The sequence below is a fragment of the Rhodamnia argentea genome, chromosome 1 (genome assembly GCF_020921035.1).
Source record: "Rhodamnia argentea isolate NSW1041297 chromosome 1, ASM2092103v1, whole genome shotgun sequence".
NCBI lineage: Eukaryota > Viridiplantae > Streptophyta > Magnoliopsida > Myrtales > Myrtaceae > Rhodamnia > Rhodamnia argentea.
Window position 1 is genome coordinate 30076808 of NC_063150.1, and position 71643 is coordinate 30148450.

At 41.4% G+C, this 71643-nt stretch overlaps 4 protein-coding genes and 2 pseudogenes across 4 annotated transcripts; 1 reads left to right on the forward strand and 5 right to left on the reverse strand.

Annotated features, from left to right (window-relative positions):
• Positions 1 to 158: 158 nt before the first annotated feature.
• LOC115725992 (protein LIGHT-DEPENDENT SHORT HYPOCOTYLS 1-like) lies at positions 159 to 1841 on the reverse strand. The gene is made up of 2 exons (XM_048283190.1): positions 1515 to 1841; positions 159 to 1160 (listed from the first exon to the last, which is right to left on the reverse strand). Exons 1-2 carry the CDS (start codon positions 1575 to 1577, stop codon positions 396 to 398), a joined length of 828 nt encoding a protein of 275 aa, XP_048139147.1. The 5' UTR covers positions 1578 to 1841; the 3' UTR covers positions 159 to 395.
• Positions 1842 to 11325: 9484 nt separating this feature from the next.
• Positions 11326 to 14460, reverse strand: LOC115726001 (low-specificity L-threonine aldolase 1-like). Its single transcript, XM_048283096.1, has 10 exons — positions 14378 to 14460; positions 13512 to 13964; positions 12714 to 12825; positions 12575 to 12625; positions 12402 to 12473; positions 12182 to 12314; positions 12019 to 12077; positions 11794 to 11894; positions 11591 to 11657; positions 11326 to 11511 (listed from the first exon to the last, which is right to left on the reverse strand). The coding sequence occupies exons 2-10, from the start codon at positions 13952 to 13954 to the stop codon at positions 11473 to 11475; spliced, it is 1077 nt and encodes a 358-aa protein (XP_048139053.1). The 5' UTR covers positions 13955 to 13964; positions 14378 to 14460; the 3' UTR covers positions 11326 to 11472.
• A 10553-nt stretch (positions 14461 to 25013) lies between these two features.
• Positions 25014 to 26263, forward strand: LOC125314845 (annotated as a pseudogene).
• A 2104-nt stretch (positions 26264 to 28367) lies between these two features.
• On the reverse strand, positions 28368 to 31335 carry LOC115734056 (disease resistance protein RPM1-like). The gene has a single exon (XM_030664643.2). The coding sequence runs from the start codon at positions 31212 to 31214 to the stop codon at positions 28368 to 28370; it is 2847 nt and encodes a 948-aa protein (XP_030520503.2). The 5' UTR covers positions 31215 to 31335.
• Positions 31336 to 35191: 3856 nt separating this feature from the next.
• Positions 35192 to 47350, reverse strand: LOC125314851 (annotated as a pseudogene).
• A 14362-nt stretch (positions 47351 to 61712) lies between these two features.
• Positions 61713 to 70707, reverse strand: LOC125314857 (disease resistance protein RPM1-like). Its single transcript, XM_048278090.1, has 4 exons — positions 70347 to 70707; positions 67010 to 67079; positions 63127 to 63590; positions 61713 to 63028 (listed from the first exon to the last, which is right to left on the reverse strand). Exons 1-4 carry the CDS (start codon positions 70705 to 70707, stop codon positions 61713 to 61715), a joined length of 2211 nt encoding a protein of 736 aa, XP_048134047.1.
• Positions 70708 to 71643: the final 936 nt, after the last annotated feature.

Consider the following 71643-nt stretch of genomic DNA (forward strand, 5'->3'; position numbering starts at 1 on the left):
CCTACTAAGAAGTCTCCAGTCTAAACAGTTCATGACTAGTTCTCCCCCACACTACTGACATGACACCATCCGCTCTTGTCTCCCGAAGACAAGCTTCAAGGGGTGCCCACAAATCTAAGACATATCTTGCAGAAGCCAAAGCAAAAAAAAAAAAAAAAAAAAAAAAAAGGCGGAAAGACTATATAATGCAGGGCCGGGTCAAGGCTCTTTAGACCAATAAGGAGAAAAATCAGCACAAGTTTGACCATACATAGTCTAAGATCACAACTAGAAAGTTGAAATATATAGAAAGAGCGATAAGATAGGAAATACCCATGTTCCAAAAGATGTCTCCTATCGGCATCCAAACCCATCTTGATCCCCACTTATCAGCAATCAAATTGACCCTCTCATCTTCAGCTTGTTGCGGCAGCGGGAGGTGGGGCTGCATTGTTGTTCGGCTTCTGCTTCGGCCTCTTCCTCTTCTTCTCATAGCTGACCCCCCGCGCCTTCGCCTGGTAGTCGCGGACCTCCCTCAGGTAGAGCCGCACGGCCCGGGCGCCGAACGGGTTCGCCTCAGGCCTTCCCCCGTGCTCCTCGAACGCGGCCCGGAGGCGGCCGATGAGGGCGTCGAGGCTGCCCCAGGCCTGTTGAAGCGGGCACGGGCAGGGCGCGGGCGGGTTCGGGAGGCCGAAGAAGGGGCAGGTCTGGTTGTGGACCTTGGTCTTGCCGAACTGGTCGAGGTACCGGAGGAACTCCAGGACGTGGGCGCCGCTGCACATGGTGAGGGACAGCGGCGGCCTGTGGTTCCTCAGGTACTGGCAGAAGGTGTTCCAGTCCCGCCGCTTCTGGTTCTCGTAGCGGCTAGGCGTGGGCGGCGGCGACGCCGACATTGGCGACGACGACGAGCTCGTCCCGATTATGTGGGTATTGATGGTGATCGGGGTGTCGAAGTTGGGGTTGCTCGACGACGATTCTGGTACAAGCTCCATGTAGGGAAGTGATGGGATGGTTACTAGGCACTTCTTCTTTCTTGGATCTTGGTTGGGGACGAGAGATCTGCTGATTAGGCAATACTGGAGTTCTTGGCGATCTAGGGTTTTGCTTCCTTTGCCCGATTGTGCAAGATCAAGTACCAAGAAAAGGTATGGCAGTAGAAAGAGAGGGCTCGAGTCACTTTCCTGTCATATGGAGAGAGAGGAGTTGTTAATATTCCACACACCCTGCGCAGCTGAGAGAAGCTTTTTCTTCAGGTGCTGGAGCATAAACAATTCAAAACGAGAGAGAGAGAGAGAGAGAGAGAGAGAGAGATTAAAATAAGGAGGATGGTGGATTTTGCATGGTCATGAGGTGTATTTTTATGAAGAGTAGGGCGGACACAGAGAAAATTCAGAAAGAAAAGGAGGAAAACAGAGAGGGGTGGGGAATCAGGAGGGTTTCCTCTTTCTTTCTTCCTCTACTTTCTTTCCCTTCTTCCCCCTTGGCCAGAATACGATGACCACTCCTTGAGAAATTCAGAAAAACAGATTCTCCTCCTCGCACACTCCTCTTTGCGGGTCAAGAAAAGGGGAAACAAGAGAACTGCAGATTCCTGCCATGGAGGGTCAGTTTGCTTCTTTGGGTGGACGATGGTTTCTGAAAAAGGAAAACAAATTTTGCAGAGAGAGAGAGCGAGAGATCAGATCATCAGATTTTCATCTTTCCAGGAAAAGACCCAGCAACTGAAGTTGCACACTGTACACACACGCACGCTCTGCCACTCCTCCTCTAGAGATCGAGAGAGAGAGAGAGAGAGAGAATGAGAATGAGAGAAAGAGAGAGGAGAGACCAGTGGTCAAGACGAGAGGGCTGTCATCAGGGTTTAATAAGTAGACAAACTGGAGACTGTTGGGCCAGATGAGGACAAGCTTTCGCGGAACAGTTCCTTTCACTTGTACGCTTGCACATTGACAATGAAAGCGATGGCGAGACCCCCAGAAAAGAAGGGGAGAGAGAGATTAGTGGTGGGAACGAAGGAACTGATCTTTGCTTTCGCGCGAGTGAACAAAACCAGTCGCAGTAATAGCGATCGAGCCTCGCTTCTTGTTCATGGGGCGCGTCCCACGCCACGGCCTGAGCAGACGTGGGTTGGGTTGCAACAGGCGATGTCCTCTTGCACGAACCTTCACTGCAATTACTCTCTCTCTCTAGTCTCTCCCCCTTACTCCAGTCCAAGCTCAGATAGACACTGTGTACTTGCTTTTTCACTTCTCATCCGGTGAACGAAAGAGAGGTCAGTGGGATACTACCACTATTGCAATGGATTAGTACCACGCAGAATCCTAAAATGATCCATATATAATAAATTCATCCTCAGATTAATTTTTTTATCATGAAAATTCCTAAGCTTGTATCCTTGTAAAAAATTTACTCTCCTTTAAATTTTACTATCAAATTGTTAAGTTGAATGGCACATGACAGTTAATAGATGTACTAGTTTGAAGTTTTTGTCTTCCGTTTATCACATGCATACCGGTTTGGAAGTTTTCGTCGTATTAACGCAATTTAACAAAAATTGATGGAAGGTAAATTTGTCACGGGTGTACTGATTTAAGATTTTGTTGCGGTCAAATAAATTAGTTTTTGGTAAAGAGCTAGACTACAAAGATGCACGAAAATTAATTTTTGAATAAATTTATCACAAATATACCAGTTCGGGATTTTTCGAAGAATTAACCCTGTTGCATTGAGGTTTCATTTGATGTTGCAGAGAGAACCAGAAGTTGAGTCGAGCTTGAGACATCACTAAACTATGATCCTTCCTAATTCACGATTAAAGAAATCCTTTTGCTTTTTTTTTTTCGTGTCATATTGTTTGGAGAAGAATAAAAGGCTTTCGTGTACAGGAAATTTTGTTTCTGAATCTCTAAAAGTCCTCCTTCTTGCTGTTTCCTTCGAGAATTGTTTGTGCATCTTAACCATGTTTGGTTCAGTATTGAAAATGGGCATTGGGGCTCTAAAGTCCATTGGCCAAATGCAAATGGCCTTTGGCTACTTTTTTTATTCATTTTGAGGAGATGCAATTGCATCTCAAATGCTCTCAAAAGTCATTTAACCCAAAGTACCATCGATACTTTTGGCTAAAGGACTTTGCAAAATGCAACTAATCTTTTTTTTATTTTAACTTTGTCACATTTGCTTGCCACCACCGCCCTGCCCACCCTCGCCTCCCACCCCTTGCCCGCCACCTGCCGCTAGCCGCTGCCGCCCGTCCATCGCCCCCTCGTCGCCACCCACGATCCGTCGGCTGGCCGAGGCCGCTCGCCGGCCGCCGCCCCTCGTTGCCACGACCATCGACCACCGTTTTTTTTTTTTTCAAAAAGTAAAAATACTTTGCAAAGTTCATTTTTCACCAAATAACATTTACGTCAAAGTTGCTTTCCAAATGTGTTTTTAAAATATATTTTACCAAACACTACTTGCATTTTGAAAAAGGCCTTTAGCACAAATGTATTTACATTTTCTCAAAGTCTCTTAGCCAAATGCTGCACCAAACAGGACCTTAGTACCCTGGCAATTTGTTGACTAACAACTATTGATTTTTTTATTAGAACTTAAACGTTTGCTTGAAGTTGAAATTTATAGTACTTAGGTAACATGGCCGCAAATAAGCTTTTAAACTCACTCACTCGCCTAACTTTGGCCCTGTCTTCGGTGCTGAATTTGGAGGGGTGTTCGAGGTGAAAATTGACGGTTTAACTGTATCAAACTCACGGGATAGTCTCGTACCTATCTTATATATTTAAAATGATTAGTACCATAAAAAAATCTCAAGCCAAGTACATCCGTATCATATTTTACCTCGAATAAATTGAAGGTTCGCTTAAAAAGAAAATGCGGTTCCTATCTCTTATATTTTTCCTAGACTTGAGAAATTAATGACAAAAGTACTGCGATTGGATTTATGAAAAAAATATCTCTATCCAATCGGCTTAGGAATTTCCAGAGTTTATCTGATCCAATTTGAGTGTCATCTTACAATGGGAGGACTACATTTTGCCCCATGAGTTTTTGGAATTGTGGCGAGTTATCCCCTAGCGTTTTAAAATTGCAATTTATTTCTTATCCCCTAGCCTTCTAGCGTCGACTCTAGTCAAATTTTTCTTTTAAAATCTAACTACGCGACTGCACATGACTAGTTATAGGAGACAAACCGGACACACATCATCTATTTTTATTTTTTTAAAGGGACTACTCAAAATACATGACAAAGCTTGTTACAGACGTGTAGTCAAATCTCATAAGAATTCTCGTCAAATTCTCTCACATTCAATATATTTCCAAATTATATTTTATATTTTTAATATATATATACTCATATGATGAACTTGCTCTTTCTAATCGGTCACATTCTAATAAATCACATGCTGTCATATTATCGAAACTCGAAGTAAACTTTAGTCAAAGTCAGTGTTGGATGACACATTGCAACCGATGATTTCTTCGATTCACAGGGCAAGTCACAAAAAATTTAAAAAGGGGCAATTTTTAACAACCCTAAAAAAAAAAAATTTGGGGGGGTGGGGGGGATACCCTCTTCAAATCAAACTGGATTTCACATTAGGGCAATGTTCTCCTTCTTATTTTCTTAAAAATATTGTCCCTCTCATACGTCCATCTCTTTTTTTTTTGCCCCCTTTATTATGATTTGTCTCATCATATCACACGCTTAGATTTCCCCCCAATTGAGAATGGTAAAAAATGTAGGGGAAGAAGGGAGTGGTGGGGGAAGGTTTGGTCAGAAACCTACAACATAGTACAATGTTCGCACTTGGAATTCAAAGCATGATTATACAGACAGTGGGAGTTCATTAACCAACTAAAGAAAATAAAAAACGAGGGTTTTATCCATGAATTTTAATAGTCCTTTCACTAGGATTGAGGAACATCCCACTGACGACATATATATAAATGGGAAGTCCTCGTTTTTTCCACTTACAGTATGGAACAAACTTCCTGCCTGGGCTTTTGGGACTACTTGATGGCTTGAGATGACTATTTATTTATTTATTTATTGATTTGTGGTTTCTTAGTTCTGATCGAAAATTCAGACGACGCTCCAAAGGGTGAGCCCCGCCTGCCTACGAGGCTACAAAGATGTGAAGGAATGTCGCGACACTGATTAAACCCGTACCAACTCAAAATCAAAATGATACAAAAATATTAATCTCTGTTGGATTTGCATGTCATTTGCTATAGCTGGTTTTAAATGATTTGTTTTGTCTTCTTTTTTTTCAGTTTTGAAAGAAAAAAATGCTATGGTCCCAAGTATCATTAGATGTGTGTGAGCTATATTGATTACCCTTAATTAAGAAAATTTGATGCGATGAAAAACTACGAGTTCCCTCGTTTTATTGTGTGTTAGGTGTCTAGATCACTCTTCGATACTTGTAATTGTATGTACAAAAAAAAGTAATCTTCCTATTTAATTTACTTTCATGCACGGGTTATATGGAGTGTTTTGCTATTTCATCGAAGAAAATTATTGCCTATTGGAAAACGATTGTATGGTTTTCAATTCACTTGAAAAGTGTTAAAAGATGAAGTTTCTATATATTGGAGATGTAGGTCAAAAGGGTTTAAGAGGGAACTAACCCAAACTAGAATTAGATATTTGGGTTGACTTGAAGATCAAGTTCTATTAAACGGAAATTTCTTGCAATTAACATTATTAAAGGTTTAGTTCTATCATTATGTGTGCCTTTTCAAGTACTTTCTCAACAAGCTTTTCATTACAATAAGTTTAGAATTTTTTCAGTAATCATCCCAAACTTTAACGAGATGAATATATAAGGCCCCAAATTTGATGGGGTCAAAATTCATACGATTTCGAAAGTACATATATATAATTAAAGCTCTTAAAAAATTCAGTGATTGCGCCCGCTCGATAAGCCTTGACCCCTTACGAAACTAATTTCTGTTGAAGTGAAGATGATAAATAAATTAGGGCAACTAAAATGATTATTACGTTGTTGCTTGAAAATGTAGGAGAGTGGAGTTTGTCCTCTTTAGGGATTTCAAGTTGCACGGAGCTTGGAAACTTATTTCCCAACAAATCTGTATGAATACCAAGGTTAACATCAACCCCCAAGTTGCCGCGCACAAAGTCCTGTGGCTTTCCGGGGAAGGCGATGTCTATCTTTATTGTTCAGAAAATAAAAATAAATGAAACTAAATACAAACCTTGCCTGGGTCAATCATATACAAAGTGGAGCAATTTTGGAGCTGTAATTAATCAGACTAGCCGTCAAATGTATTGACCTTTTGTTAGATTTCAAAACATAATTACAACAAAATAGAACGTAAAAATGAGAAAGATAAATCGAGACATAAGGTTTGTCCTGCTCCACCCCTAAAATTAGGGCTCATCTAGCAAAGGATTCTACTATAATTAATAGCTCTCACCTTTCTGTTACAAGAGTATATATGTCGATAGATATTCATGAGTCTAAACCTAAATTACTAATAAAAAAAGGATTTAGACTACAAAAGCCATAGGACAGCTCGGGGGTGCTGGCCCCACGTCCCTAGCCGTGAACGGCCCCTCGGATCTCCCCTCATCGTGCTTTCTTATCGATAGGAAGTATGAATTATACCCCAATACCTTTATGAGAGAAAAGAAAAGAATTTCCCTTTTTCCACTCCCTTTCTGGCTAACACACTCCCTAAAAGTAGCATATGGACTATAATATCCCTTGTGGGCCCCATTTTTGTGTTTACTTTTTTTTTCTTCCCCATCTCTGTCTTCTCTCTTTTTGCATGTCCATTGTCTTCTTCCTGACCACCTTCACCCACGCCTTTGACCCGCTGTGCCGTTCTCTTGCTTCTCCACATCGCCAACCCTCACGACCTTAACCCACGTCGTCGAGACCTTCCCGATTATCGTATACTCAGTCGTAAAGGGGCATAAAATCGGCGAGGCATCGCTTGACCCCACTGTGTGCCTAAACTATTTTTAGGGCGAAGATCCAATTGATGACGATGAACTTGAGGAACTAGAGAGAGAGAGAGAGAGAGAGAGTCCCGACAGGGAAAGAGGAGGTTTTAACCATATGGATTTGTGGAAGAATCGTAGCCCTTTTATTAATCACCATGTACTTCAGAGATACCTCCCGAGAGATGCCATATTTTCACCTCGAGGGCATCCGAACTCGCCTAACAATCTTTTGGTCACCAACTCGATGTAGCCTTCAAATATGTTTATTTTGTCTTCGAAGCTAGCATTGTTGTTGCCATTGACACAATTACAACGGTTGCGGCTGCACTTTGTCACCAATTGTTGCTCGTTGCTCTCCTCGATGAGGTTTTGAACCATCTTCACCAAGCATACCGAGTTCGGCTTGAACACTGCTACTCCAACGGGAAGCGGATCGAGGTGTGAGGGGCGGTGACGCGAAGAAGCAAGCGAACGGTGAGGAGGAAGAAGGCAATGAACATGCAAAGAGAGAGAGAGGGAAGAAAAACATAAATAAGACACAAAATGGGACCAACGTTTGAATTTAATAATTGTCCATGAAAATGATGTGCTAAAAGGTGAGATCCATAAAGGATATTATAGTCAAAACACAATTTTAGGGAACGTGTTAGCTAAAAAGGGAGTGGAAAAAGCGCAACCCCCAAAGAAAACTACTTGGAATATCAAACTACTTTGCTAATTTTCTAGCCAAAAAGGAAAATAGTCCATGCGAGGCTGATTAGAAAAGTTTAAACCAAATTTCCAAGAAATGAACATTTTGCAGTGACAAGAGTTTAATTATGCAAAAAGTAGAACAAAACAATTTGAACCATCATACCCCCACCATCCCGAGGAATAGTTCATTGCACGTGGAAAACCTCTGTTATCAAAATAAAAATAAAAATTGAACCAATGTTATTAAATTTAGGTTATTTTCGCATGAAAATGAAAGGGCAGCACAAATAAACTTAGGAAGGTTCACAGCATATTCCCCTGTTCCTTCGTTCCTGTCTTGCCTTAGGCCATAAGATGTATAAAAGATCCAAACTTTGAGAATGACTTTACCGCTAATCACGACCACCATATGCACACACGTGTAAAACTTATTTTGAGCGTAAACCATACTTTTTCGGTAGCTATACACTTTTTCAGGAATTTGGTTTTCAGGAATTTGGTTTTGTCCATTACTTAACGAATTATTTTCAATTCGGTCCTTGTGCTAGAGTCCTTAATTATACAACGATGTCAGTGAAATACACCCTTTTTCTTGCAAACGGTATAATACACCTTCACAAGACATGTTTTTTTTTAACATCAAAGGATGGGCTTATTTCAAGATGGTATAAATTCATTGGTAAATATTTACCTTTCGGAAAAGTTCGGCATATTTAATTTGCAAGATTAACGTTTTGGGATTATTATTCGACCTAACATCGGTGTAATTTTTTTTATAACAAAATTCACCGTTGGATAGGTAGCATATAAGTAGCGGTCGACATAATGATAATCCAAAGTTTTATACGGACTCTTTTACTATTGTTTCTTCTCGACTTCCGAAATGATACTACAATTGTTCTTCCAGGCCGGTTTCTTTTTGTTTTCCTAAATTTTTTAGGGGTGGGGGGATCAAACTAATCTTTTGGCTAATTGGAAGGAATTATTTGTCTTGACAGTTAGGTATAGCTCATTTTCATTCAAGAAGCAAGCAGGAAATTCTGAAAATGCGGAAGATTTGTACGTCGAACCGTTGAAATTTCTTGGCTGATGCGTTTTTTTTGGGATGTAATTAATGATTTAGACTGCTTCCTCTGAATTAATGAACCAAGCTGTCTCTCTATGACGAAATTTTGAAGAAGGAACGGCCCCCTACATCAATTCAAAATTGTAGTGGGAGATGAATTGTTTCAGGACATCATCTGTCTTGTCTCACCCACATGCCCAACCGGTAGAGGGTCTGATTCGTTGAAATTAAAACAAAACTTATTTGGTGAATTGGGGCCCAAACCTTCCTTGAGGAATTCATGTACCTGAAAATGGCATCCAAAGTCAATGAAAATTACAATTTTTGAACAAACTACGGCTGAATTATAATGTTGGTTCGAACCATCCTTTACCGCAAAGAGATCATCACACGTGCTTTGGTAGACTGATTAAACAATTAGGTCCCAAACCACAGAATCCATTCGCGGACCTCAGGCATACGGAAGGATGCTTACGCGTGTTTGAAGCTTCAATTAATTCGCACCAAGGAAGATATAAAATGATTATGGGACCTCATAGTTATATTTCTCACTGTAATTAGCATTGCTTAAGGTATGAGCATGGAATTTGCATGGTTTTAGGCTTTGGAGCTTCCTTCCAAGCTAAGCGATTAAAGAAGATTAACCGCATCTCTCTTTTGAATGTGGCAACATGGCTTTTTCAAATTTTCATTGTCTTGAGGAGGGGGAATATAGTACGCTGGATATAGGAATTAGGCACAAAAAAAAAAAAATCCCTCTCCTTTTCCGCTGTTTTTTCAAGATGAAAGCTTTTCTCTTTCGGTGGAAAGAGATTCTTTAATTTTGTGTCGTGTTCTTGAAAATGCGTCGGTATCGGGTTTAATGGGTACTTAACTTGCGACGAAAACTGTCTTAAATCATTGTCACTCTTGTCGATCGAGCTAATCTCTCCATGATGAACCAAACTTTTTGAGGATGTAATAGAAAAAGATTCTTGATTGCCCCATCATATGAAAACATCCTGGAGATGATCAAACTATCAAGGATCTTGAAAAGCCATAAAATTCATTACTTGTTCTCTGGAACTTCGGAGCTGATCATCCCCTCTCTTCCAAGGCAACTCCCGTAGAACTGTGATCATTGAGTCAATCATGGGTTGGACGTATATGTCATGATGGTGATGAATTATTCGCTTTGTATAAAGGTCAACGATGATGAATTATTCGCTTTTGAAAAATTCCATCCAAGATTTGAAAAAAAGAAAAACAAGAGGAGGAGGAGGAGAAAGCATAGCAGAAGTGACATAAATGCACTACAACCTCTACAAAAGAGCGAGTAACTATGATATGACCGATCTGCAGAACTTTACATGGAAAGAAAAACAGTGCAGCCGACTCACTTTCTTTAAAGAGTAATATCACGAAAATTTTTTAATTTTTACGTCAACAATAAATTTATTTTTTATTAAAAAAATTTAAAATTAGTATACTTGTAACAAATTTGTCATAAATTAATTTTTTTACGGCAAAAAAATCTCAAATTGATGTACTTGTGATAAATTTATCCCATATTAATTTTCTTTGAAATTACCGTTAAATTGCTAAGTTAAATAACACGTGACGATTGACGGGTGTGATAATTTTAGTGTCGTTACCCTCCGTTTGTCAAAAGTGTACCAATTTTAGATTATTCATGATATTAACCCAAATTAGTTGATACATACAAATGAAAAGTAAATTTGTCACAACTGTCTTAATTTGAAGTTTTTGATGGTCAAAAAATTAATTTGGGCAAAAATTTATTACAAATTTATTAGTTTATAATTTTTCATGTTTAAAAAATTAATTTGGAATAAATTTATCACAAATGCACCAATTTACGATTTTTCGTGATAAAAAAATTAATTTGCAGTAAATTTTTCTGTGTACTAATTTAATTTTTCGTGGTATTAACCCTAATTTGTGTAATACTTCGTTGCTTCCACAAAATTGAGGTGCCACAAGCAAGAATATGAAGGAAAAAAAGAAGAAGAAAAGATAGAAAAAAAAAAACAGAGACTTCAAGAATGAATTTGCTGTCTGTCTAAGGAGATTCTCTCATAAATTCTTCCAACCATTCTAGGAAATACTAAATATCGTTTGGTGACCATGTTCAAGGTTATGCAATAAAATAGAAAGCTACTTCTTTTTGTGACTATCTTCACGATATTTGCGATATATCAAATTGTACATTTTTTCAACAGACAAAAAAGACAACTGTCTTGAATGTAAGTGCTGGTACAACAGTCCAGCCAAAGATAAAGCAACAAGAACTATCCTGCACCCACAAGGCCATCTAGTGACAAATCTTTGGACTTGGACTTTAGGGTCAAAAAGCTTCCTTTAATGGCATCATGTCATAGGAGAGAATCTAAGTGATAATTTCTCATGATGATCCATCAAATCTGACATGACAAGTTTTCTACTTGGGCCAACACCTTCACTTTCTTACCATGGAGCCAGATTATTCAAATCACAAAAGCTTTTTGAAGCTGATATTAGGCTCATCCAAGACTAAGCATATAAAATTTGGCAGACTATAACTTCACAAGCTGAATGAAACAGAGAACAATGGGGCAGAAGAGCACAGGTAGAGAAGTCCAATTGCATTTAGCTAAGTAGAGCAGCTTGCAGAGATTGATATAAGTGACCCCTACAATGTGAGGAGCTCTTTTTTAGTCGCCTCTACACAAACTGAAACGGAAACAGAAACAAACTGAAACGGAAACGGCTTCTTCCATTAGATCCCGTTTTCACTCGGGGCTCCCGTCATTATGCGCTGCAGCCAATTAGTGAAGAGATATGAGTTTTGACCATAAACAGACAGAAAGAAATGGACAGCAAGGGATATGGATTACCTGAAAGCATGACAGCACGTAATGAACATCGTTTTCCGAAATCTGATGGTGAACAACCAGTCTAACTCTGAAGACAGACATCTCAAAATCAGTTTTCCTAAAACATGATTTGCCAGGTTCACTACAAATAGACTATTTGTTAAATGATGGTCCATGTGGGAGAAACGAGTCAAAACAGATGATCATCAAAGGCTAAGAATGACCTGGTTGAGGTCTCTGGCATGACGAGTATTCCATGTTCTTCCAGGTTCTTGCACAGCTTCTGTACTGTCATGTTCAACCCTTTGTTGATATCAAAGTATATCTGCTCAAAGCAAAGAGTTGGATATCAGTCGTGTTAAGGAGCCATGCCTATTAAGCTTCAAAGAATATAATCACGTGAAGTAATGGGGATCTCTTTTTTCACTACTTGAACCAGCAATACTTACAATATTAGTCTCCACAGAAGCAACATTCACTGCTAGCCCTTTAATCTTGTTCAGTCCCTCTGAAGATGACATCACATATATGAGGAGCACACACACGATTAAGCAGCAAGTAAATTGCAATGATAGAGTAGGTGAACAATGTATGGAGTGAGGTGTCAAGTACCTGCCAAATTCTTTGCTTTCTTGTGATCACTTTCAAGCTTTCCAACATTTTCACGCACTGCAACAAGCGCAGCAGCACATAAGATGCCCACCTGCCTCATTCCACCGCCTAAGGTTTTCCTCAGCCTTCTAGCCTGAATTAATGAACTTGGAATCATCAGATTATTGAATTTGAATGAAAATAGGGAAGATTCATTTATAACATGCACACAGGTTAATACCTTTGCGATGAAGCTCTCGGAACCAACAATAACAGATCCAACAGGGGCGCCGAGACCTTTTGATATACAAATCTACCAACAGTTTGACCAAATTAATAGAGAAACATTTTCAGATGCAGTCCCAAGTAGAATCTTAGTCAAAATCAAACTCATGTGATGCCAAGTGAACGTACCGAAACTGAATCCGCAGCTTGTACCAGCCTATCTACCGGAACTCCAAGTGCCTAACAGAATAAGATGAATGCAACCATCATGGTTCATGTCAACATTGATGCAAGTATGTAAAATCATCTCTTGATAATTATCACTCACAACTGCGGCATTAAAGATCCGAGCCCCATCTATATGAAGCTTTAGACCGTGCTTCTTTGCCAATTGCCCGACTTTATCAGTATACTCAACAGACAAACATCTACCACCAGTACTGCATTCGGCAAAACGGATATCATGAGACAAGCAGAAATTAAAAAGAATAAAGTCAATGGCAAAATGCTTCATCCAAGTTCCGGCACAACAATAGCTCCATGGACAAAATGCCAAAAGTAAATTAAAGAAATCCAGGGATAGACCTTCATAATCAGACCCAGTCACTAGCCCTCACTTCGGCATTATCTACCTCGAGTTCAAGGTAATTTTGGGCATGCCCAGCTCCCATATTGTAACATGAGGGCCTTGACAGATCAAGAGAAACTTTGGATACAGTTCTACCAGATAACAGAGACTATGTTAAACAAAGCACATAATTCACACGGTTGTAGTTCACGAGTTCAAATCTCCATGCCACAATTAGCTCAGAAGCAAACAACATTCTTTCTTCACTCAACAGAACAGAGTCAGTGACATCGAATGGCCTGAGGAGACTTTTAGGGAAAGCAAATTACTTTCAAGCAGGAATTGAGTGACTAAAGATTTATGTTTCACCAGCAGAAATAGCAATTCCCAACAAATTCTAGAAGAAACATAATCCAGTCAGACAAGCCAAACAGGGCCCTCAACTTTAGCAGAACCCAATGTGACGAATAGTGCACGAAAAGCTAACTAAGCACAATAACCTAATACAATCTTGCCAGAACATCTCATTTAAAAGGTTGATAGAAAGAGTTTCCTTACTTTGCATGTGAGTTCTCCAAGCATATAAGCCTAGTAGTAGGATACACAAGCGCCCCTTGTGGATCCCTTATGGCAGCTTCAATCAAATCAATATCCATGGTTCCATCCTCGTTATTCTTCACCGTCCTTGGATGAACACCTCCAATTGTGGAAATCCCTCCATTCTCGTAAATGTGTATGTGGCAGTTGTCTCCAAGAATGACTTCGCTGCCTCGGACCTCACAGTGAACAAGAACGCTGATTAGATTTCCCATAGTGCCTGATGGAACAAAGAGGCCCGCTTCTTTGCCAGTGATCTTCGCCAGCTCCGTTTCTAGTCGACGTGCTGTCGGGTCATAACACAAGACATCGTCATCGACTTTGGCATCGGCCATTGCTGCCCGCATTGCCTCGGTCGGCTTGGTGACGGTGTCGGAACGAAGATCCACGGTCTGAGTCACCATTTTTTTTTTCCTGGAAATAAGCAACGATGGGGGAAAATTAAAGGGGAATGACGGTATAAATATACAGAGACTCTTAAGCATCTGGTCGTTGAAGGATTTGAAAGGACTAAAAAAGGGGAAATTTTGACAAACAGATGTGCTGCAACATACTTTTAGAAGTAGACAAATGCTAAGAATGATGCGAAAGGCACAAAAAGATGGTAACATGATTAGAAGCCCCCCCAACCACAAAAATCATCTCTGCTTCAAAATACCCATCACATGCAAGAATGAAATTTCGTTCCAGGGAGTTGATCTTCTTTAAAAATGTTCTCAAAAGAGGCCACTTCATGCATATTCATGCTCATTTCTATACAAGCCACCAAAGCAATTCCAAATACGAACTCTGCATCTGATTGCGTGTGGAAGTTCTCATGATCATACCTGCTTGAGCCGAAAATGCAAACTTTATCTCCTGGTTGTTTGACACCAAAATCCAAACTTTGGGTGCGCTTAATTAGCAGAGAGAGGGAGAGAGTGTGTGTGAGTGAGCGCTAAACGGGAGAAACCGCCACGTTCTCTGTCAGTCAAGGAAATGCTGAGAATTCACTAGAACCTGATACACACCCACCCAACAAAACGGAGCAAAACGGCAAAAAAACCCAACTTTTATTCAACGCATAATAAATGCCATAGCAAATTCAAAACAATCTCAACATGAAGAGCATATCAGAAAGTTGCTATACAACACAGAGAAAATCAAAGAACCTCCTCGTACAGAAAATCAAAACGCATGAAATTTCATGAATGGAATGCTGAACGCACATCCAAGAAAAGCCCAGCCAAAACTCCGCGAGGAACAGACATGTGCTAATACGTACAAAAGCACTTCTGATCGGAGAGATGCGCGTCACACGTTGGCCCCCAAAGGAAACTACGCAGAGATCGAAAGAGAAAAAAAAATCTGAGCCATTGGTTGTGGCATCCAGCAAGGCGGACACCAGTCTCATGCATGCAGTACAAGTGGTTGCTAAATCTCGTAGCTTTAGATCATGCCATTGCAATCTCGTGCTGTTTATTATTTTCCCAAAAGGGAAGAAGAAAGGGAAAATCAAAGGAAAGCAAATCTCCCACGTCATTAGCTTATTACCTCAGAAGCCCACTTTCCGTAATCTGTGCAATCTGCTCTGGGAGCTAATGAGAGAAAGAATCCTCAGTCTGGACAGTCATCAATAAAAAATATTCATTGTGGGTATTTAATTCTCATTTCTGAGGTTGGTAGACGAATTGGGTTTTGCTTGTTCCATTGAGAAGGTGGATCTTTCCTGGAACTTTGCTGCAGCCCCACAGTATGATGGTGGTGGCTTTCTAGATTTTTCTGGGCAAAGTAATGAGTCGTAGCAGCTTCCCGCTTCCTAGGAAAGAAAGATCAATTAGTTTCGAAAAGGTGCTTTCTTTTCGGCTCTTTTCCGTGGCTGAAGAAGTGGGCTTTTCAAACTTTTTTTTTTTTCAAAGTTGGGTTCTTACGGCAAAAATAGGTCCTTTTTTTTTTGGGTCAAATTTCAAACGGTTCGTAGGTTAAACATTTAGTGATCTTTTGTGGGAGTTTAAGGTTTTTTTTTTTTTTGTGCTTCTCTCCGACTGTATTTTGGGAGTGGGAATCAATTTTTGGAGTGATTTTGGATAAATGTGGAGATCGGTTCGACCATTCGTCCAATCTACAAATGAGGATGTTCGTGACGTAGCTTCATAAACTCTCCGAGATTATACCGTTCTCCTCTCCGATTTAGATTTAGGTCTAAATCCAAAGATTTTACTCTCCTGAATTAGATTTAGATATAGATACGAGAGTTTCTTTTAACATATTGATGTTGGTATTATCGCTTTACGATGGTGATGGAGATGTCGAATCCAGACGCGCATCGCAAGCAATTGCAAATTGGCGTGAGAGTTCTCGGTGTGTACTCATCACTGAATCTAGTAATCGGTAGCCGAAATTTTATGATGGCAGATCTATTCTTAGAGGATGAGTGTGTACTTCTAGCGGTAGAATTTGTTTTGTTATTTGTTTTCTGATATTTACTCTCTTTTTTGCAGTTATTTAGAAGTTTGAAAGCATTTTATATGATTATCCTTATTAATGAATGGAATCTTTGTTTGGGAAAAAGAAGAAGAAGCAATTCTTAGGTTCACTTTGAGGCTGCTAAGAAAAAAAACAACGTAATGATTTTTGTCGGTCCATCTTCTTCTAAAACTCCCTATGAACAAATGGATCTGAATACTATCCAACAGAGTAGTCCCCAAATTATTCGTAAAAATTAACAATTCAACAAGAATCTTTGGAACCCCACCGATTCTCAGGATCCTCCTTCGGATGGGACCTAACGTCCAAAAGTTAGCTACAACTTGTCGTTTCTCTCCAGGAAAAGGGTCCCACTTCTAATCAAAGCCAGTCAACTTAAAATACGCAAAATTAATCTTTCTTCATTACAAATTCTTGAATACTATCATCAACTCTGACCGACAATCTCTTCTTGAGCACAAGACCCTTCATTTCCCTATCAAAAAATGATCCATTCATGAAACTACCCTCCTCCCCCTCCGCCCCCCAAAAAAGAGAGGAAAAAACAACACGTAGAATCTGAAAAAAGGGCCAGTTTCATTGTGTTACCAAGTAAGAGAACCAAGATAATAGCAGAACAAAGTAATTTAATCATTACTTACAGAAGGGGAAGAAAAATGGCTGTACGATCGCTCTGCTTGACAAACTGTGGGAAGCCTACGGAGAATGTTCCAACTCCTTTGCAAGTTGCAATGAAGCAGGTGCAGGATCTATGCGTATAAATCAAAGTCGAAATTTTTAAAGTTGTACACGGCAAGCAAGAAGGAGTGGGTGTGGGTGGGAGAGGGTGGCTATTTATGCAGCTCTCCCATGGCGGCTTGTGCTTATCGGAGTAATCAAAGGAGGAGGATGAAATGTTTGGTTTTGGCTCTCTCTCTCCCTGATTAGCTGTGATCTTCATCTTGATGCAAGTGACTACTAAATAAGGGAGTTTGATCAATGCATTGAGGATGTCGTGGTCTGACTGCTTTTGACCGGTATTATTAGGAGAATCGAAAAAGGGATAAGAAGGGTGACATCAACTTGCCTTCTTATTCTTTTAAAGAAGTTTATTAATGAGGGCTCCAGACTCTAAGGGCGTGCATCGCAACACTTCTGCTTCTGAAACACCATCAGAAGTAGAAGTTGATTTTTCAACTTCTCCATCAAAAGTTGATTTCTCATAAAAAAAGATGTTTGATAAAATTTCTACTTCTAAAATTTTTACTTTTAATCAAATACCGGCGGCGACCGGCGGCGGCGGGGGACCAACGGGCGGGCATTGGTCGGCGGGGTCGAAGAAGTGATTTCTGACGGCGAGAAGTAACAATTTTTAACTTCTCAAAGTTGGCCAAAAATCCAACCGGAAGTAGAAATCTCTTTCAGAAGTAGAAATTCCTACAAGAAGTCAATTTTTTTACCAAACGGATTTCGGTTTCAGAAGCACTTTTGAAGTGTCTTTACCAAACAGATTTCAGCCTCGGAAGCACTTCTGACGCAGAAATTCAGCTTCTGAAGTGTTATCATGCGCGCCCTAGGAGTGCATATGATAATACTTCTAAAAGTGGATTTCTACTCCAAAAGAATCGAAAAAAAGGATAGGAAGGATGATATCGACTTGTCTTGTTATTCTTTTAAAGAAGTTTATTAATGAAGGCTCTAGACTCTAAGGGTTCGCATGGTAACATTTCTAGAAGTGGATTTCTGTTCTAGAAGTACTTACGGAGTAAAAATCCGTTTCGTAATTTAACTTCTAAAACAGAAATTCTTTTGATAAAACTTTTTACTTTTGAAAGAAATTTCTACTTCGGAAATGAAATTATTTTCCCCCTATTTTGAGAAATTTAAAAAAATTACTTTTTAACTCAAAAAGTACTTCTCGCTTTACCTCTTTTTATTATGTTTTCACCCTTTTTTCGATTACGATTGCCTTCGCTTGGCACCGATCTTCGTCGCTGCCCACCGCTGGCTACCACTCCGCTAGCGACCACCGCCATCCACCACCCCCCACAACCAACCGCTAACCACCGCCACCCACCGCCGACGTTCGCCGCTCGTCGCCCATCACTTCTTGCGACCATCGCCAACCATCGCTTGCCGCATTCCACTTTGCACCTTCGAGGGCTATCGCTCGCGACCGCCACCACCCACCGATCACCCTCTGCCCATCGCCTCTTGCGACCATCACCGTCCGCCGACCACCGCTTACTACGACCTCCATCAGCTGCCGCTCGCGACCACCACCAACCGTTAACTATCGTCCATTGCCGTCCACTACGGATCTCCCCAGGCCGCTTCACATCGCAGCCCGCAGTTGCTACCCCCGCCGACCTCTCGCCCGTCGGCCGCCATCCATTATCGCTTGCGACCACCGCTCACCGTTTGTCTACGCCAATGGTCGACCACCATTGCCAACGGCCGACCACCATTGCCCCTTGCCGCCAACCGTCGACCATTGCCTCGCCGACCACTGTCCCCACCCGTTGCCGTCGTCATCTCTGATTGCCGGAGTAAAAAATAAATAATAATTTTATATTTTTAAAAAGTAAATAATATTTTTTAATAATAAATTATTTTTTAAAGAAATTTTTAAAAAAATGAAGTAGAAGTTTTTCAACAATTGACAATAATTTTTCATAGAAGATTTTGTGTTATTAATGTTTCGAAATTAGAAAGTTCCAATTGTTACCAAACGAATTGCTCTGATCAAAAATTAACTTTTGGCCATAAGTTGATTTATGAAGCGGAAGTGTTGCGATGTGCGCCCTAAAGCATTATCATATGCACTCTTAGAAATTAACTCAATTTAGTCGGATGAGAGGTTTGGTTTGGCTTTCTCTCTCTCCTTCTCTCTCTCTCTCTCTCATTAGCTGTGATCTTCATCCTTATGCAAGTGACTATTAAAAAAGGGAGTTTATCAATGCTTTGAGGATGTCATGGTCGACTGCTTTTGACCAGTGTTATTACGAGAATCGAAAAAGGGATAGGAAAGGTTACATCAACTTGCCTTTTATTCTTTTAAAGAAGTTTATTAATGAGGGCTCCAGACTTTGATGGTGCATATCGTAATACTTTTAGAAGTGGATTTCTACTATAGAAGAATCGAAAAAGAGATGGGAAGGGTGACATCAACTTGCCTTCTTATTCTTTTTAAGAAGTTTATTAATGACGGCTCCGGACTCTAAGAGTGCATATGATAATATTTCTGAAAGTAGATTTATACTCTAGAAAAATCGAAAAATGGATAGGAAGAGTGACATCAACTTGCCTTCTTATTCTTTTAAAGAAGTTTATTAATGAGGGCTCCGGACTCTAAGGGTGTGCATGGTAATACTTCCGGAAGTGGATTTCTGTTTCGGAAGTGGATTTTTGTTCTAGAAATCCGTTTGGTAATTTAACTTATGAAACAAAAATTCATTTGGAAAAAATTTTTACTTTTGAAAGAAATTTCTACTTTAGAAGTGAAGTTATTTTTTTTCCTTATTTTGAAAAGTTAAAAAAAATTACTTTTCAACTCAAAAAGTATTTCTCGCTTTATCTCTTTTTATTATGCCTTTACCCTTTTTTCAACTACGCTCGCCTTCGCCTGGCACCAATCTTCGTCACCACCCACCGTTGACCACCACTTGCAACCGCCCACCTTTGCACGCGACCACCGCCACCCATCGCCCCCCGCAACCAACAGCTAACCATCGCCACCCACCGTCGACGTCCGTCGGCCGCTGCCCATCACTTCTTGTGACCATCGTCAACCATTGCCCGCCGTCGCCCGCGCCGCCCACCGTGCACCTTCACGGGCCGTCGCTTGCAACCACCACCATCCACCGACCACCCCTTACCGCCAATCACCGCCGACCGCCGCCCATTGCCGCCCGCAACCACCGCCGACCACCGCCTAATACGACCTCCGTCGGCTGCCGCCGATGACACCATCAAGCGCCAACCATCACCCATCGTTGCCCACCGCAGACCTATGCTTGCCGCCGCACACCGCAGCCCGCGATCACCGTCCCTCGCCGACCTCTGCCTGCTGGCCACCGCTTATTGCCGTTTGCGATCATCGCCAACCGCCGCCAACCACTCAATGCTAACTTCCGCCCGCTGTGGGCCCCCGCCGCCGGCCGCCAACCACCGCCCACTGCCGCCCACCGCCAATGGTCGACCACCATCGCTCCTTGCCGCCAATCGTCAACCACGGCCCCACCGACTATCGCCGTTACCCACCACTGCCGCCGAGTCGCCATCTCTGGCTACCAGAGCAAAAAATAAATAATAATTTTTTTATTTTAAAAGGTAAATAATATTTTTTAACAATAAAAATTATTTTTTAAAGAAATTTTAAAATTTTAAAAATGAAGTATAAACTTTTTGGCCACTGACAATAATTTTTCATAGAAGATTTTGTGTTATGAATGTTTTAGAATTAGAAAGCTCTCTCCATTACCAAACGAATTTCTCTGATTAGAAATCAACTTCCGACCAGAAATTGATTTCTGAAGCGAAAGTATTGCTATGCGTGCCTTAAAGCACCGCTCTAATGCTCCTTTTAAGGGGAGATTTATAAATTTCGAAGTCAGAATATTATTTTGTTCGATGTACTCGACGCACTTATTTACTAAACCCTGTTGAGAAAGAATATGAGTGACATCGAAATCCTACGAAATTGGTGACCCTATCCAAATACGTTGATCATCCCTTTTTTATAGTTTGGGTATCCTTAATCGGGTTGAGAAGGTAGGCATACATCAAGAAGGGAGATGACCACCGAAAAAAATTAAATGACGAATTTTGTTCCTGAAAATTCAATTCCCCGAGCTTAGGTCCAGGTACAAGTCCCTTGAGGACGAGCCCAAGTACCCCAAGGCAGGGTTCGAGTTCATCGAGAACTCGGTGCTTTGTGCCTGGGTCGGTGGCCATGCTCAAGTGCCCGTCGATGACCCTAGCACTTGAAATTTCGATTTGGGGTTGTACTCGAGATTTTGTTTCCTCAAATGTGCATTTCATAAATTTTTCCTAAAAATTCCCCCCCCCAAAAAAAAAGAAGACTTCATATTATTTGCAGAAAGCAAACATAAATAGGAAAATGAATTTTTCTTGATAATTAGTTCCTCCGAAAGTATTTTGTGATAAAGTTCATTCTTCCAATGGATCGATCGGTGCCTGGATATATTATATAAGAGCCAAGGCTCCCGTTGGAGTTGAATGGGCTTTAGAAGAAGGCTATAGAATTTATGCTGCGACTAGTCCCGTAATCAAGAGATCTGTGAACTCAGCCGCCAGCCTACTGCAGGAATTATTTAAATCGGCTTACTATACAAGATAAGAAAAATTTATCTAATAAAATTAAGTTACAAAGTAATTTAGCACTATATATGTGCATATTCAACAAAAAAAGAGAAGGATAACCCCTACAAGAGTGTTTAAATAAAGAGAACGCTGTTCAGATCACTTCCAACTAGAGCGTCTAGCATATCACTCTGGTCTTTCTTTGAGTCATTGAAGCAGCGAAAGCATACGTCTATTTTTGCAATGAGCAGCGTTCGAAATAGGCAAATGATGACACTCCAAGTACCCGCCTTAAGCGATGACTATGCCTGTCTTTCTCGCTCAAGGCAGGAGAGTTCGAATCACCGTACTTGATTACTCTAGGCCTTCGATAATCACGGTGACGTGTGAGTGAGAGAATTGACCGGGTGCTCAAAAACTTCCGAACGTTCTATTCTTGAAATGGAAAGATCGCATGATGAAGTTTTCTCTGTAAATCAATGGATTGACGATCCCCAATGCCGACGAAGATTAGAAAAGGGAAAATTACTGAAAAAGTCCTAAACATATTGCAATTGTGCCAATTCAGTCATAAACTTTCTAATTGTGATAATTGAATCCTAAACCTTATGACATTTTGCTAATTAAGTTCATTCGGCCAATTTTGGCCAGAAATTGATGACATGAACGTTGACCGCTTATCGACCGTCCTACATGGCATGACCAACGCTGGAGTGAAAGGTTTTATAGTTATTTTATGTTTTATTTTGAATTTTATTTATTTATTTTTTTCTTTTCTTTTTATTGGTAGGAGGTGGCCGAGCGCCGGCCACTCGTCCTCCACCGACCACTAGGCAAGGGGAGCGAGCCAAGGGTAGTGAGAGTCGGTAGCCCTTGTTTTTAAGTTAATGATCATTTGAGAGAGACTGTTGACTTACGATCATTCAACAGAGCCTCTTGCATCCGGTGTGAGACTCTGAAATGTCACCCTTTCTTTTCAAATTAATTTAGGAATCCTCAAAGAATGAAAAAGAGGAAAGAAATGATTTGTCGCTCTAAGAAAATAGCAGAGTGGGTAGGTATATAGTCAAAGATACCATATTAACCAAGAGGGTTGATTAATGCTTTGTGGGTGTTGTGGTTGACTGTTTTTGACCGATATTACTAGGGTAATCGAAGAAGGGATAGGAATGGTGACATCAACTTGCCTTCTTATTCTTTTAAAGAAGACTTCTTTTAAGGCAAGATTATAATTTGAAATAGAACTCAAGTAACATCGAATCCTAGGTAATTGTTCACCCAATTCTAACACATTGAGCACTTTTTTTTGGAGTTTGGACATCCTTGATCGGGAAAAGAAGCTAGGCAAACGTCAAGAAGAGACATGACAAAAGGAATTGAATGACAATTTGTGTTACAAAAAAATCCGTTCGTTTTACCGAGCTCAGGTCCATGTTTAGGTATCTAGAGGACGAGCCCAAGTGCCCCGAGGCAAGGTTCGAGTCTATTGAGAACTCGGTGCTTGTGCCCGGGTCGGCGGGCGTGCCCGACTGCCCGCCGAGGACCCCAGCACTTGAACCTTCGATGCGGGGTTTCTCGAGATTTTTTCGTGTATACTATTATTACTATAGGTTTCTCCTAACAATTGTCCCAAAAATAATATCATGTTAATTGCTCAGATTATTCATAGCAAGAAAGTATGACATATCACTTAGTACACCTTTCAAATGTCCTGCTGATGATTCATTTACAGTAGATGTAGCTTTTAGAGGGAATGACTTGGTGCTCATGTAAAGTCACCAATCGTTTTTTGGTCTTTCTTTGAATCGTTGAAACAGGAAAATCATAAGTCTTTTTTGACAGTGATCAAAGTTTGAAATAGGCTACGGTAACACTCTTAAGTGATCGCTTCAAGTGATAACTATATAGGTTTTTCTCGCTCGAGGCATGAGAGTTCGAATCACCACACTTGGTTACCCTCAGCCTGTTGTAGGAATCTCTGCCTTCGACAATCACCTTGACGTGTGACATAGGAAATTGGTCGGGTGCTCAAAAACTCCCAACGTCCTATTCTTGAAATGAAAAGATCCCCTAATCAAGTTTTCCATGTAAATCAATGGACTGATGACTGAAAATGCCGAGGAAGATCCTCATACATCCGGATAATGTCCTCCTTCGCTACAGGACGAACAGAAAGAGAAAATCAGACATTGTTTATGTCAATAGTTTTGTAAGGGGAGAAGAACAATATAAATGCGAAAAGTTGTGTACGGCGCTCATTTTGATACCAAAAATTTCATTGGATTAATTAAGTATCAATTTTTTTTTTAAAAAAAGCAGATGTTTGAGTGCCAACTTTGATATGCATTGTTGGAAACCCGATGTGGCATTTTTTATTTATTAATATTTGAAGCTGATGTGGCTCCCCGGAAGTCCAGTCAACAATAAAAAAGGCTAAAAGTTTAAATAAATATTAAAAAAATAAAAAAATACGAACTTAATTAGTTTAAAATATGAAAAACTAAATATTCAAAAAAAGCTAAATATTGAAAAATATATATTATAAAATAAAAAATACAAGTTTTTATTTAAAATAAATAAAAACAAGCTCAAAAAATTTAACAAAAAAAAGAAAAAAATTTAAAAAGGGAAAAAAAATCCCTCCTTGCCTGGTTCTGTATCTTCTTCTTTTTCAGCTTTTTTGTTAAATTTTTAAGCTAATTTTTCAATGCATTTTAAATGGAATTTGTATTTTCAAATCTAATTTTATTTTTAATTTTTTTTAAAGTTTAGCTAGGGTTTGTTTTTTATAGATTTTTTGTTAAAATTTTAAGCCATTTTTTCAATTTATTTTAAATAAAATTTGTATTTTAGAATCTATTGTTAATTTTACTTTTCTAAAAGATAATTTTTAGTTTTTCTAATTTTTATTAATTTTTTAAGTTTAGCCATTTTTTTTATTTTTATCTCTTCTTATTAAAAATTTCAGCTACATTTTCAATTTATTTTAAATCAAATTTGTATTTTAATAATTTTTTGTTAAAATTTATTTTATTTAATTTTTAATAGCTTTTAATTTTAACCATTTTTTAATAGCTTTATTTGTGGTTAAATTTTTAAGCTAATTTTCAATTTGTTTTAATAGATTCTGCATTGTAAAAAAATTGTTAATTTTATTTTTTTCTAAGTCTAATTTATTTTTTGGGCCCAAAAAAAAGTCTAAATTTTTTTAAATTTTTTTTTTAAATTTTAGAATTCCAAATGGACTTAATTTTTTTTAAATTAATATTACTTAATATATTAAAAATTAAATTCAAAATGCCATGTATTAATTTGGCCGGATTTTCTTTTCGAAGGCATTAAAGTGATTGTTTTTTCTCCAATTTGGGACTTACGTGATCCGACAAAAACTTTTGGCACCAAGCGCCGCACACAATTTTTAGTACTGGTACTATTCTTCTCCCTACGAAAAAATTAAAAAAAAAGGGCACCAACAATGAGAAAATCACGTCTAGAGAGAGACCAAGAAGAAACACACACAAGAAAAATGTCCATAGCTAGCGAAACACTTAAGTACAACACCTATTAACCGCTAGATGAACTCGGCCGAGGCTGTTTCGGCACGGTATTCCGCTGCTTCTCCCTGGCTGACAACTCCTTCGTTGCCTGCAAGGTCATCGACAAGCACCAGCTCTCCGATGCCACGGACCGCCAATGCCTCGTCAACGAAGCCAAGCTCGTGACCTCCCTCTCCCTTCACCCTCACCCTCACCCTCACATCCTTCAAATCCTCTACGCCTTGAGATCGACGACAGCCTCTTCCTCGTCCTGAAGCTCTATGAGCCTGACACTCTCTACGACCGTGTATTGTCCTGCAAGTTGCCCTCCCCGAGCCTGAGGCCACCGTGTGCATGGCGCAACTCATCGTCGCCCCGCACATTGGCACAGTGTTGTGCACCAGGACGTGAAGCTCGAGAATATATGTTCGATTCGAGGGGAGTCTTGAAGCTGGCAAACTTTGGCTCCAGGCCTGGTTGTGCGAGGGCGGGCCTGTGGAGGGCATCGTGGGGATGCCGTACTACATCGCGCCAGAGGTGCCGATGGGGAGGAGTTGGACATGTGGAGCGCCAGGGTGGTGTTGTACATGATGATCATGGGGTGGCCGCCGTTCCTAGATGAGTTGGCCTCGAAGGTTTTCGAGGCGGTGCTAAGCAGGAACCTCAGGTTCCTGGCCCCCTTTAGGACGGCGTCAGCGGCAGCGAAAGACTTGTTGAGGAAGATGATTTGCGGGGATGTTTCGAGGAGAACTTCTGGAGAGCAGGCCTTGAGTGAGTGCTTCCAACTTGTTTGCCCATTGTTGAAGTTGTTGTCCCATTTCGCTTGACAACGGGTCCTATGTGCTTTTTATGTTCATATGATATATTTCTACTTGTTAGTTTAAGCTTTTGAGTTGGACTTTCTAACATGATATCGGAGCAGATGTTATTCCGTTGGTGAAAGTGAGTCCACTAGCATTCATATAGTCTCGTTCCATCTACTAGCTTAGTCTTTTGGGTTAGACCTTCTAACACCCATCACTGCATTAAAATGTTCAAAGCCCGATTATAGTAGATTTTGCAGGCCATGAAAGTGGCGTTGAAAGGTCCTATGCAGCTATAGACTTTTATTCTGCTATCGCTAGACAAAAAGAATTGGAGGAAAGTTCTTTTCTGAATAAAACGGAAGTTTATTTGTTAGCTTCCTTTTCAGCGTTTCCAGAAATTTAAGGAATGTCATGTTTGATTTAACGTGTTAACCTCTCCAAGATTAAGCAATCATCTTAATTTAGGGAATTGTACTTTTTAATCTTTTTGTGCCTCTCTTATGGTACTCCTCTTGCCCTGCTTTTGCTCTGTTTTTCTTGAGCAGGACATCCTTGGATCCTGAGTGGAGGGGAGACCGCGGACTTGCCTGCTCTGACCTGAAAAAAGATACATGTATGTCTCAGAAGCGCAAAGAGACTATCACTGTCAAAAATTGCGTATAAATGTTGCTTATCGAGCGGGCCAATGATATGAATAATTTTCTTGAGAAGATGACCAAGCTTGCATCGCATTTGTCTGATGCAACAAACTGAAGATTCCTGGGATGAACATGACTCCAATGAACCCACCAATCTTTATTTCCGGTACGACTCCGCAGTTGGTGAGCGGCCACATGAGTCCGCCCCCACAAGTGCCAGCAGCTTCTTCTTCCCCCAGAATTTCAGCAAACACTGTTTTTAATTCTATCTTCTCTGGTTATTGTATACACTAAGGTTTATATGAGAATCTGAGACAGTAGATAGATACTAGTGGCTTAAGAGTTTTTCTGGTCCTTCTCTTTTCGAATTTTTTCCTGATACTTGGAGATAATAAAGGGTGTGCATACAAGGTAGAGACTTTACTTCTGCTTTTATGAAAGGATGGTTTGCCTTCGATTAAGAATGAAAATTAAATTTGCGGGAGAATTGGATTTGGGCTGCCCCGTTCTTTTGTGGAGAATCAGTGCCTTTGTGCCAATGATGGATGGTTATTGGATGATGAACTAAGGAAATTACAGTCTCCTTCACTTGGGGTTCAAGCTGAGGGAGAGCTGGTTTAATATCATTTGCAGAATCTAAGGCAAACCAATAGACACACCAGATGCTCCCAAAGGGTTTCCGATAGAATCGTTAACCGAACAATTTAGAAGATTAAATCTTCAGAGAATGTGGACTTTTTTCTTGTACCTTATCGAGCTACTCGGTGGAGAAACAATGCGACGACATTTCGACATCGGGCATGGACAAGACACTGGAGGATACCTTGCGGATCGAATAAATTCTACTGAAAATGATGGCAAAATTGCGGAGAGGGGGAAGAATTTGCTACTAAGGATGCAATCTTGAAGTCCGAGTTTACTAAATTCTCTGAGAACATCTGAATGATTTGAAATAAACTAAAGGTTTAGAAGTCGATTCTGCTGCTCTATCACATGGCTGTCTTTACTAATACGAAAGAAAATGGGACAACTGAAACAGCGGGCTTTTTGTGGTGAAAGTCAAGTGTGTCCTCTTGTCGAATTTGCAGAAAAACATATATTCCTACTGAAATATGGCAAAAACGACAATAATAATAATAAAAATAAATCCCGTTCTTTCAGCTGCAATGCATGCTGCTATTGCAAAACACTGACATTATTAGGATGTTTAAATATCAAATTATGCTTTCATATAGTAACTTAAGCTCGAGGTATCAGAGTAGAAAGTTCGAGATCAAATCTATCCAGTTCCGTTATTTATACCTCCCTAGTTATATATTTTCATGCTCGGTTCGAAGTCATTTACCGGTTTACAATTTTAGAACAGTTGACTGTAGTCCAACAAAATCCGTCAATCCCGTCTCTCTTAATTATTTTTTATTTTCTATTGACAAAAACTCTATGCCAAATAAAGTCGGATGCAATGATGCTCGCGAAATCAATAGCACCTTTCCAGTGGGGCCCAACATAGCCATTGATAATTGTTGCGTGGAATAAATCATGAATTGAGAGAGCACGCAAACGGATCCATAAGAATGGAAGACCTTTGCGATGCACGAGATTAGGAGAGCATCCTTTTTACTCTTGTCATTACGAAGATATTAGTAATGAATTTTTACACTTTTTTAACTTTTGTGGCTGATCTGCATTCCCTTCGTTTTGAGTATTCGCAACTTTTCTGACGACAAACTTTTAGTTTTGCCTAATCTAAAGATTTTTATTAATGTATTTTAGATGAATTCCTTCCACATCTGTATTTTCGCAGGTCCTTTTAATATGTTTCGCAGGTACTTGTGTACCCACATGTGATTTTTTCCAATAGGGAAATTGTAATTCTTTGTTATTCATTTAGGTCAATTAATGCAAGAAAGATCAGAAACAATTGCAATGTTCTCCAAATAAGGTAACGACAACAACGAGAAGATAGCATATTGATAAACGGAAGAAATCACAAATAAAAGCAGCAGAGTATTTCCTCTTCTTTCCCTCGGGGATCAATAGACGGAGCAAGGGGAGTGGCGGAGGGGCTCATCTCGTCACCCTGTCCTGGATGACATTATAGGAATCGAGGCTGAGATCAAGTTTCTCCCAGCGATCCCCTCCCCGCCGGAAGAAGCGAACTTGTGGGTTACGTCCCATCACCTCCTCATAGCACTCTTGCAAAATACCCTCCCTCGGTCTGCTTCTGCTGTTCGGATAGAACGCAAGAGCAAATTCTTCTGGCATCTCATAGAATTGGAGCTCCTCGAGGTTCGCGAGGCCGCGGATGACAACCAGTAACGATTGCCAGTCCAAGTGCCTGCATCCGGCAATGCGGAGAAACTGTAGGCAAGGCATTGCCCGACCATTCATCGACACAAATCTCAGGTTTTCCAGATCTTCAAAGTGCAACTTCTTCAGCTTTGGGAACCCTCCATCTCCAAAAACCAATGTTTCCCCATCAAAGGCATTATGTAGATAAAGATCCACCAGATTGGGCAAATTCTGGAGAGCAATTAGGGGGCTTGATTTCAATCTGCTCCATCCCAAACGCAATCTGGTCAGTTTGTTCAGCAGAGGAAGCCATTGAGGCACCTTCTTTAGACATCCTTCGATACATAGAGACCGAAGGAACAGGGGAGGTGAAGATAGAAGACCCAAATCAATAACTTCAGACTCACTTTCTGCAGTCACATCTAGCGATCGAAGCTTGGTCATCTTCTCGAGGGAGTGGCATAGTTCCTTTGCATCGTCTGTCTTCAACTCCGTTACGCCCAGCCTCGTTAGCTGACTTAGCTCTCCCAGCTCTTGCATAATATTCTTGCTCCGACCACCTCCAGCTTTCACATAGCACAGTTTTTGCAGTGATTTTAGCGCTCCCATGCCCTCGGGAGCTGAAATTCCCCTTCTAGGACCGAAGGGTTGAGGAAATGTGAACTCTGAATCACGGTACACCACTAGATACTGTAATTTCTTTAGCTTGGTTATCTCCACAGGCAGCTCAGAGACCAACGTCTCTTTAAGATCCAGAGTCTCCAGATTTTGGAGTTTCCCGATTGACCTAGGAATGATGCGCACGTTGGTCCCTCTCAAACTTATATACTTCAAGTGGAACAGAACTGGTATTTGTCGGGGGAACTTGTCAAGGGACGAGCCTCCCAGATCGAACACCTTCAGCAGCTTAGAGTTACTTGGGAAGAATTGCTCATCAGAGCTAGACGATTTCCCTAACTCAAAAATGAGCAGAGAGCGTAGGCGGGGGAGGCTTAGCTGGTTCAGTACGATGTTGCCGGTGTATTGGACTGACAGACGCCGCACTCTTTCGTGCAATTCTTTTCTCTGCTCAGATGCGAACGAAACAAAGTTTTCATCCCTTAACTTAGAAAGGATGCTTTCACGCGTTAGGTCATGCACCCTACAACGCCTTAGCCTTCCGTCTGAACCTGTTTTTACATTTTGCACCAAACTCCTGTTTATAAGCTCCTTCAGGTATCTTTCAGCAACCTCCTCTTGTGTCATCCCTTCTCTTTCCTCAACAAATCCTTCTGCAATCCACAGACGGAAGAGTCTCCTACACTCAATCACATGATCCTCTGGGAATACTCCCAAGTACAAAAAGCAGCTTTTCAAGTCATAATGCAAATCACTGTAGCTCAAGCTGAGAATTTTCCTGAAAATTTGCAACCTGTCATTGCTTTCTAGTTCTGCAGCAAGGCTGCCATTAATCATCTCCCATTCCTGGACATCTTTTGCAAAGAGGAGACCACCAATTGCCACTATGGCAAGTGGTAAACCCTCACATTTTCTCAATATCTGTCGAGAAAGGTGTTCTAGGTGAGGAGGACAGGGTTCCCCACGGAAGGCTTTCTTGCAGAATAAGGACCGTGATTCTTCTGGAGATAAGGGCTTACGGGTATAAACTTTTGATGGGTTGGATGAGACAGTAGCAATGTCAGCTATGCGAGTGGTGATTATCATTCGGCTATGGAAACTGCTATTAGGATTAGGCATTGCATGTTTTAAACCTTCTAGTGCTTCCAAGTTCCATACATCATCTAGAACAATGACGTACCTCTTTTGCTGCAGAAAGTCTTTCAGTGTCTGCTTGAGCCTCATGCTATTCATGGATTCTAATCCTTGGGGGACCGGTTGCTGAACTTCTCCATGCAGTTGTGCAATTATGTCCCTCAAGATATTCTGAATATTGTAAGACTGTGAGACACTGATCCATGCATGGCTTTGAAAGTAGGCTTTTACTCGGCGATCGTCATAGACTCTTTTGGCCAGAGTGGTCTTCCCTGAACCCCCCATCCCTAAGATCGATATAACTTCAAGTCTGGGTTCTCCATCAACAAGCCATTTAATAAGCTTTTCTCTCGGCTCGTCAATCCCCACCAGTTCACCTTCCTCAACTAGAAAAGCGTCCTCCCTGAGTTCGTGCCAAGAGGTGCCTCTGGTGGATGCGCTTGCCCTTTCCTCTGTGCAATATGACTTGAAATGGTATTGCTGATGCCCTTCAGCAATGCTCCTGACTCTTGACTTGATATCAGCTATATTGGAGGAGATATGATGGCGTGCTTTCAAGTTCTTTATAGATGAATTGATCTTGTGACAGCACCTCATGAACCCATGTCCGTGATCTCTTGCCAAGTTGAGCATGAATTCATCCAGAATATCCTCCACATCGTATGCAACATCTCTGACCTGTTTCACCCATACCTTCAACTCAGGGTCATCTTCTTGCGACGACTCGGCACTTGCTAAGAAGGCCTTCATGCGCTCAAATTCATCTCTGATGAGTACAATTTCTCCACGTACCCCTTTCAATAGTTTCACCTCTTTCTCGACCAACATAGAAAGCTTCTCAACCAAACATGACACCACGGATTCTGCCATTTCTCTTGCTCACTGAACTCACGAGATCAAAACTCAGGCAAGAAGGAAAAAGGGTATAGCAGTTGGCTGGTACTGTCTGAGACCATAAGAAAGCACCCTTTGAATGAACATCCAAATAGGCTTTGAGTTCGTCTTTAGGCATCAATATGACGCATCCAATATGGTTATTCCATACTTGATGGCCAAGCAAACTGCCAAGCAAAGCATTTGAAGAAAGGGCCCTAAACTAAAGGAATTGGAGCTTCCTTTGGTTTGCTCTTGGGGGTAAGGAATATAGGCTAGCTTTACCCCAGTGGCAGATTTTTATCTTCCATTGTTCCATTGATGGTTCCTGCCGACAACAGCATTTGTCCTTCATGGTCAAGTCACAAGCCAGTCAGCATTTGTCTTTCTTCAGGTCCGTTACACCCAGCCTCCTTAGTTGATTTAGCTATCCCAGCTCTTGCATTGCATTCTTGCTCCGACCACCTCCAGCTTTCACATAGCACAGTTTTTGCAGTGATTTTAGCGCTCCCATGCCCTCGCCGAAAATCTCTTTCTAGGACCGAAGGGTAGAGGAAATGCGAGCTCTGAATCACACCAACAGATTCTGTAATTTCGTGAGCTTGGTTATCTCCACAGGCAGCTTAGAGACCAACGTCTGCTTAAGATCCGGAGTCTCCAGATTTTGGAGTTAAGGGATGATCCGCACTTGCGTCCCTCTCAAATTTAGATACTTCAAGTGGCACAGAACCGGCATTTGTCAGGGGAACTTGTGAAGGGATGAGCCTGTCAGATCTAACACACTCGGCAGCTTAGAGCCACGTGGGACAAATTGCTCATCTGAGCTAGACGATTTCCCTAACTCAAAAACGAGCAGAGAGCATAGGCTGGGGAGGCTTAGCTGGTTTAGTGCGTTGTTGCAGGTGTATTGGACTGACAGACGCCGCACTCTTTCGTGCAATTCTTTTTTCTGCTCAGATGCAAACGAAACAAAGTTTTCATCCCTTAACTTAGAAAGGATACTTTCACGCATTAGGTCATGTATCCTACAACGTCATAGCCTTCCGTGTAAAATTGTCTCTGCAATTTGCACCAAACTCCTGTTTATAAGCTCCTTCAGGTATCTTTCAGCAACCTCCTCTTGTGTCATCCCTTCTCTTTCCTCAACAAATCCTTCTGCAATCCACAGACGGATGAGTCTACTACACTCAAATCACATGATCCTCTGGGAATACTCCCAAGTACAAAAAGCAGCATTTCAAGTTATCATGCAAATCATTGTAGTAGCTCAAGCTGAGAATTGTCCCGAAAATTTGCTTCTGTCATCGCTTTCTAGTTCTGCAGCAAGGCTGCGAGTAATCATCTCCCATTCTTGGACATCTTTTGCAAAGAGAAGACCAACAATTGCCACTATGGCAAGAGGTAAACCCTCGCATTCTTTTAAAATCTGCCGAGAAAGGTGTTCTAGGTGAGGAGGACAGGGTTTCCCACGGAAGACTTTCTTGCAGAATAAGGATCATGATTCATCTGGAGATAATTGCTTACGAGAATAAACTTTTGATGGGTGGGATGAGACAGTAGCAATGTCAGCTTTGCGAGTAGTGATTATTATTCGGCTACAGGAGCTGTTATTAGGCAACGCATTTTTTATACCTTCTAGTGCTTCCAAGTTCCATACATCATCTAGAACAACGACGTACCTTCCTTGCTGCAGAAAGTCTTTCAGTATCTGCTTGAGCCTCATGCTGTTCATGGATTCTATTCCTTGAGGGGCCGGTTGCTGAATTTCTCCATGTAGTTGCGCAATTTTGTCCCTCAAGATATTCTGAATATTATAAGACTGGGAGACACTGATCCATGCATGGCTTTGGAAGTAGGCTTTCACTTGGCGATCGTCGTAGACTCATTTTGCCGAAGGATCTTCCCTGAAACATCATAAGAGATTAACCTCCATCTCCACGTGATTTGCTTGGCTAGGGATGGCCGCGTAGCATTTGAAGAGCGAGAAAGACCATTGAACAATTAACATCGGGAATTCGTGGGTACACCGATTTCAAGAAAAGCTTAACGTTTTCCATCGTAAATCTTTTTCGTAAAATGTCCACGTCGACGAGCTTTTTTCTCATCTTCATAGCCCAATCCGTAAGAACCGTCTGGAGTTAAGAAGCACCCGCCCAGAGATTATTGGCCTATTGGCGTCTCTCTCTCATCTTTCGGGAAAGGGGAGGAAAGAGCGGAAATTCGAATCTCGAGTCTCGCATTATCGCGGTGAAGAAAACGGAGAAACTCATAGAAATTGCCAAGCCCTGATTGCAGACGAGACAAAGTTAACGAAGGATGAACAATTTCAAGTTCCATATAAATTTCATTTAGAATATGAACTTATTTATCATGACAAGTTTCTCATTTTTTTTAACTTGAAACGTACAATAAATAACCTATACCTACGTAGCAGGCTGGAGAAATCCTTTGTCTTCTTGCTTGGAAACACTATTACTCATTTGACTTCTTTTACTACATAGCATTTAATGGAGAGGAAGCATCCTCGTCTTCTTTCCAATTTTTCTTCATCCGAACGTTGCTTTTCTTCACAGTTGCACATGGCGAGCCATGGAGAGTGCCTGAAATAAGTGGGATTTACCGGTTCACTGGTTCCTTCTTTCTTTAGCTCCAACTGTTCTACTGCGGGAGTTTGAATTGGTTTGAGCAATTCTATTTTCAGTTGCTTCAAAATATCATTCCTATTTATTCTACCTGACAAAATGTAGTTTTGCTGAACATTCCACAATGAAAAAGGGAATATTGCTTTAGAATAAATGATTGAATTGGTACCCGAACACATTCATGTTGTTATATCTTATTGACCCAATCGATGGAGAAATTATGTGACTAAGATCTTGACATTTGGCATAGATAAGATGTTGGGTGCGCGTAGTAAAACCCAATGTCTTCACCTACGGATATCGTTAAAAGGGAGTCTAAATCTGAGCATGTTAACATATCTAGTTGGACCTACCTTACTCAAAAAATTAAGCTAACGAGTTATAGAATTTCTTTCCTAACATATTTGATTTAACAAATCGATCTACATCCTTCAATCAGGTTAGTTGCTCAAATTTGAGACATAATTTAAAGCGCCCGAGAAGTTGTATCGTGAAGTGAATAACTCTACTCAAATGATCTCAAAATTGGAAGTGGTAGAAACAAATTAGCTAGTAGTAATGAAATCTTGAGGTCCAAATTTATTTAATTTTCAAGATGCATCTGAGTTATTTGCAATGAAGGAAAGGTTTTAGAAGTCAATTTCACTGCTCTATTCCCAAGTTGTCTATACTTGAAAAATAAAAAAAATGGGAACAACTGAAAAAGCGGGCGGCGGGCGCATGTAGCATTTGCCTGGCTCTGTTTTTCATGAAAGAACGTTAATTGTGTCCTCCATTCAATTTATCATATCTGTCAATCCTCCGTCTATTTTCATGGCATGTGATTTTCCAAGAAGAAAATTTGTAATTCTTCTCGTTTCTTTAGTCAAACCACTCGTTTGACTCCATACAGGCTAAAAGTAAAACAACCCATATAATATAATATATGCAGAAAATGAGGAACAAAAAGCACTGATAACTAAATAAGATACCAACAGCAACAACACGGCACCCGGTTTGACCAAAACATGATAACTATAAAAAAAAAAACAAGATAGCACCCGAGGGTATGAAAGTTCTTAGATAAAAATATCGATAATGGAAGAAGGAATAAAAGCACCGGAGGATCTTCCTTCCCGTGACGGTGGTCTTCTAGGATCAATGACGGACGAAAGGGACTAGCAGGGGCCCAGTATATCCATACGATCTCCGAAACTTCGATGAAGAACCTCATCGCGGCTCATCGCCCTACCCTTGATGACATTATAGGATTGGAGGCTAAGAACATGTATCTCCCAGTGATCCTCTCCTCACCAGAGGAGGCGAACTTCTAGGTTACGTTTCATCACCTCCTCATAGCACACCCTCCCTCGTTCCGCTACTGCTTTGCGGATAGAACGCAAGATAAAATTCTTCTGGCATCCCATCGAATTCGAGATGCGCGAGGTTCGCGAGACCGCGGATAACAACCAATACTGATTGCCAGTCGAAGCGGCTGCATCCGTGAATGGAGAGACTCTCAAGGCAAGGCATTGCCTGACCATTCATCAACACGAATCTCAGGGTTTCCAGATTGGCGAGGGTTAATTTCTTGAGCTTTGGGAGCCCTCTATCTTCAAAAACCAATGTTTCCCCATCGAAGGCATCCTGTTGGTTTTTTTAGTCAAGAGGAGAAAGACAACAGGCTTGAGAAAAGCGTATGGAAGGGAAAAATAACTTTGCTGCATAACTTCAGCAAACATTACAATTTAAAGGAAAGAAAAATAACCAACCACTAACAACATGGCCCTACAAATAAGCCGCGGTCAACAGCACTAAAAACTTAACTGCTTCCTAAAGACTAGGACAACCATATAACAAACTGAAACAACAAAAACATTAGCTGCACGTGCACATGTTTCAGTCCTGAAGCATATTCCTAACACTTCTCCTTGCTTTAGGAGCTGCAAACACCAATTTTTTGCCTCAGAAACTCAAACTTGCTGATTGGAAGGGGCTTTGTAAATAGATCTGCCAGCTGATCTTCAGACTTGCAATAAACCAAAGTCACATATTCTTCTTTTTGCACTTCTCTCAGAAAGAATAGCTTGATGTTGAAATGCTTAGTTTTCCCATGAAACACAGGATTGTGGGATATAGAAATAGTAGCTTGGTTGTCAACAAATATCTTAGTGCTTTCTTTCTGCTCAAGATTGAGATCCATTAGAATTTTCCTCAGCCACAAAGCTTGATTAACAGAAGCTGTTGCAGCAACAAATTCTGCTTCAGCAGTGGATTGAGCCACAGTTTCTTGCTTCTTTGAGCTCCAAGAGAAAACACCATATCCAAGAACAAAACAGTAGCCTGAAGTGCTTCTCATATCATCAATGGAGCCTCCCCAATCACTGTCAGAAAAACCAACCAGCTTGAACTCCTTGCTTTTCGTGAATTTGACACCAAAATCACTTGTCCCTTTAACATATCGAATCACTCTCTTGGCAGCCTTGAGATGCAATTCACTTGCGCAATGCATAAATCTGGACAAAATACTTACAGCATTCAAAATGTCAGGCCTTGTTGCTGTGAGATACATTAAGCAACCTATCAAACTCCTGAAATATCCCTCATCAACTTTATCCGCACCATCTTCTTTGCATAGCTTCTCCTTTTGATTCATAGGAGTGCTTACTTCCTTGCAATCTTCAAGCTTAAACTTCTTTAAGATCTCCTTCGCATACTTCTTCTGGCAGATGAAGACCTCATGCTCAGCTTGCTTAATTTCCATTCCAAGAAAGAATGACATTAAGCCGAGATCTGTCATCTCAAAGACCTTCATCATTTCATGTTTAAACTCCTCAACCAGCTTTGCATCATTTCCTATCAGCAAAAGATCATCAACATAAAGAGAAACTATGAGGACATCATTGCCTAGACGTTTGACATAAAGAGTGGCCTCAGACATGCTTTTTTTAAAGCCTAAGCTCAGCAAATGGTCATCAATTTTGCTGTACCAAGCTCTTGGAGCTTGCTTCAAACCGTAAAGAGCTTTCTTGAGAAGAAACACCTCGTCCTCCTCTCCTTTCTTCTCAAATCCTTCGGGCTGTTCAACATAAATTTCTTCCTGCAAAACACCATTTAGAAATGCTGATTTTACATCAAGTTGATATACTCTCCAATTCATTTGAGCAGCTACAGCAAGCAGAATTCTTATGGTGTCCAATCGAGCAACTGGTGCAAAGGTATCTGAGTAGTCCACGCCAAACACTTGAGCATAGCCCTTTACCACAAGTCTTGCCTTGTGTTTGTTGATAGAGCCATCAGCATTGAGCTTGGTTCTGAACACCCACTTGACTCCAATTACTTTTCTATCTTGAGGCCTTTTCACTGGAATCCATGTATTGTTCTTCTCTATCATGGACAGCTCCTCCTTCATTGCAGCTATCCACCTTTGATCATTTTTTGCTTCTTCATAATCTGCAGGTTCACACACAGCAATGTTGCATCTTTGATAAATGTCAGAGAGCAACCTAGTTCCTCTCACGAGAACATTATCTACAATTTCATTTTGTCTTTCTTCATCTTCTTCAGTGCTTGAACCAAAGAGCTTGAATTTTGGCTCTTCCACGATCTGACTTCTCTTCTTTGCATCATCCCAGTCCCACTCTTCATCCTCCACGAAGTGAACATCCCTGCTAACTATAATATTTCTAGTTTGTGGCTGAAAAATTTTATAGGCCTTGCTGATTGTACTATAGCCTATAAAAATACCCAAGTAAAGCTCTTCTATCTAGCTTGTCACGCTTACTCTGTGGAATATGAGTGAAGCACAAGCAACCAAAAACTTTAAGATATTTCAGAGATGGTTTGTAACCATACCATGCCTCATATGGTGTCTGATCTTTCATTGCCTTTGTGGGAAGTCTGTTTTGAAGAAACACAGCCGTACTTGCTGCTTCTGCCCAAAACTTCTTTGGCAAATTCTTCTCGTGCAGCATGCATCTTGACATTTCCATGATGTACCTATTTCTCCTCTCACTAACTCCATTTTGCTGAGGAGTGTAAGGGGCTGTAAACCGATGCTCAATGCCTGCATCTTCACAAAACCTGTTGAATTGTACCGAAGTGTACTCCTTCCCATTGTCGGATCTAACAATCTGAATTTTGCAGCCACTCTCATTCTCTACTCTTGCCTTGAACTTCCAAAAAACTTGAGCCACTTCTGATTTGAACTTCAAGAAAAAAATCCAACACATTCTGGTGAAATCATCAATAAAGGCAATATAATAGAGACTACCCTTTAGAGAAGGTGTTCTTTGAGGGCCCGAGACATCCGTGTGGATCAGTTGCAGCTTCCTTGAAGCTCGCCGGTTGACTTTGAGAATGGTTTTCTATTGAGCTTGCCGAATTGACATGCCTTGCAGCTTGAAATCTGATTTTCAAATTCCGGAAGACCTTCTGCCATTGTCTTGGATTTCATTTGCAGCATCCCATGGTGGTGGTAATGCCCGAGTCTCTTGTGCCAAATGTCGGTGACATTCTCCTTAATTGAGAAGGCTGCGTGCTCCTCCTCCAATGGATTTAGAGCAAAACTTTTGCCTTTCATTCTTACTTTAAAGATTTCTTGGTTGGCTGCATCTCTAATTAGGCAAAAATTGTCTTCAAAGACAACTTTAATGCCTTTTCCAATTAATCGACCAACACTCAACAAGTTTTGTTGAATTTCAGGAACAAAAAGAACATCGGGAATGAACTTTGTACCCGAACAACAAGTTATTGCAACTGTTCCCTTGCCTTTAACTGAAATATAGTCGCCATTCCCAATTCTCACTTTGGTGATAGTGGTAGGCCTCAAATCACTGAAAAGCTCCTTGTCATTGGTCATATGATTGGTGCAGCCACTGTCAATCAGCTAGCTCTCACTTGCTTCACTGCCTGCAAAACACGTGACTACAAAAAGTTGATCCTCCTCCTCTTGATCAACAAGTTTAGCCTCTTCTCCTTGCTGTGGATTTTTGTTTTTGCATATGATGGCTTCATGTCCTGTTTGATTGCATTTTCTGCATTTTGCATCAGGTCTTCTCCAACATTTGAAAGGTGGATGACCTTTTTTCCCGCAATGTTGACAGGGAGGATAGTTCCCTTTCACTCCAACTTTCTTATCTCCGGCCTTGCTTTTGCTACCCGATGTTGAACCTTCGCCTGTTGCTTGAGTCTTCTTGCTTTTCTGCCATCTAAATTTGCCATCACCTTGATGCTTGGCTAATAAGGCTCCTTCAACAACTCCCTCTTGCCTCATTACACGTCTTTGCTCTTGTGCTTGCAAGGCACTTAAGAGTTCTGCCGGTGTGATCGCGGACAAGGCCTTCGTGTTTTCGAAGGTGGTTATTGTAGCCTCAAACCTTTCAGGCAGTGTCACAAGAATTTTTTCGACAATTCTTGAGTCTGTCAATGAAGAACCCAGCAACCGAACTCGATTGGCTATCCCGAGAAGTCTGTCAGCATACTCCTTTATGGTCTCAGTTTCCTTCATTTTCTGCATCTCAAAATCACTGATTAGATTCAACACCTGCATCCCACGAATTCTCTCATCTCCTTCATACTCAAACTTGAGAAAATCCCATATCTCTTTTGCCGTCTTGAGAGACATAATTCGAGAAAAAATGGTGGCTAAAGCTGCAGCAAACAACCAAGCTTTGGCCTTTGACTTCTTTGTCTTCTTCTCCTTATGAGCTTTGATCTGAGCCATGGTTGGATTGGCAGGAAGTGCAGGGATTTCATAATCTTCTTCCACTGCTTCCCAAAGATCCAAAGCATCCAGGTATGTCTCCATGCGTACTGCCCATATCTGGTAGTTATCTCCATCGAACACTGGTGGAGCAATTGAAGAGAGACCAGCTTCGGCATCCATGGCTTGTCAGACACACACAGGTCCCTTAAGAAGAAAGCTCTGATACCAATTGTTGGCTTTTTTAGTCAAGAGGAGAAAGACAACAGGCTCGAGAAAAGCGTATGGAAGGGAAAAATAACTTCGCTGCATAACTTCAGCAAACATTACAATTTAAAGGAAAGAAAAATAACCAACCACTAACAACATGGCCCTACAAATAAGCCACGGTCAACAGCACTAAAAACTTAACTGCTTCCTAAAGACTAGGACAACCATATAACAAACTGAAACAACAAAAACATTAGCTGCACGTGAACATGTTTCAGTCCTGAAGCATATTCCTAACACATCCCACAGTTGAAGCTGCACGAGATTGGGCAAACTCTGGAGGGCAATTAGGGGGCTCGATTTCAATCTGGACAGTGCCAAACTCATTTTTACCAGATTGCTCAGCAGAGGAAGCCAACGAGGCAGCTCCTTTAGACATGCGTGGATATTTAGAGTCCGAAGGAGCGGGGGAGGTGAAGATAGAAAATCCAAATCAATAACTTCAGACTCACTTTCTGCGGTCGCACTTAGCGTTGGAAGTTTGGTCATCTTCTCGAGGTAGTGGCAAAGCTCCTCTGCATCGTCTGTCTTCAGGTCCATTACGCCAAGCCTCGTTAGTTGACTTAACTCACCCAGATCTTGCATTGTATTCTTGCTCAGACCCCGTACAGCTTTTACACAGGTCAATTTCTGCAGTGATGCCAGCGCTCCAATGCCCTGGGGAGCTGAAAATCCCTCGACAAAACCTAAGGTTGTCATTCCTGTATAACTGTACACCAACAGATTCTGTAATTTCTTGAGCTTGGTTATCTCCACAGGCAGCTCAGAGACCAACGTCCGTCTAAGATCGAGAGTCTCCAGACTTTGGAGTTTCCCAATTGAACTAGGAATGATGCGCACTTTGGTCCCTCTCAAACTTAGATACTTCAAGTGGAAAAGGACTAGTATTTGTCTGGGGAAGTTGTGAAGGGACGAGCCTCCCAGATCTAACACCCTCAGCAGCTTAGAGCCACTTGGGACGAGTTGCTCATCTGTGGTTGACGATTCTCCAAACTCAAAAACGAGCAGAGAGCATAGGCGGGGGAGATTTAGCTGGTTTAGTGCATTGTTGTTGGTCGACCGGACTGACAGACGCCGCACTCTTTCGTGCAATTCTTTTTTCTGCCCAGATGCGAACGAAACAAAGTTTTCATCCCTTAACTTAGAAAGGATAATTTCCCGCATCAGGTCATGCACCCTACAACGTCTTAGCCTACGGCCTGAAACTCTTTCTGCAATTTGCACCAAACTTCGGTTTATAAGCTCCTTCAGGTATCTTTCAGCAACCTCCTCTTGTGTCATCCCTTCTCTTTCCCTAACAAATCCTTCTGCAATCCACAGACGGACGAGGCTACTACACTCAATCTCATGATCCTCTGGAAATACTCCCAAGTATAAAAAGCAGCTTTTCAAGTTATAATGCAAGTCATTGTAGCTCAAGCTGAGAATTTTCCTGAAAATTTGCATCCTGTCATCGCTTTCTAGTTCTGCAGCAAGGCTACGAGTAATCATCTCCCATTCTTGGTCATCTTTTGCAAAGAGAAGGCCACCAATTGCCACTATGGCCAGTGGCAAACCCTCACATTTTCTCAAAATCTGTAGAGAAAGGTGTTCTAGGTGAGGAGGACAGGGCTTCCCACGGAAGGCTTTCTTGCAGAATAAGGACCATGATTCTTCTGGAGATAAGGGCTCACGTAGTCACGGCCGGTTCGGTGGAACCGCTGGTTCCGGTTCGGGAACCGGCGGTTCCGGTTCCACGAAAAGGTGGAACCGGAACCGGCCGTGAAAAATGGCGGTTCCGGGCCGGTTCCCGGGCCGGTTCCGCTTCGGAACCGCCGGTTCATTCCGATTCATTTTTAATAATAATTTTTAAAATAATAAATAATAAAATAAATATAATAAATTATAAATTATAAAATATAATTAAATTGTACATTGTAATAAAATATGGGAAAAAAGAAGAAGAAGGAATGGGCTTGAACTTAATGAATTATCATTAAGCGGCCTACATATCTTCTTGGGGATAGAAGAATCAAAGCCCATGTAGTTCTTTTTACCTTTGAGAACCCCAACTTACCTCATCGTCAATCGTCGCTACCCGTTGTGGTACCCGTGGCGGTGGTATCTCCAACATCATCGCTAAAAAATTCGTGTTCACGATCTAACTCTTGGTGTCGATATTTCGCCCTCATCCAATCGCCGACACAAGCTTGAGCTTCCACAGAATCCGGGCTTAATCTTGAACGGCGAGAGTCCAAAATTAATCCTCCGGAACTAAATGCTTGTTCAACTGCAACCGTTGAAGAAGGGGTTGCTAATATTTGACGAGCGATGAGGGCGAGAACTGGATACTCGATTTGGTGACTCTTCCACCACTTCAGGATTTCGAAATCTGTACTATGTTACGCATCACGAAATTCAAATTGAGTGGTTAAATATTTTTCTAATTCAGAAATATTACCTGTTGCCCTTTTTTTTTTTTTTTGCCTACTCTTAAGCATATTATACCCTCTACTAAGTGAACTACCACCTTCGCTACGTGAGGTAGTAGATTGTAAAGATTCGGAATCACTTAAACCATATCTACTACAAAATTCTCCATATAATGCTACTATAGATTCTTTAACATGTCATAATATATTTGAAATATCTATTGAATCATCCAAATGTAAACAATCATGATAATACACATTCAAATAATCTTGTAAACCGTCTAATTTAATACGTGGATAAAAAACAATACCAACTAAATAGACAAGAGGAATTTGCAAATAATAATGCAACCATTTTTCTCGCATTACTAAAATAGTTTGACCTAATTCGGTATCTTTTTCATATTCACTAAAAACACTACTAATATTAACACACTCTATTAAAAATAAATGCGTTGTAGGATAATAAATACCAGATAAAGTCTTAGTAGCATCATTAAAAATTTTCAAAATATCTAAAATATCTAAAATTTTCTTGCAAACGTCCCAATGTTGAGGAAGTAAAGTAATTTCGGGAATATTTTGTGAAATAAACATACATAATAAATCTTTATATTCAAAAGTTTGCCGAAGCAACTCGTACGTAGAATTCCAACGAGTCGGAATATCTTTTTTAAATCTTCTTGGCCTTCTCCCATTTTGTTTACAAAATTTTCCCCACGATTTCATACATTGGGGACGACTCCATAAAAATTTAATTGCACTTTTTATTGGGGCGAGAGAAGTGTCAAGAGTTCGTAAACCATTTTGTACACATAAATTTAAAACATGACAAGTACATCTAATGTGAAAAAATTGTCCGCCAAAAGTGGGTTTGCAAATATTTTCTAATTCGGGAATAGAAGCGGTATTTGCGGCGGCATTATCAAAACCAATTGAAAATACTTTATTTATTAAATTATATTCTTCTAAAACTTGCCTAATTATTCTATAAATATTATGAGCCGAATGGCTTTCATCAAAAACTCGGAATGCAATAAGTCTTTTTTGAATCATCCAATTGTCATCTATCCAATGACACGTGACACCCATATAAGAATGAATTTGCCAAGGATCACTCCAAATATCGCTACCTATATGCACACGTCCATTGAATTCCGCAAAAAATTTTCTTAAAGATTTTTTTCCTTTTTTATAAAGATGAAAAACTTCGCGTTTAAGAGTATTTTTTGGAATAGTTGGCGCTTGGAACCAACGCAGTATTTATCAAATATTTCATATTAAAATTTTCACCAGTATTAAACGGAGCATGATCAAGGGCAACATATTCACCTAATGTTTGTTTATAAAGTGCTTCAGTAAAACGAAATAAAGGATGAGGCTTAGAAGTGGCGTACCCGGAAATTTGTTGTTGCGTATTGTCGATCCCCGCTTGCGTTGGATGTTTTTTCGTCAAATGCCGACGGAATGTTCCGTAGCTGTCTCCTTTCGTGAATTTATAAGTTTGTGAACAATATTTACATTTTACATTATACTTACCTTCGACTTCATCACGTACCTTGTCGAAGTGTAGCCACAAGTCCGATGTATTATCTCGGCCCTTCCGTTCCGGCTCATTTGCCGTTGACGTTTCTTCGACACCGGTGGGAGGATGAAGACTTTCTTGTGTTGGGATGTGCTCGACGTTCGGAATCGGGACATAGTTGATATTATCGTCGTCGTCTTCCCAACTTGCATACTCACGAGGATCGTATTCATGAAAGGGATACTCGGAATCTCCCATAGCCATCTTGCCCTTGTCGGCATTTTCGCTTCTACTTGCCATTTTTGAGAGAATTGATCGGAAATCCGATTGAGAGAATTGAGTCGGGATTGAGAGAATTGGGAGAATTTGAGCGATTTGAGAGGATTTCGGAGAGAATTCGAGAGATTGTTCAGAGAATTTGTGACAAAAATGAAAGGGGAAGCATATGCATTTATAGGCAAGAATCATTTTTTTTTTTATTATTTTTTTTTAAAAAATTGGAAAGCAACGGCTCTTTGGGCCGTTGCTAACGGCCCAAAGCCGCGGGGGGAGGGGGGGGCGGGGCGAGAGCCCAACGGCTCTCGCCCGGGCCCACTTTTATTTTTATTTTTATTTTTTTTTTGCGGTTCGGAACCGGCCCGGAATCGCCGGTTCCGGGCCGGTTCCCACGTTTCCGGAACTGTGGGCCCGGTCAACGGGCCGGTTCCGGGCCCACGGGCCCAAATGGCCCCCTCTAGGCTCACGGGTATAAACTTTTGACTGTTTGTGTAATATGTGAGTTATTTTTGACTAGGTCAAAAAGTGGTGGGACCCACTAGTATTAAAAAAAGAAAAAAAAAGGGAGCAGTTGGTTTCTCTTAAAAGAATTGGGAGTCTTCCATCGCATAAAGAGAAGAAAAAGAAAACAGAAAGGGGAAAGGAAGAAAAGGAGAGAAAGAAGAGAAGAAAGAAGGAGAAAGGAGAAAAGGGAAAAAGAGAAATAGAAAACAGTCACGTGCGCGCACCACCCTCCACGAGCGCTTCGCTGAAGTCATTTCCCTATGTGTCGCAGCACGTGGTAAGCGCTTGCCCTCTCTTCCCTCTCTATTGAAGTGATTTTTTGGATTTAGGGCAAAATTCGGATTTTGGGGGAAACTGAGTTGCTGTGTCCTATCTCGTGGGCGATTGGCCACGTTTTTGCTTGGGAATGAAACTTTAGGATGTTATGAAGCCGTAGGATTCGACGGATCACGATTTTGTGTTATGGTTTGCCCGGACCAAGCAATTCAAATCTGGTGCGCAGACTTACTGCGCGAACAGTGGACTTTGAGGGCTGTTTTCTTTAGTTTCTGTTTGTCGGTTGAGGTTGACCCTGTTAAGACTTTTGTAGTACGTTGAACAAGCTTCGCGTGGACAGTAAGATGGCTTGAAACGGAGTTCGGTGGAGGAAGTTATGGCTTTAACGGTTTTGGCGCGCAAGCTGTCTTTAGCAAACAGCATTGAATTTTCTGTTAGGGATAAGTTTCTGTTGGTGCGTAGTCGTCGTTTTGTCACTGAATAAGTATAGTTTAGCTAAGTCTTACGTTAGGATGACTTGTTACTCGATTTGATCCGTTTTTCTATATATTGATAGGGATTCGGATGAGTTGGTTCAAGTAACTACGATAGGTTGGATTGCGACTTTTAAGGTGAGATGTACTTTATCTTCTAAGAATTTATAAAACTCATGCTTTAAAGATGAGCACGAGTGCAGTGGTTTGATTTTCTCGACAAGGTGAAGTAATGTGATGTTTCGAGCATTATTTTTGCATAAACCGGATCGAGCTATTACTACCCCTTTTATTATTTGATATGGTTGTTGACGATTGTTTTACTGAAATGCTGTTTGAGAAACATATTTCTGAGCAAGGCTATGTATTTGGTTTGTTAAGCTGGATTATTGTGATTTTCTAGATGTTGGTATTGTGATTAATGCTCATATCCCTATGATTAGAACCCACTAAGGTGGGGGTAGTATGCATACTGTCGGGACGTCATTGAGCCGAACCACCGGCTAAAATGGGTGGTAGACCTAACCAAGAGGGGTAAACTTGGTCGCCTTGCCACGGCGTTAAACGTGGCCATAGTTGATGATGAGTATGAGATTATTCGATGGATGGACCATCGAAAGTTAGTTTAATGAGATTAATCAATGGTTTAAGCCATTGATAGTTGTTATTGCTACGAGTTGCTTTTGTTTTATTTTAACGATTGCATAGTGATTTCTCGATCCGCTTAGAAGATATTGTATTTCTCACTGAGCTGTGGTTGCTCGCTCCGTTATCTCTTTTGTCTTTCAGGTTTATCGGCGAGTCGCAAATAGGGTCGAGCGTACGTTAGCTACAAGACTACTTTGTGGATAGTGGGGATATATTTTTGGGATAAGTTGTATATAGTTGGTGAGTTCGAGCTAGATGGAAAGCTATTTGTGTTTGTCTTTCCGTTTTGGGAGATGAGCTCTGAATTTTTGTGAACTTGTGACCTGTTTATCATTATATATGTTGAGGTATATAATTTGGATATCAGGTTTTTGTTCTTACTTTGAGGCTGCGTCCTTTGAGTAAAGGAGGACGGCCGTGTCATGCCCTTTTTCTTGGAGAATCGGGGTGTGACAGTTTGGACTGTTTTGATGAGACAGTAGCAACCTCAGCCATACGAGTAGTGATTATTATTCGGCAACAGATGCTGCTATTAGGCATTCCATTTTTTATACCTTCAAGTGCTTGCGAGTTCCATACATCATCTAGAACAATAACGTACCTCTTTTGCTGCAGAAAGTCTTTCAGTTTCCGCTTGAGGCTCGCGATACTCATGGATTCTAGTCCTTGAGGAACCGGTTGCTGACTTTCTCCGTGTAGTTGTTCAATTATGACCCTGAAGATACTCTCAATATTATAAGACTGGGAGACACTGATCCATGCATGGCTTTGGAAGTAGGCTTTCACTTGGTGATCGTCGTAGACTGTTTTTGCCAGAGTGGTCTTCCCTGAACCCCCCATCCCTAAGATCCATATAACTTCGAGTCCGGGCTCTCCATCAACAAGCCAATTAATAAGATCTTCTCTCGGCTTGTCAATCCCCACCAGTTCACCTTCCTCGACAAGAAAAGTGTCCTCCCTGAGATCGTGCCAGGAGGTGCCTCTGCTGGATGCGCTCGCACTTTGCTCTGTGCAATATGACTTGAAATGGTATCGCTGATGCCCTTCGGCGATGCTGTGGACTCTTGACTTGATGTCAGCTATCTCAGAGGAGACATGACGGCGTGCTTTCAAGTTATGTATGGATGACTTGATCTTGTGAAAGTAGCTCGTGAACCCGTGTCCGTGATCGCTTGCCAAATTGAGCATGAACTCATCCAGAATATCCTCCACATCGTATGCAACATTTCTGACCTGTTTCACCCATACCTTCAACTGAGGGTCATCTTCTTGCGACGACTCGGCACTTGCCAAGAAGCCCTTGATGCGCTCAAATTCATCTCTGATGAGTACGAATTCTCCACGTATCCCTTTCAATAGTTTAACCTCTTTCTCGACGAGCATAGAAAGCTTCCCAAGCAGAAAGGAAACTGCGGATTCTGCCATTGCTCTTGTTCACTGATCGCACGAGAGCAAAACTCAGGCCAGAAGGAAATAGCTGCAGTGTCGGTGTCGGACACGCTCCTACACGCGTTCAATGCGAGGTCAACGGCAGCGACAGGCCAGGGACACGCGTGTCGGTGAAGAAGGAGAGTAGGGATGGCACAGATCTGGAGGGTAGAGATCGGAGGAGAAGGGGAGGACTGAGGAGTTGTCTGCCTCTTAGGCCATGAAAGCGACGAGGGAGAGAGCCGGCGATCCGCGGCGAGCGCCGGAGGAGAGACGAAGCAGCCAAACCAGGGCGCTCGGTGAAGCAGGGTTTTTTTTTTTCAAAAGCAAAAAGTGAGACTGTGTGAGTGCGCGACATGACTCGTCTACTCACTATCCAGTCAACAATGGATGCTGGAATTGTGGAACAGGGCGGCGAGCTAAAGTGAGACTGTGAGAGTGAGCGACCCCAAAAAAAAGAAACAAAGAGGACTGGTTGTCGGTAATTCTCCTGATCATCCTAGCAATTTTCTAAGTTCCAACGAAAATACAGAGAACCGAGAAAACGAGGAATTTCTCGACCACGAAAAACTTCAGCCCAAAACGCAGTATGGTTAATGCTGTTGCTTCCTGAGGGAAGCGTCTTGGGAACCGATTTATGTGCTTCCAACCTTTTTGCCTATCATTTTCTTTATCCATTTGATTTCATTTGGCATTAAAACATTCCAGCGCCAATGGTGTTGAAAGGTCTTTGCAGCTTAAAACCTTTAAGTCTCTTTGCTAGACAAAAAGAATGAGTGGTCATCCTAGTCCAGGGAAGGATGCTCGTTTATCTTTTTGTGCCTCTTATGGTAATCCTATTGCTCTGTTTTTCTTGAGCAGGAAGTCCTGGGATCTTGAGTGGCGGGGAGACTCTAGAATCGCCTGATCTGACCTAAGAAAAGCTTCATGCATCTGTCAGATGCGCAAAGAGACTGTTAATGTCAAAATTTGCATCTAAAGGTTGCCTATTCATTATGCCATCGATGTGAATAATTTACTTAGAGAGAGAGAGAGAGAGAGAGAGAGAGAGAGAGAGAGAGAGAATGACCATGACTCCAAACGCCCACCAAGCTTTATATTTGGTACGACTCTGCAGAAAAATTATCTGTGCTTATTGCATAAACTTTGGTTTGTGTGAATCTAAGACAGTAGATACTAGTGGCTTATGACCTCTTTCGATCCTTTTATTTTCGATTTTTTTTTGCTGATTTCTGGAGAGAATAAAGGATGTGAATACAAGGTAAACAATTTACTTCTGCTGTTTTTACAAAAAGATTGTTTGCCTTCGATTAATAATGTAAATTAATTTGCAGAAGAGTTGGATTTGGCAACCTTCTTTTTGTGGAGAATCGGTGCCTTGGTGCTTAATGATGGATGGTTGTTGAACGAACTAAAGAAATTGCAGTCTCCTTCACTTGCTGATAAAAGATTTGTCCTGCGCCTGCTTAATGCTTGCCATGTCGTTTAATTCATTTGCGGAGTCCAAGGCAAAATACTCGTCAGACCAGATGCCCTCATGGGGGTATCTGACTTGTGATGATGAACCCTAATCGACAACATTATTAGTCTTGCAGAAGTTTACACAGTGCAAAAGGGAAAAATTGCAACCCAATAAAATGATTGAATTGCTAACCGAGCAATTTTTAAGTTCAAATTATCGTGACGTTTTCTTGTTTAGCGAGCTACTTTAGTCGTCGATGGGACGGCATGGACAAGACATGAGATGTTAAATCACAAAGCGAATAACATCTATTCAAATGATTGAGAAATTGTTGAGAGGGGGAAAAAAATAGCTACTAGGAATGAATCTTGTGGTTCGAGTTAATTAAATTCTCGAGATTCATTAGAATTATTTGCTATAAACAAAAGGTTTTAGAAGTCACCTTTGCTGCTGTATCTCCACAGCTGTCTTTTACTCGTGTCAAAGAAAATAGTACAACCAAAACGGAAGGCGCATGTAGCATTTGCCTGGCTATGGTTTTCGTAAAAGGAAGTTGTGATGTCCTCTATTCAATTTTATAAAAGAACACACATTCATAGTGAAATATGGCAAAAACTAAAACAAAATAGTTCCAATCTTGCAGCTACAATACATACTATTTGAAAATATGAGCTTGAAAATTTATGTATTGAACTCCACTTTTATGCAAATCCAGTGAGGCCGCCCTTCACCCGGGCCGTGAGGAGGCCGCCCTTTGTGCCCTTCATCCAGGCCGGGAGGGTTGAGCCCTCACCAGATTCAATGAGGGTGGCCCTTGCCGGTGGGCGATCATCGGCCATGGCCATGTACCGGCCATAGACCAAAGGGAAAGAAATTGCAAAAAAAAAATCTATATCGATATCTGTGACGTCCCGAAATTTCAACCTCTGTAAGAAAATTATAAAGTCCAGCGTGGAAAATAGCTTTGAATTTTGAGGATTTAAGAGAGGATGATTGGTCGTTCCGAAACGTTCGTCAGAAAAAGTCAAATTTGAATAGTCAAACTTTGATTTGTAATACCACGGACTCGTCGAGCACAAATTCAATTTTATCTGAACCCTAAATGCGAAAATCTCGATTTTACCCTTCAATTTTGCGGAGTCCAAGGCAAAATACTCGTCGGACCGGATGCCCTCATGGGGGTATCTGACTTGTGATGATGAACCCTAATCGACAACATTTTTAGTCTTGCGGAAGTTTACACAGTGCAAAAGGGAAAAATTGCAACCCAATAAAATGATTGAATTGCTAACCGAGCAATTTTTAAGTTCAAATTATCGTGACGTTTTCTTGTTTAGCGAGCTACTTTAGTAGTCGATGGGACGGCATGGACAAGACATGAGATGTTAAATCACAAAGCGAATAACATCTATTCAAATGATTGAGAAATTGTTGAGAGGGGGAAAAAAATAGCTACTAGGAATGAATCTTGTGGTTCGAGTTAATTAAATTCTCGAGATTCATCGGAATTATTTGCTATAAACAAAAGGTTTTAGAAGTCACCTTTGCTGTTGTATCTCCACAGCTGTCTTTTACTCGTGTCAAAGAAAATAGTACAACCAAAACGGAAGGCGCATGTAGCATTTGCCTGGCTATGGTTTTCGTAAAAGGAAGTTGTGATGTCCTCTATTCAATTTTATAAAAGAACACACATTCATAGTGAAATATGGCAAAAACTAAAACAAAATAGTTCCAATCTTGCAGCTACAATACATACTATTTGAAAATATGAGCTTGAATATTTATGTATTGAACTCCACTTTTATGCAAATCCAGTGAGGCCGCCCTTCACCCGGGCCGTGAGGAGGCCGCCCTTTGTGCCCTTCATCCAGGCCGGGAGGGTTGAGCCCTCACCAGATTCAATGAGGGTGGCCCTTGCCAATGGGCAGTCATCGGCCATGGCCATGTACCGGCCATAGACCAAAGGGAAAGAAATTGCAAAAAAAAAATCTATATCGATATCTGTGACGTCCCGAAATTTCAACCTCTGTAAGAAAATTATAAAGTCCAGCGTGGAAAATAGATTTGAATTTTGAGGATTTAAGAGAGGATGATTGGTCGTTCCGAAACGTTCGTCAGAAAAAGTCAAATTTGAATAGTCAAACTTTGATTTGTAATACCACGGACTCATCGAGCACAAATTCAATTTTATCTGAACCCTAAATGCGAAAATCTCGATTTTACCCTCGGTAGATTGAGCTAAATGACCGTTCGATGTCGATTTATTAAATTACCATTTTGCTTCTAGGTTTTATTTGTATAAAACAAAATTATTAATGTTATTTTGAATTAGTGAGTCCCACTTCTCATTTTCATTATTCGGCCGCCATTCCCCCAAAAATTTGTGCGGCCACCCCACTTTAGCTAAGGTGACATCATTGCCCACCTCATCACCCTCTTCCCCAAGTTTTATCTTTTTTGACTTTTCTCCCCCACTTCCTGCCCAAGTTTCCCCCTCCCCACGTTTTTTTTTTCTTCTTTTCTCTCTCTCAGCTTCCTTCTTCCTCCACCCCACCCCCCCCCCCCCCCCACTCCTCTCTCTCCTCTTCTTCTTCTTCTTCTTTCCTTTTTCTGTTCGCGCGAGCAGACCCCCCCGAAATCTGCACGACCACCACCCAGCTGTCGTTTTGAGCCGTGCCAACTTCGGTTCGACGCCGTTGGTCTGCTTGATACTCGCGAGGCCGCTGGCCCGAGGGCCAACGTGGCTTGCGCCTTCGTGCCGAACTCTATCCGACCCAGATCCGGCCGTCGCCAGTCCCGAACCACCATTGCGGCCCAACTGCGTCGTGACCCGACGCCGCTGTCTTGGGTTTCCCAAACGCCAGCCCACTGCCTCGAGTCCTCGACGTCCGCCCGATCACTCCCTAGCTTCTGTTCAGTCCCGACGACGAACCACCTAACCACCCGAAGCTCCTTGGGGACGTGAACAGTACTAACCGAGCCCCCTGTTTGAACCCGAGAACCTCAGGTTTGGAGCTCGTAAGACCCGACACAGTCGTTCGTTGTCTCGACGCCACCACAACCCTCCGAAGCCGCTGTTTGGCTGTTAGACAGCCGGCCCGACGCCCATGCAGCCATGAACAGTGACCGTGAGACCTGAACCGAGGCCGACCTGGACCGACGATCGAACCCATAACGCCGCGCCAACTTGAGGATCCGACGTACGAGTTCCGTTGGTTGCTGCAAACTTGAACGTGGATTTAAATTTGAACTCGCATCGCCTCGCGCCTAATCCGACATCAAACGCAAGAGTTGTGAGTTAACCCCTAAACTCTGAATATGGAATTAACTGCGTTTAAGGATAGATTTAATATTATTAACTGCTAATTAGATTATTTAGTTGGGATCAGATAATTTAATTGCATGAGATCGAATTAATTGCGTGAAGCCGAGTCAGCTAAATATTTTGGTATTACTAATGGAAGTCCGGAATAATTAATCGGGTCGTATTAATTAAATGTGATCAAGATAATTAATTGTTGTTAATTAATTATTATTGTACGATTATTATTATTATTATTATTATTATTATTATTATTATTATTATTATTATTAGGCGATTATTGTATTATTATTGGGTGATTGTATAATGACTACTACTTGTCTGGATTGATGTGAGTGATCACCTCGTTTATAGATGTAAAATCTTGTGGATGATTTGTATATTTATGTGACCACATGTGGACTGAATTTTGAACATAAAAATGGCCTCGAGCCAAGTTTTGAGCACAATCGCTTGTGGATGCATTGGATTAAATGCAAAGATAAGAATTGGCTTGATTGTCCGGTGTGCTTGTGTGGTCATATGATGAGATTATACCGTGCCGGTCGTACGGTTTCCTAGTAAGTTCGTGCCGTGCCGGTCGTACGGAATAACATGATTTATTAGACGCCGGTCACAGCTTGTGAAGGACCGAAACCCCTATAGGGATTCTTGGTAGTTTCGTGTCGTGCCGGTCGTACTAATCTTACAGACTATTGGGCCCGTCGCCGCGAAGTAAGGGACGAAGCCTGGTCATGCTAGTAGACACCGCCGGTTGTAGTGTTAAGCCACACCGGTCGTGTGCGCTGGGCCCGATGGTCTCTAATAACCGGAACACGTGTGATACATTATGTATGAGATTGTGATGGGTGTTCTGATTGAGTGCCTTGGTTTATATGTTGTTGGCTGTTATGATATGAACTGTTTGTCGTGTGGCCCATGGTGGGGTAAGTTTGCATGTGATTGAAGATTCACTATGATACTGTACTTGGTCATGTGGTAGATATAACGTGGCGCGAGTCGCACGTTATTGATCCGTTATCGATATTATCCTGCATGCTTAGGATGTCTTGAGCGAGTCAATGTCCTACTCGGACTTAGGCGTTGACTCACGGAGATTTTATATCTCACTCGTTGTTGTTAACCATTTTTCAGGCCTTAACTATGGGAAGTTGGAAGTGAGCAAGGCTTCTTTTTGAGTAGCATGAAGTAGTGTTAACCCCCAACGCCGAACCGATATTTTTGAGAGGCGTAGAAAGTGGCCCCGAGGTAGGGCTTGTATGTACGTACTTCCCGGGATTAACAAGATGATTAAATAAAAGTGATTTTTGGTTAGTATTGATTGATTTGACTTCCTCTTGTTCTATCCCTGCTTTTAATTTATTTGTTTGGGGATATTGCTCGTTCCGCATGCGTTATTATTAAGATAAAAATAATGGGTCGATGACGTGCCCGGGACGTCATCCATCTTGACCTAAGGCGTTTTGGTAGGGTTGTTGCGGGCCCGGGGATCGAGGCGTGACAGTATCGGCCATGACACATAGGATGGCCGTTGGCCGGCCGCCGCCCACATTAGTTATTTCTAACAAAATATGATTGGAATGACTAAATAAGCAAATTGTTAAAAAGCTTAGGATTAAATTGGCAACTTGTCAAAATATTTAGGGCTAAATAGGCAAGTTGTCAAAATATTTAGGATTAAATTGGCACATTTGAAAGACTAAATTCATTGCCGTACAATTAGTTTGAGAATTTTTGGACAATTTTCCCTTTCTATTTCAAGGCGTGGATTGGACAGAACAAAATGCTACCAACTTCCTGTGATCCTCCCCAATACATGAACCTCTAGGTTAATAAATTATGTAAAGAGAACTTCTAATGAAAATAATCTGGCCTTCATAGGATAACTTTACCACAGGATCATGCAAATCCATGCTTCCACGTCTCAAAATCGCACAGACAACTTACCATAGCCAAAGCATTTGTTGATACAGGCAACAACCAAGATTTCAGCCCATCGACGAATTTCAATGGGGAGAACACCATCAGCCATTGTTCTCTAACTTGTCCAGTCATCCTCGTATGATGTGTTCTTCAGGATTTGTTGCCCCGCAAGCAAATCCGTGGTTCCCTGCTATCATCACCTAATGTCATCGATTGCCTTTCCGGGCCCTTCCTTTTCCTTGATTCACTAGCCATTGACCGGAAGTATTTGGTGGTTACCTAAGTTCGTCAACCAATCTGGAGAGACGTTCTTAAAATTCGTTAAAGCTGATTCAAAAAGAAATATAGGAGCATTAATTCTGAAGCAGAGCTATAAAACATCAAGATTAGAGTCAGTTACGTAGCTGAAAATGTTGTCAAAATAACGAGGTTTAGTTTTTTTTTTTTGGCAATGATCGTATGTTTAAAAATCAATTACCTATATCAGATTATCCTCTTAACAGACATTTTGATGACTTAATCATCAGAATGAATAATCTTAATTGATTGAAGCGTGCCCTCATGTAAAAATTTCAACAACGCATGTGAATAATCTTTCACAGACAAATATTCTGTCTAGGCCATACATTTTTGGGTTAATACCACGAAAAACCTCAAACTGGTATACCTGTGACAAATTTACCCCAAACTATTTTTATGATCACGAAAAACTCCAAACCGTTACTCCTGTGATAAATTTACCTTATGTTAGTTTCCGTTAAATTTTACCATCAAATTGTTGAGTTAGATGACACGTGGCAATTGATGGGGTGTACCGGTTTGAGATTTTTACCCCGTGTTTGTCATATGTTTATCGGTTTGGAATTTTTCGTTGTATTAACCCAATTTAACGGAAACGAATGGGGGTAAATTCATCACAAATGTATCAGTTTGGAGTTTTTGATGGTAAAAAAATATATTTTTGGGTAAATTTATCACATGTGTACTAGTTTAGGATTTTTCGTGATATTAACCCTACAATTTTTTACAGAAAGTAGTATTGCGAAGGCACTGTTTAGTCCCTCAAGATCATTCGTCTTTCCACTTAATTCCCTCCATGTTCCTTGTCGACATGCCACAATAAGTACAAATATTAAGTAGGAGATAACAAAGCATATAAGGAAGATGAAATAAACATCAAATTAGACGTATGACATAACATTCATGGATCATGGCCAAAGATGAAGATATCCACAAATGGATGGATTTGATGAACCTGATGCCATGACGATGTATTATTGGGTCTATTTTGTCTATTGGCTCACTAATTCATTGGAAAGAGTTCCATGCCTCACACACACAAACACACGAGGGGGAAAGTGTTAAAAAAGTCCTAAGTTTATTGCATTGGGATCAATTTAGTTTTAAATTTTTTTTTTATGTCAATTCAGTTTTAAACCTTTTACATTGGTGCCAATTCAGTCATAAACCTTTTATTGGTGCCAATTGAATCCTAAACTTATTAGATTTGTGACAATTCAGTCCTAAACTTTTTGTATGTATACCGATTCAATTAATTTTGATCGAAAATTATTGACGTGGATGTTGGTTATCCTACGTGAAGCGGCTGGCGCCGATGTAGATTTTTTTAATATTATTCTAATAATTAAATAACTTTTAAAAAAGTATTAAAAATAATTAAAATAATATTAAAATTATCCACGTCAGCGCCAACCGTGTCATTTAGGACAATCGACGTCCACGTTAGCGATTTATAATCAAAATTGACCGGATTGACTCAATTAGTACAATTGAAAAGTTTTAGGACTAAATTGGCACCAATGCAAAAAGTTTAGGATTAAATTGGTACCAATAAAAAGTTTAGGACTGAATTGCTACCAATTAAAGGTTTTGAACTGAATTTGCACAAAAAAAAAAAAGTTTAGGATTGAATTGGTACCAATATAATAGGTTTAAGACTTTTTTGACACTTTTCCCGTTGAAATGTGAACCTAAATCCCACAAAAAAATAAGAACTCACACACACCAAAACCAAAGTTATATTATTCCTATGTTGGAACTAGGAAAAGGCAAAATAGTCTGGATGACAAATAAAAGAACTTAAATCAAACGGACAATGATGTTTTTATTTAGTGCGACCGGTCTGTTCACGCGAATACAACGTGGTCAAAATTCATGTGATCTAAATCAGTTTCATTTTCCCTTAGTTACCATGAACGTAGTTTGAAAATGCTAGACTTATACCGGTTTACAAAATTGATTCATTGAGGGAGTATTTAAGGATTCTGACGGTCTAACATACCGGTTAGTAAACTAATTTGGTAAACGAGCACACAGCATATAACGCACACAACATGACTTATAAAATAATATGGTATAGAACCGGACCAAAAAGAAAAAAGTCACAACCAGTCAACAGTGGACGCGTATTGGTAATTCTCCTGGCAAGGAACACAAGGAAGTGGCCACATGAGTCTGCCCCACAAGTGACAGCAGCTTCATCCTTCCGCAGAATTTTAGCAACTCTGTTGTTACTTCTGTCATCTGTGCTTATAGCATAAGCTGTTGTTTATATGAGAATCTGAGCAGCAGATAGATACTAGTGGCTTAAGAACTTTTCCGGTGCTTCTCTTTTCGATTTTTTTTTCCTGATACTTAGAGAGATTAATGGATGTGCATTGAAAGTAAAGAATTTACTTCTACTGCTTTCTGGAAAAGATGATTCGCCTTCAATTAAGAATGTAAACTAATACGCAGGAGAATTGGATTTGAGAAACTGTCAACCCTCCGTCTATTTTTTCCATTCACGTATGCCTAACGTGTGATGTTTCAAGATGAAAATTGTAGCACTTCTCATTTCTTCAGTCAAATTACTCTTTTGCCTCCATACTGGCAAAAAAAACAAATCAAAATTCATACAATACATGCAGAAGAATCAGAAACAAACGTAATGATCACTAAACAAGATAACAACAAGAACAAGAAGGTAGCACCGGGGGATCTGAGGGTAGTGAATTCAAAGATAAAAGTATTGAAAAGTCTAGAGAACAATATTGATAATGCAAGAAATCGTAAAAGCATCATACGATGATTACGATCTTCTTTCTCGTGATGATGGTCCTCTCCTCTAGGGGTCAACAACGGAGAAAGGGGACTGGCAGGGGCCAATATTGTTGGAACCAAAAGAAATATAAGGGTGACTTTCGGATATATGAAACGAGGCACGAAACGGAAGGAGAAAATATTCTTATTGGAGAGTACTTGCTTCGGCTTCTGCTATTACATGTAAAATATGGTTTTGACAAAGTCAAACAACAAAAAAAAAAAGAGAAAAGGAAAGGGTTGAAAAGTCAAAGAAGAAAAGGGGCTCATATTATAAAAGAAAAGAGGGGCAGCAACGGGGAGAGAGAAAACACTCGGCAGAGAAGAAGAAGAAAAAGAAGAAGAAGAAGAAAGAGATGACGTACGAGAATCGGATGCCCTTCAAGACGATTCAACTTCGATTCACAAGGCTCGGTAAGTGCTTGCGCTCCTCGTTCGTATAGTCGGGATGGTTTTCGTTTTTAGGGCTCAAATTCGGATTTATGGGAAAGTTGAGCCGCGAAGTCAGATTTTGGAGTCGTTAAGTTGAGATTCTTTAGGGTAACGATAGTTTAGGGTGTTGTGGTGCTGTGGGACTTTACAGAACTCGATTTGGACTTGTGGTTTGTCCGAAACAAAAATTGGAAGTTTGACACGTGCAGTGAACAGTGCGCGACCAGAACATGTTGCATCCGTTCTTGCTGATTTTTGGATAGATTCTGGATGAGCTGTGTTGGGGGTTTTGTTGTACATTAAAAGAGCTTTCTTTGGACTATAAGTTAGTTTAAATCGAAGCTCGGAGGAGGGAGTTATGGTTCGTTTAAGTTTAACGCGCAAGCTGCGTGTAGCGGACAACATGCGTGTTCCTCATGAGCGAGCGTTTTGTTGGTGCGTAGGTGTCGTCTTAGAGACAAATAGACATTTTTCAGTCAATTCATGCTGTAGAGTAGCTTGTTATTCAGTTTTTGATACTGGTTTTCATTATATCTGATAGGAACACGAGTGTGTCGGCTCGAGTAACAATCCTAAGTTAGTTTTTGGCTTTTCCAGGTGAGTGGTGCTATCTCTTCTTTGAATTAGTAAAAGCATATTTTGAAAAATAAAAAGTATGAGATGTATTATGTGAAAAGTGTGATTTCGCTAAAAGGGAAAAGTGATGTTTATAGCATATTTAATGCCTAACTTCGGATCGGGCATTTGCTACCCCATTTGCTATTTGAAATGGTTTAAAAAGTACGTATGACAGCCATTACGAAAGGTTATTTGTACTAATTTGTGAATAGTTTTATAAATGTGTTATGAAAGGTATGGTGAAAGTCATTTTCATTATATACTTGTTTATATACATGTGCATTAAGTTGCAAACTAGCTTGTGGAATGAGTTTCGAAAATGATTTGGGAAGTGCTTTACAAAAGTATTTCTAGCGGTGAGTTTTTGCGAAAAGGCTATCGGTTTTAGTTGAGAAACCAACTTGTGATATTGATTCTGAATTGTTTTGTGAATTGTAAAGATACTACTGTGAGTTGTGTTGATGCTCAATATCGCTATGAGCCCATTGAGGGACTTGTGGGTATGCGCATACTAATGTTAGGATATCCTTGTGGGCCGAGCCACCGGCATTATAGGTGGAGACCTTGCCAATGGGGGAATCTTGGTCGCCTTGTCACGAGGCGTTATACGTGACCATAGTTAGATATTCGAGTATGAGTTTGGTCAATAGAATGGACTATTGACATGTGATTTGAGATTAGTCGATAGAATGGACCATCGTTATTGATTATGTATGATATTAATCAATGGAATAGACCATTGATATTTGATTTGAAGTTTGTTGATTTAAATGAAGATTTTTGATATTTATAAAGTTATTGTAGAAAGATGTAACTCACTTTTGGTTTTGTATATATATGAACTGTGATAGCTAAAAGTAACATGTATTTAAAGACTTTGTTATTCACGTGACCGCGTAGTTTAAGTGTGTATTATGACCGATGAAAGTAAATAATTTATATTTGTAGTTGTGCTCATATTATCAAGCGAGTTTGGGATTATTGAGTTCGGTTATGATTTTGTAAATATGCATAGTGGGTGCTCGATCCGCTTAGAAGAGGTACGCACTACTCATTGAGCTGTGGTTGCTCATCCCTTTCTTTCCCAATCTTTCAGGTTGCCAATAGAGCCAGAGCATTATCAATGGTGATTTTTGGAAGTTCGATTTTGGGTGGCTTAAGGCTGCGTCCTTCGGAAGGGAGGACGGCTGTGTCATTCCCTTTTTTTGCTAGGAATTGGGTGTTACGTTACAAATCTGAAGTCCCGCACTTTACGGTGAAGTGAATGGGACGTGCCCACAGAAGTCTTGTACCTTTAATAAAGGAAGAAGAGAGAGTTCACAACAAAACGAAAGTAGCAGACATTCAATAAGGACATCATGAAGAAACACGTAGCGGGCTGGAGAAATCCTTTGTCTTCTTGCTGGGAAACACTGTTGCTCATTTGACTTCTTTACTCCATAGCATTTAATGGAGAGGAAGCATCCTTGTCTTCGTTCCAATTTTAATTTCATCGGAACGTCGCTTTTCTTCACAGTTGCACGTAGAGAGCCATGGAAAGCGCCTGACATTTTCTGTACGCCAAGATTAAATGCAGAACATACGCCGATCTCATTATATGTAGCATTGACTCAGCGTATTTTTCTCCTTTTTTGTCGTTTCCAACGATCAAATTTAACAACCCCCCCAAAAAAAATTGATTTTGAAATTTAGCCACACCAAACATCTTCTTTAACTTTTCAAATGAATCTGCCTTTAGTGCTTTTGTCAAAATATCTACAATTTGATCTTTTGATATGCATAAATTAAATTTAACTTCACCATCTTTGACTTGCACACGAATATAGTGATACTTAATGTCGATGTGCTTGCTTCTGTCATGAAATACAGGATTTTTGGCTAATGCAATACTCGACTTATTGTCACACGTTATTTTGGTAGGACTGCTTGTTCATGCATAAATTCACGCAGCATCCATCGAAGCCAAATGGCTTGACACGCCGTTGAAGCCAACGCCACGTGTTCCGCCTCATTTGTCGAGAGGGCGACAACTTGTTGCTTTTTTGAGGACTAAGAAATTACTCCCTATCCAAGAAATAAAGCATATCCATAAGTACTCTTTCGAGTCTTGATGTCACTTGTACCCCGCTAGACTAAAATTGTCGGTACAAGAATATAGAATTCCATAATCACGAGTTCCATTGGACATACCGTAAAATTCTTTTCTTGCTTGCAAATGTAATTGGTATGATTTTTCCATGAACCCGCTAATAATACCCACTCCATAGGTAGTATCCGGCCTCGTAGAGGCCAAATATATCAAACTACCAACCATGCTTTTGAAATAAGTGGGATTTATCGGTTTACCGGTTCCTTCTTTCTTCGGCTCCAACCGTTTTACTACGGGAGTCCGAATTGGTTTAAACGATTCTATTTTCAATTGCTTCAAAATATCATTCCTATTTATTCTACCACGACAAAATGTAGTCTTGCTGTACATTCCATAATAAAAAAGGGAATATTGTTTTAGAATAAATGATTGAATTGGCACCCGAATACGTTCATGTTGTTATATCTTATTGACCCAATCGTTGGAGAAATTATGCGACTAATATCTTGACATTTGGCATAGATAAGATGTTGGGTGCACGTAGTAAAAATCTAATATCTTCACCTACGGATATCGTTAAGAAGGAGCCCGGATCCGAGCCCGTCAACATATCTAGTTGGACCCCACCTTGCTCAAAAGATTAAGCTAACGAGTTATAGGATTTCTTTCCTAACTGATTCGGTTTAACAAACCAATCTACATCCTTCAATGGGGTTATCTGCTCAAACTTGAGACATAATTTAAAGCGCTCGAGAAGTTGCATTGTGAAGCGAATAACTCTACTCAAATGATCTCAAAATTGGAAGTGGTAGAAACAAATTAGCTAGTAGTAATAAAATCTTGAGGTCCGAGTTTATTTAATTTTCAAGATGCATCTGAGTTATTTGCAATGATGGAAAGGTTTTAGAAGTCAATTTTACTGTTCTATCCCCGAGCTATCTATACTTAAAAATAAATAAATAAATGGGAACAACTGAAGCAAAAGGCGGCGGGCGCATGTAACATTTGCCTGGCTCTGTTTTTCATGAAAGAACGTTAATTGTGTCCTCCATTCAATTTATCATATCTGTCAATCCTCCGTCTATTTTTATGGCATGTGATCTTCCAAGAAGAAAATTTGTAATTCTTCTCGTTTCTTTAGTCAAATCACTCGTTTGACGCCATATAGGCTAAAAGTAAAACAACCCATATAATTTATGCAGAAAATAAGGAACAAAAAGTACTGACAACTAAATAAGAAAACAACAGCAACAACATAGCAGCCCGGGGATATGAAAGTTCTTAGATAAAAAATATCGATAATGGAAGGAGTCATAAAAGCGGCGGAGGATCTTCTTTCCCGTGACGGTGGTCTTCTAGGATCAATGACGGACCAAAGGGACTAGCAGGGGGGCCAGCATATCCCTACGATCTACGAAACTTGAGGCAGAACCTCATCGCGGCTCATCGCCCTACCCTTGATGACATTGTAGGATTGGATGCTAAGATCATGCATCTCCCAGTGACCCTCTATCTGCCAGATAAAGGAGACTCTCGGGTTACGTTCCATCACCTCCTCATAGCACTCTTGCACAACACCCTCCCTCATTCCGCTACTGCTTTGCGGATAGAACGCAAGAGCAAATTCTTCTGGCATCCCAAAGAATTTGAGATCCTTGAGGTTTGCGAGGCCGCGGATAACAACCAGTAATGATTGCCAGTCCAAGCGGCTGCATCCGACAATGGAGAGACTCTCAAGGCAAGGCATTGCCTGACCATTCATCAACACAAAGCTCAGATTTTCCAGATCTTCAAAGTGCAACTTCTTCAGCTTTGGGAACCCTCCATCTCCAAAAACCAATGTTTCCCCATCAAAGGCATTCTGTAGATAAAGATCCACCAGATTGGGCAAATTCTGGAGAGCAATTAGGGGGCTGGATTTCAATCTGCTCCATCCCAAACGCAATCCGGCCAGTTTGTTCAGCAGAGGTACCCAATGAGGCAGCTCCTTTAGACATCCTGCCATATATAGACCCCGCAGGAGCAGGGGAGGTGAAGACAGAATATCCAAATCAATAACTTCAGACTCACTTTCTGCAGTCACATCTAGCGATCGAAGATTGGTCATCTTCTCGAGGGAGTGGCATAGTTCCTTTGCATCGTCTGTCTTCAACTCCGTTACGCCCAGCCTCGTTAGCTGACTTAGCTCTCCCAGCTCTTGCAAAATATTCTTGCTCCGACCACCTCCAGCTTTCACATAGCACAGTTTTTGCAGTGATTTTAGCGCTCCCATGCCCTCGGGAGCCGAAATTCCCTTTCTAGGACCGAAGGGTAGAGGAAATGTGAGCTCTGAATCACGGTACACCAACAGATTCTGTAATTTCTTGAGCTTGGTTATCTCCACAGGCAGCTCCGAGATCAACGTCTGTCTAAGATCCAGAGTATCCAGACTTTGGAGTTTCCCGATTGAACTAGGAATGATGCGCACTTTGGTCCCTCTCAAACTTAGATACTTCAAGTGGAACAGGACTAGTATTTGTCTGGGGAAGTTGTGAAGGGACGAGCCTCCCAGATCTAACACCCTCAGCAGCTTAGAGCCACTTGGGACGAGTTGCTCATCTGTGGTTGACGATTCTCCAAACTCAAAAACGAGCAGAGAGCGTAGGCGGGGGAGATTTAGCTGGTTTAGTGCATTGTTGTTGGTGGACTGGACTGACAGACGCCGCACTCTTTCGTGCAATTCTTTTTCTGCCCAGATGCGAATGAAACAAAGTCTTCATCCCTTAACCTAGCAAGGATGCTTTCACGCATTAGGTCATGTACCCTACAACATCTTAGCCTTCCACCTCTTGTTTCTGCAATTTGCACCAAACTCCTGTCTATAAGCTGCTTCAGGTGTCTTTCAGCAACCTCGTCTTGTGTCATCCCTTCTCTTTCCTCAACAAATCCTTCTGCAATCCACAGACGGTAGAGTCTCCTACACTGAATCACATGATCCTCTGGAAATACTCCCAAGTACAAAAAGCAGCTTTTCAAGTTATCAGGCAAATCACTGTAGCTCAAGCTGAGAATTTTCCCGAAAATTTGCATCTTGTCATCGGTTTCTAGTTCTGCAGCAAGGCTGCGGGCAATCATCTCCCATTCTTGGTCATCTTTTGCAAAGAGAAGGCCACCAATTGCCACTATGGCCAGGGGCAAACCCTCACATTTTCTCAAAATCTGTAGAGAAAGGTGTTCTAGGTGAGGAGGACACGGCTTCCCACGGAAGGCTTTCTTGCAGAATAAGGACCATGATTCTTCTGGAGATAAGGGCATACGGGTATAAACTTTTGATGGGTGGGATGAGACAGTAGCAATGTCAGCTTTGCGAGTAGTGATTATTATTCGGCTACAGAAGCTGCTATTAGGCAATGCATTTTTTATACTATCTAGTGCTTGCAACTTCCATACATCATCGAGAACAATGACGTACCTCGTTTGCTGCAGAAAGTCTTGCACTATCTGCTTGAGGCTCGTGATATTCATGGATTCTAATCCTTGAGGAACCGGCTGCTGAATTTCTTTATGTAGTTGTGCAATTATGTCCCTCAAGATACTCTGAATATTACAAGTCTGGGAGACACTGATCCATGCATGGCTTTGAAAGTAGGCTTTCACTTGGTGATCGTCGTAGACTCTTTTTGCCAGAGTGGTCTTCCCTGAACCCCCATCCCTAAGATCGATATAACTTCAAGTCCGGGTTCTCCATCAACAAGCCATCTAATAAGCTTTTCTCTCGGCTGGTCAATCCCCACCAGTTCACCTTCCTCGACAAGAAAAATGTCCTCCCTGAGATCGTGCCAGGAGGTGCCTCTGCTGGATGCCCTCGCACTTTGCTCTGCGTCATATGGCTTCAAATTGTGTCGTTGATACCCTTCGGCGATGGTGCGGACTCTTGACTTGATATCATCTATCTTGGAGGAGATATGATGGCGTGCTTTCAAGTTATGTATGGATGACTTGATCTTGTGAAAGCACTTCATGAACCCATGTCCATGATCTCTTGACAAGTTGAGCGTGAATTCATCCAGAATGTTGTAAATATAACGTGCGGAAGCTAACCCAGATCTTGCAAATAAGTCAATGCGAAAAGCCACGAGAAATAACGATGAACAATAAAGGACACCGGGGATTACGTGGTTCGGTCCGAATATCGGTACCTACATCCACGGGAGAGCCAGCAAGAACAATCCACTATAATCGGAGAATCGGAATTACAATCGCTCAATACGCTCGTGTTTCCCGCACCTAGATTATACCCAAACCCAAAGTGTTTACAAATAAACAACTTAATTGGATATAACAAAATAAAACTCACGAAGCACAAATCTACTACACTCAGAAGCTCCTCGCGCTTGTGCGGCTTCTTCGTCCAGAGAAGAAATGTAATCCCCTTCTCTTAGTGCCTTCTGTGCAACTTCTTCTTTGTGCGATGAGAAGCCCTTTTGTGCAGCACACCTCCCTCTCTTCTTTTGGGTGCTCATTATAATATACAAGAAACCCTTCTTTCCTTCTATACGGCTTCTGCAGGTTCAAGAGAAAAGGGGGAAAGCAATCCCTACCTTTTTCTTCTTTTATTCCTTTCATCCACCACCGCTGGGCCCACAAAATTTCCTTCTCTTTTGTGAACGACAATTGCATGAAGAAGCCATGTGCTCTTCTTTCTTTTTGAACTCTCTGGGACCCATTGTGATCTCTTGATCTACCATTACTCAAGAAAGAGGTCGTGCACTTCTTTCTTTCCTATCAGACCAAAATCTTGAGTAATGATCAAACGTGGTCCCCATATTTTGTCTTGTGGTGCCAATAACAATTTTAAACTCGAGACATATTTAACAATTCTCCACCTTGGCTCGATGTTTGAAGCCAAGTTAATAATGCTCATCATCCATGCTGCTCTCCCAACGCCCCCACGGGCGTTCACTCTCTACAGACGCTAATAGTGCTCAAGCAGAGCTTGAGCTTCGCCAAAGGAACAGGCTTAGTCATCATGTCCGCGGGGTTCTCTGCTGTAGCAATCTTTTTCACAACAACCTTACCCTTCGCTAAGACATCTCGGATGAAGTGGTACACGATATTGATATGCTTCGTTCGCTCGTGATAAACCGGATTATATGCCGGATAAATCGCACTTTGGTTATCACAGTGTATATCAACACTTTTTTGTTCTAACCCAAAGTCCATGAGCAAACCTTGCAACCATATCGCCTCTTTCGCTACAAAGGTTAGTGCCATGTATTCCGCCTCGGTTGACGACAAGGCCACGTGATCCCGTAAGGACGCCTTCCAACTAACCGCACCACCTGCAAGCGTAAACACGTACCCGGCTAAAGACCCGCACTCATCCAAGTCACCCGCATGATCGGAATCCACAAAACCAGTGGTCTCTTTGCCATTACTGTCCCTCCGGTATACTATACCAACGTCTGATGTCCCCTTCAAATATCTGAGGATCCATTTCACGACTTCCCAATGAGTTTTACCCGGACGCTTCATATAACGACTAACCACACCGACAGCTTGTGAAATATCGGGCCTAGTGCATACCATAGCATACATAATACTACCCACGGCACTAGAATAAGGAACACGAGACATATGTTCCTCTTCCTCCTCAGGTTGCGGCGATAACTTAACCGAAAGTTTAAAGTGCTTTGCTAATGGCGTACTCACGGACTTCGCCGATCGCATATTAAAACGTGCAACAATTTTCTCAATATATTTCTTTTGAGACGGACGTAATAATCCTGCATATCCTGTCACGCAAAATCTCCATACCCAATATTTTCTTCGCAGCACCTAAATCTTTCATCTCAAACTCGGTACTCAATCGCCTCTTAACACATCAATATCGAGACATATTTTTCGTTGCTATCAACATATCATCAACATATAATAGCAGATATATCAAAGACCCGTCCTCCAATCTCCCGAAATAAACACGGCTATCCATCGACTCTTTGAATAGTCCGACTAGCCATGAAAGCGTCAAACCGCTTATACCACTTGTCTAGGAGATTGTTTCAGCCCATACAAAGATTTCTTTAATAAGCAAACATGATCTTCCTTACCCGGAATAGCAAATCCCTCCGTTGCCTCATGTAAATCTGCTCCTCCAACTCACCGTGAAGAAACGCCGTTTTCACATCAAGCCGCTCCAACTCGAGATCCTGTGCAAGCAACAAAGGCAAGTAAAACACGAATAGAAGTATGCCTTACCACGGGAGAAAACACCTCACTCGTAGTCAATGCCTTCTCGTTGGGTATACCCCTTCGCAACAAGTCTCGCCTTATATCTCTTGCCTCGACACTAGGAATGCCCTCTTTCCGTTTGTAGACCCATTTACTTCCGACAATCTTCGGCTCTTGGATACTTTAACTAACTCCCATGTCGATTTCGATGGAGTGATTCCATCTCTTCGCTCATAGCCCCTAGCCCATTGCGACGACTCGAACTAGCCATCGCCTCGAGTAAGACGAAGGCTCATCTGTCTCCACCTCGTCACCTACGGTCAAAGCATAAGCAAAGTCCCGTATAAGCATAACGTACCGGTGGTTTAATTTGCCTTCTCGTTCATGTCTGCGGCTATACTACGCTGCGGTATCTTGGTTGTTCATTATCACCGATTTCGGGAACTACGGCCTCATCTGCAGTCTCAACATCCGTTACCTCCGAGGTCTCCGAGTCTCCACTGAAGCTCCACCTCACTACTAACACCATGATCATGTCCGCTCTGTTGGTTGTGTCTCGGTAACTCCTCTGTCGAAGCATTGCAATCTCGTCGAAGATCACATCTCTACCGATTAGAAAACCGGGTGATGCGGGATCGGTGCACCACAGCCCGGTAGCCTTTCACCCCATGTGCATAACCCGGAAATATGCACTTCTTCGACCTCGGCTCAAGCTTACCATCACTCGCATGAGCATACGCGAGACATCCGAATATTCGTAATCCGGAGTAATCAACGGGTTTCCCGACCATACTTCCTCCGGGAGTCTTCCACTCGATAGCGAGATGATGGAGATCGATTAATCGGGTAACGAGCCATGTTCACTGCTTCGGCCCAAAATTCCTTGCCTATTCCAGCATGCGAAAGCATGCTCCGAGCCCGCTCAAGTAAAGTTCCGTTCTTCCGTTCCGCCACGCCATTCTGCGTGGTGTCCCAGTGCTTGTGCGGTGTCTCACAATCCCTTCTCTCTCGCAGAACTCGGTAAAATCTTTACCACGGAACTCCATGCCGTTATCGGTTCTCGGGCACTTGATCCGTTTATCCGATCGCTTCTCAATCAATGCCTTAAATTTCTTGAACCGATCAAACACATCAGATTTGTGCTTGGAAAGTATACCCATACCTTCCTGGAATAGTCGTCGATAAATGTCAGCATATAACGAGCACCTCCTTTCGAAGGAACAGGAGACGGGCCCCGCACATCCGAATGAATATATTCTACCGGTTGCTTGGTCGAATGAATACCCGTAGCAAACTTAATCCTGCGTTTGCTTCCCAAAGATGCAGTGCTCACATAAGTCTAACTTACTTGTCTTCTGACCCTTTAACAACCCTCTATCACTCAGCATCGTCATACCCGCCTCACTCATGTGCCCTAGACGCATATGCCATAAACGAGTTAGATCGAATCGACTCACCCGATGAAACGCTGCGGCGGCTCTGTCACGGTCTCTCCCAGTAGATGATAGAGAGAACTCACTTTCTTCCCTTTCATTCTCGTCATAGCACCTCGAGAGATCTTCAGCACTCCACCTTCAGCAGTGTACTTACACCCGATATCATCAAGTGTCCCCGGAGAAATAAGGTTCTTCTTGAGCTCGGTACATGCCTCACGTCCGTCAATGTGCGCACCACACCATCGTGCATCTCGAATCCGAATCGTCCCTATCCCCACAACCTTGCAAGGCTGCGTTATTCCCCAACGTAACTCTACCACCATCTCGCAGTCGGTAAGTAGTAAACCAGTTCTTATGAGGCGTCATATGATAAGAACACCCCGAATCTAGCACCCATTCATCTCCGATGAACCGCGATCACACACAAAACAGCCTCTCGCATCACTAGTGCTCTCTTCGACAACGTTCGCCACACTTGGTTGTGGCTTTCGCTATCACCTCTGTTTCTCAACTTAGGACAATCTCTCCCGATGTGCCCCTCTTCGTGACACTCAAAGCACTTCACGCGTCCCTTGGACTTTCTATGGCGTGATTTAGATGCGCTTTTACCTCTGCTGCACTCTTTGGACCCTCGTTGTTGCTCTCTACCCCGAATCACTAGTCCTCGCGCTACATCCTGCGCTAGACTGTCATCTCGCAACTTTCTCTGCCACTCTTTAGAAAATAAGGCGGACTTTACCTCTTCCGAGGTAATCGTAGTACGCCCCCGCAATGATGAATCGGTAAAGTGCTCCCATGACTCCGGTAGGGAAGCTAACAACATCATGCCCCGCTCTTCATCATCAAGTGTCTTACCGACGTTCTTCAAATCCATCATGAGTTTATTAAATTCATCTAGATGGGTTCTGATAGACGTACCTTCGATATATCCGAACTGGAACATCCTTTTCAACATGTATAAGCGATTGTTCAAACCCTTCGTTATATAGAGCGCCTGAAGTTTTGCCCACATTGCTGCGGTATCCTTCTCCTCACCAACCTCTATTAACACTTCATCCGATAAATTCAATAGGATTAAACTTCTAGCTTTCCTCATTACCACATCCTTTTCAGCATCTGTCATCGTTTCGGGCAACTCAGCCTTGCCCTCCAATGCTTCTGCTAAACCTTGAGTTGTCAATATCGCCTCCATCTTGAGACTCCATAACCCAAAGTTGTTCCTCCCGTTAAACTTCTCAATTTCAGCTTTCACTCCGGACATAATTGCAATCACGGGATATCCAGATAATAATCGGACAAGCAAAAGCCCCAAATCACAATCTAGAATATCCGAACCAAGGCTCTGATACCAATTGTTGTAAATATAACGTGCGGAAGCTAACCCGGATCTTGCAAATAAGTCAATGCGAAAAGCCACGAGAAATAACGATGAACAATAAAGGACACCGGGGATTACGTGGTTCGGTCCGAATATCGGTACCTACATCCACGGGAGAGCCAGCAAGAACAATCCACTATAATCGGAGAATCGGAATTACAATCGCTCAATACGCTCGTGTTTCCCGCACCTAGATTATACCCAAACCCAAAGTGTTTACAAATAAACAACTTAATTGGATATAACAAAATAAAACTCACGAAGCACAAATCTACTACACTCAGAAGCTCCTCGCGCTTGTGCGGCTTCTTCGTCCGGAGAAGAAATGTAATCCCCTTCTCTTAGTGCCTTCTGTGCAACTTCTTCTTTGTGCGATGAGAAGCCCTTTTGTGCAGCACACCTCCCTCTCTTCTTTTGGGTGCTCATTATAATATACAAGAAACCCTTCTTTCCTTCTATACGGCTTCTGCAGGTTCAAGAGAAAAGGGGGAAAGCAATCCCTACCTTTTTCTTCTTTTATTCCTTTCATCCACCACCGCTGGGCCCACAAAATTTCCTTCTCTTTTGTGAACGACAATTGCATGAAGAAGCCATGTGCTCTTCTTTCTTTTTGAACTCTCTGGGACCCACTGTGATCTCTTGATCTACCATTACTCAAGAAAGAGGTCGTGCACTTCTTTCTTTCCTATCAGACCAAAATCTTGAGTAATGATCAAACGTGGTCCCCATATTTTGTCTTGTGGTGCCAATAACAATTTTAAACTCGAGACATATTTAACACAGAATATCCTCCACATCGTATGCAACCTCTCTGACTTGTTTCACCCGTACCTTCAACTCAGGATAATCTTCTTGCAACGACTCGGCACGTTCTAAGAAGGCCTTCATGTGCTCAAATTCATATCTGATGAGTACGATTTCTCCACGTACCCCTTTCAATAGTTTCGCCTCTTTCTCGACGAGCGTAGAAAGCTTCCCAAGCAGAAAAGAAACTGCGGATTCTGCCATTGCTCTTGCTCACTGATCGCACGTGAGCAAAACTCAGGCCAGAAGGAAATAGCTGCAGTGTCGGTGTCGGACACGCTCCTACACGCGTTCAATGCGAGGTCAACGGCAGCGACAGGCCGGGGACACGCGTGTCGGTGAGGAAGGAGAGCAGGGATGGCACAGATCTGGAGGGTAGAGATCGTCGGAGAAGGGGAGGACTGAGGAGTTGTCTGCCTCTTAGGCCATGAAAGCGACGAGGGAGAGAGCCGGCGATCCGCGGCGAGCGCCGGAGGAGAGACGAAGCAGCCAAACCAGGGCGGTCGTCGTTCCCTTCGCGAGACAGAGAGGAGAGAGAGGTGAAGCAAAGAGTGAGACTCTGTGAGTGCGCGACCCATGACTCGTCTACTCACTATCCAGTCAACAATGGACGCTGGAATTGTGGAACGGGGCGAGCTAAAGTGAGACTGTGAGAGTGAGCGACCCAACAAAAAAAAAAAAAAGAGGACTGGTGGTTGGTAATTCTCGTGATCATCCTAGCAATTTTCTAAGTTCCAACAAAAATACAGAGAACCGAGAGAACAAAGGAATTTATCGACCACGAAAAACTTCAGCCCAAAACGCAGTATGGTTAATGCTGTTGCTTCCTGAGGGAAGCGTCTTGGGAACCCATTTATGTGCTTCCAACCTTTTAGCCTATCATTTTCTTTTTCCATTTGATTTCATTTGGTATTAAAACATTCCAGCGCCAATGGTGTTGAAAGGTCTTTGCAACTTAAAACCTTTAAGTCTCTTTGCTAGACAAAAAGAGCGAGTGGTCATCCTAGCCCAGGGAAGGATGCTCCTTTATCTTTTTGTGCCTCTTATGGTAATCCTATTGCTCTGTTGTTCTTGAGCAGGACGTCCTGGGATCTTGAGTGGCGGGGAGACTCTGGAATCGTCTGATCTGACCTAAGAAAAGCTTCATGCATCTATCAGATGCGCAAAGAGACTGTCAATGTCAAAATTTGCATCTAAAGGTTGTCTATTCATTATGCCATCGATGTGAATAATTTACTCAGAGAGAGAGAGAGAGAGAGAGAGAGAGAGAGAGAATGGCCATGACTCCAAACGCCCACCAAGCTTTATATTTGGTACGACTCTGCAGAAAAATTATCTGTGCTTATTGCATAAACTTTGGTTTGTGTGAATCTAAGACAGTAGATACTAGTGGCTTATTACCTCTTTCGATCCTTTTATTTTCGATTTTTTTTTGCTGATTTCTGGAGAGAATAAAGGATGTGAATACAAGGTAAACAATTTACTTCTACTGTTTTTACAAAAAGATTGTTTGC

Coding starts and splice junctions, on each gene's coding strand:
- LOC115725992 (XM_048283190.1), bottom strand. CDS start 1,577: ATGGCAGGAATCTGCAGTTCTCTTGTTTCCCCTTTTCTTGACCCGCAA. Junction 1,161..1,514: donor CGCAAAGAGGAGTGTGCGAG/GAGGAGAATCTG, acceptor TCCATATGACAG/GAAAGTGACTCGAGCCCTCT.
- LOC115726001 (XM_048283096.1), bottom strand. CDS start 13,954: ATGGTGACTCAGACCGTGGATCTTCGTTCCGACACCGTCACCAAGCCG. Junction 12,474..12,574: donor AAGCTGCGGATTCAGTTTCG/GTACGTTCACTT, acceptor AACTGTTGGTAG/ATTTGTATATCAAAAGGTCT. Junction 11,658..11,793: donor ATGCCAGAGACCTCAACCAG/GTCATTCTTAGC, acceptor GTCTGTCTTCAG/AGTTAGACTGGTTGTTCACC.
- LOC115734056 (XM_030664643.2), bottom strand. CDS start 31,214: ATGGCAGAATCCGTGGTGTCATGTTTGGTTGAGAAGCTTTCTATGTTG.
- LOC125314857 (XM_048278090.1), bottom strand. CDS start 70,707: ATGGGTCGCGCACTCACAGAGTCTCACTCTTTGCTTCACCTCTCTCTC. Junction 67,080..70,346: donor GTTTTGCTCACGTGCGATCA/GTGAGCAAGAGC, acceptor ATGCTTCGACAG/AGGAGTTACCGAGACACAAC. Junction 63,029..63,126: donor GCAAATTGCAGAAACAAGAG/GTGGAAGGCTAA, acceptor GCATCTGGGCAG/AAAAAGAATTGCACGAAAGA.